This window comes from Sciurus carolinensis, chromosome 9, assembly GCF_902686445.1.
Source record: "Sciurus carolinensis chromosome 9, mSciCar1.2, whole genome shotgun sequence".
Taxonomy (NCBI): Eukaryota; Metazoa; Chordata; class Mammalia; order Rodentia; family Sciuridae; genus Sciurus; species Sciurus carolinensis.
This window is the reverse complement of record NC_062221.1, coordinates 27,726,824-27,783,818: the sequence shown is the minus strand read 5'-3', so window position 1 is coordinate 27,783,818 and position 56,995 is coordinate 27,726,824. Positions and strand designations below refer to the sequence as shown.

Sequence of the window (56,995 nt, the reverse complement as noted above, 5' to 3'; positions counted from 1 at the left end):
TGTTATTGAGTTTTAGGAGTCCTTTATATATTCTGGAAAATAATCCCTATCAGAAACATTACTTGCATATATTTTCTCCCATCCTTTGGATTTATGCCTCTTTACTCTTTAATGTTTTTGTTGTTGGTATGGAACCCATAGGCGCTTTACTTCCGAACTACATCCGAGCCCCTGCCCAGCCCTTTTTATTTTTTATTTTGAGACAAGTTCTCTCTAAGCTGCTTAGGGCCTTGCTAAATTGCTGATGCTGGCCTTGAACTTGTGATCCTCCTCCTTGGCCTCCTGAGTTGCTAGGATTACAGGCATGCTCCACCATGCCCACCCATCCTCTTTTATGTATTTTTAATGGTTAAAATTTCCCCAGAACATTAAGGTAGTTGAAAACTTAAAAGTAGGTATATTAAAACTCACTTTTTTTTCCCCCAGTGCTGGGGATTGAACTCAGGGTCTCACGCTGCTAATAAGAAAGCACTGTACCTCTGAACTATATCCCCAGCCCAAACTTAAATTATTTTAAGCTTAAATAGTTTATTTCTATCTCAAACAAGAATTTATCGTAATTTTATTTTCCTTATTTTAATGAAGACAAAAATCATCAATAATATTTTTGAAATTTGCTATGGGAAGAAATAATCATTAAATTTTTTCAAGCCAGGTGTGGTGGTGCTGTAATCACAGCTATTTAGGAAGCTGAGGTAGGAGGATCACAAATTCAAGGCCAGCCTGCGTAATTTAATGAGATCTTGTCTTTATTTTTTTATTCTTTTTTCTTCTCAAACCCTTACCATTTATTTTTATTTATTTATTTTTTTTATTATTGTACACAAATGGGATACATGTTGTTTCTCTATTTGTACATGGCGTAAAGGCATACCATTTGTGTAATCATAAATTTACATAGGGTAATGTTTGATTCATTCTGTTATTTTTTTCCCTTCCCCCCACTCCTCCCACCCCGAGATCTTGTCTTTAAATAAAACAATAAGGCTGGGTGCGGTGGTGCAAGTTTGTAATCCCAGCAACTCAGGAGGCTGAGGTAGGAAGATCATGAGTTCAAAGCCAGCCTCAGCAATTTAGCAACTCCCTAAGCAACTTAGTGAGACCCTGTCTCAAAATAAAAAAAATAAAATGGGTTGGGAATGTGGCTCAGTGGTTAAGCCCTCCTGGGTTTAATCTCAAATAAATAAATAAAACAATAGAGGGGTGGAGAATGAAGCTCAGTAGTAGGTCATTTGCTTAGCATGAGGCCCTGGGTTCAATTCCTAATACCAAAGAAATTTTTTCATAAAACATATTCATAAGGGGCACACATTTTCCTTGGAAGGGGGGGTGGGCATGGAAAAGGAGAGGAGTAGTCTGGAAGACCCATGAATCAGAGGCTTATTGAGTATATCCTCAACATCCAAAAGAGCCAGGGACCCGCAAAGTAATGGGCTCAGCCACAGGATTCTGGGTCTACAGGTTGACCAAGCATGTGTGATGCTGCACCAAGCCCAGACCAAGGGAAGTGCTGAATGGGTGTTTGCAGGACCTTTAGTCAGTTGGGGCAGATGTCCAGGTGGCAGATAGATACTTGGGCTGAGTAGAAGGCAGATTGTACATGGCATCCTCAATGTCCAGGTGGATGGTGGAACTGTGAACTTGTGGGGGGCTGAAGAGGGGAGAAGGGAGGGTAAGGATACCCAGATCTGAGCAGGGAAGGAACACTAAATAGCTCAGAGCCCAGGACACTCGTGGGAGCTATACTGGTGGTTCACAAGCTCAAGTGAAGGAGAATGGGGCTCTCAGGCCAGTGGTACAGAATCCCTGCTGGGTGGTCTTCAGGTCTGCTGAGCTGGAGCTATTCATCTCTACTCAGGATCTTCTTCCGAAGCAGTTTATTAGAATGGGTGGTGCAGGGAGCAATAACAGGAATTTAGTGGGCAGAGGCAAGGGAGAGGATAGGAAGCCTTGAGCAGCTAGCTGGAGATGTTAAGCTTCAGAAGGAGGAAGGTGAACTAAGGGGGAGAGGTGGACTAATGTGGTCTTCCTCATAGCTGCCTTGTCTCAGGAGAAGTTCCCATCCTTCCTGGGCAAAGAACAGAGAAAGCCAGAACATCACGCAAGGACTGGACCTGCCCTCCACAGATAGTTCTGACTTCAGAGTCTGGGATTAAAGACTAGTATTCCTGGATCCTGAGGGCTGGGGACACTGCCTGGCCTCAAGCTACCCTGTCCATGACCAGCAAGTTGGGGTGGGGGAACTGCGTCTCCCAGCCACTCACCACACTTCCCAGCACCACCCATCATACCAGTGTAATTACATCCTAAGGAGTAGGATCAATGGGTGCCTGATGACTGATTCACAGTCCAGGGCAGAGGATCAGAGAGAGCTGGCCCAGAATCAGCACCATGGCCTCACCTGTCATGTAGGTGGGGGACATTTACTGTGGGCACCACCAGCCACCACCATCTCTACTTGACCTACAACCTTAAGGTGTCCCTGAGGGCCTCTGTGGTCTTTAGTTCTGGCTCTGACAGGACTAACCTGGCCCAGTCACTGACCAGAGATTAGACAAGACTGGTGGACGGTTAATACCACTGACGTCAGGGCCTGGCCAGATGACCACTGGGGTTTGGGCCCTCCCCATGGGCAGCAGCACAGCCATGTGACCTGGGCTCATTAAGCTGCTTCAGTGGCCAGAGAAGCTGGGGGCCAGATCTCAGGGGAGAGAGGACAGGCATGCCAGAGCTGCAGGGGCAGGCCTTAGACAAGAGGCACCAGTCCTGGGGGCCCAGACTGGGGAAGGCTAGATAGCAGGGTTGCCTATAGATCCCCTCCATACTTCCACACCTGTGTGTAAGATTAAACTCCTGCTCACACTCAAAGAGCAACCTTCCAGGTACCAAACTAAGAATGTAGTCAGGTGCGTGGGCCTGAGTCCTTGATCCTGGTGAAAGGAGTGAGAACCACTCTTTTCTATGAGGCCTTTGAATCCCTAAGAACTCCAGAGCAAGTGTCCTGCCCCTGCACACAGCCCTCCACTTACAAGTGCTGGTCTCACATGCATCCTCATTTCCTCCACCCACAGTGTCCTTTCTCTTCCCAACTCTGGCATGAGCCTTCCTTCTACTTGGCAGAGTCAAGCCCAGAGTCTACACCTGTATAAAACTCTCCTTGATTCATGCCCTCCATCCTGGAAGGTGCCTTCCCATCTAGACTACCCCCATAGAGAGCATTTGGAGATATAGAGGCTGGAACTAAATGGGTAGGACCACAGCAGTAAATATGGGATACCTGGCTCTTCTGGTTACTCATGCAGGGTTCTCAGAGGTGATCTTCTATTTGTGTGCTAAAGGACAAGTAGAAGGTTGCCAAGGAGGTGGGACTGGGTAAGGACCTCATGCCCTAGGAAGCATGAGGGCAGAGGCACAGAAGCATGAAGACCAGTATATTCTGGGAAGAGCAGGATCATGTGTGGCCAGCTGGGCCATGGGGTGGAGTGGCGGGTGGACAACTGGGAACAGGTTGGGGGATATTAGATAGGCTAACTGAATATTAGGGAAGGGCTCTTCAGGGTGTCTCGGTAGCCAGTGGATTCAGATGCTGAACTCTGGGAAGGATTGGGTTGGAGGTGAAGATGGAACATCATTGTTGGGCAAGGGTCTTGGGACATCACATAGATGTGTGCCAGTGAATATGGTGGTATGGTGAGAACAGGCTGCCCTGCTGGAGGCTGAGAGTTCATGAGTGGAGGAAGTATGGGTGAGTGAGAGGTTGCTGAAATGGTGGAGGAAGGATCTAGCAATCCTGGGACCCTGAGTTCTGCTTCATATGTCTGGTAGTCTGGACCTGTGTTTGAGATGCAGAGATGGAGGAGTGGAAGCAACAGCTGGACTGATGTAGGAGATAATACCTCCCTTACTCCAAGGCTGCTCCTCTCAACACAGTGGTTGCATGGATAGACATTCCCTCTGGTCTCTGGGAGAAGGTGCCTGGCAGCTCACATAGCCCCATCCCTGCTGCCCAGCTGTCCAGCCACTGCAGGCTGGGCTGGGAGATTTCGGCAGGTGGTGGGAAAGGCCTCAGTGCTGTGTTTGCCCTGGCAGGGGCCAGGCCTAACAACAACAAACAATCAGCTCCTCCCCCAGCCTAGCCACAACTAGTCTAGCCAGGGACCCCACATCATACTCACTTCTGGACTCCCACAGCAGCCCAGTCCGGTCAGGACCCTGATTCCTCCAGTATAAATTGAGGACCCCAAAAACTCACATGCTGGATGACCTTGAACCAAGTCCCAGCCCATAGGAAGTGCCAATGAAGCTGGACTTGGTGGCACATGCCTGTAATTTTCAGTTACTTGGGAGACCGAGGCAGGAAGATTGCAAGTTTGAGGTCTGTCTCAGCAACTTAGCAAAGCCCTCAGCAACTTAGTGAGACACTCTCAAATAAAGGAATGGAAATGTAGCTCAGTGGTAGACCACCCCTGGGTTCAATTCCCAGGAGCAAAAACAAATGGGGGGGGCGGGGAACTGTCAATGGGATCCAGCAGCCCTTTGCAAACGGGTCCTTGAACATCCAGGGTGTCTTGTCTATGCCCTTTGGATAGTGGGAGTCTTGTGGCCCCTCATGATCATGGTGAGCTCCAATCTGTCGATTATATTAGCCCCAGATCAGGAGGCAAAGCCAGTCCCTTTACTAGCAAGACAGGAATTAGGTGACTTGAGGTTTGGAGAGGTTGGTCCCATCCTAATACCTTTCTCTTTAACCCTTCTAGCTCACAGCTTTCCCTTCACCCCTCAGGTCTAAGGAAGACAAAGCCATTTCCTTATGATACAAAGGGAAACTGAGGTATGCTAAGGCTTGGCTATGAGTCAGCAGGAAGAGAATCCAGAAGTCCTGGATTCTGGGAGTCCTGACTCCCAGTCCATGACAGGGGAGGGGTGAGGCTTGTCCTCTGAGGGCATTCTCCCCAGCATCAGGAAGTGGGGCAGACATGATCCAGAGAAGTCCAGCTTGGATAGGAACAGCAGAGGCCGTGGGATTAATCGGATCAGAGCCAGTGGCTGAGAAGCAAGAGGCACAGCTGTTCTGGGAAACACCCCTCCAGTTTATCCTGAAAGGTCAATGACCCCCCAGCTCCCTGCTAGCTGGACCTGGAGCTTTATACTCAATAGTCATCTCTAAGCACCAAGGCCCTAGGTGGGAAGCAGGCAGGGGTGGGACAGGAGCCTTCAGCCAAGAACTAGGCCACCCTAAACCCCTTCCCCCAGAGCAGGGCAAGCCTGGAGGACATGATCCAGAAGGCCCCAAGCAAGGGTCACCTTACTCCCCTCCTGTCCTCACTACCCCTACTCCTGTCTGTTCCAGCCTCAATAATACTTTCTTCTAAATATCTGGGGTGAAGATAGAATTGATGCAGGAAGTCCTTCCCATCCCCATCCTATCACTGGTTAGGAAGGGTGAGGTAGGCAGAAAAGGCATTTTTTTAGCCATGCCTATGGTCCCAGCTACTGGAGAGGATTAAGCAAGAAGATGGTGAGTTTGAGGTCAGCCTGGGCAATTTAGTGAGATCTTGTCTCAAAACAAAAAATAAAAAGGTGCTGGGAATGTGGCTCAGTGGTAGAGAGGGCCCGAGCGAAATCCCCAATACCACATTTGGAAAAAAAAAAAAAAAAAAAAAAAAAAAAAAGGAGAAAAGGTATTTTTCTTGCCTAAGTAATGTCTAAAAGTACTCCATGCAGAGCACCCTTCACCGAAGTTAAGCTTTACCCTGATCCCATTCCTCCTGACTGAAGATTCCCTCTGACTTCAAAGATATGAAAGTTGAGCATTTCAGGGGTTTAGGTCATCCAGAGAACTCGGAGAGAATATGCTTTGGTCCGAGGCTTTCCGTCAATCCCTAGGAATCAAGTAAGCCCTCCAAAACCCTGCTCTCCTACCTAGGGACTCTCTCGAGCCCCAGCGGCCCCTTGCTCTCGGCCTGACCCGCCTCCGTTACTCTTCGGACAGCCCCTCCTCCCTTGGGCCGCCGGGGATTGGCGGGCCGGGGGCGTGGGGGCGGGGCCGAGCGCCCTTCATCCCCAAGCCTCTGGTGGTTCTGTAGCAGCCCCGTGCTCAGTCAGAGAGCACAGCAGACCGCACCAGCCTGAGCCGAGAACCGCGCGTGCCCACCCACGAGGCCAGGTACCACGGGGGGACGTCGGGCTACAGGCTCAGGGCCCCCGGGTGGACCCATTCTTACTGTCCCAGCTGGCGCCTATAGCAGACTCTAGATAGCTCCCTTCGCCCTCTGCGACCCAGGCAAGCGTCCTAGCCTCCGGCAAGTCAGAACCCGGAGCGCGCTCCAGGCACAGGTCTGCGGACCCGCCAGTCCGGACCCAGTTCCAAGCTTGAAACCAGGGTCCCGGAGGGGCATCTGTTCACTCGGGGTCTTTCGACAAGGCTAGGCTGGACAGCCGGAGGTCAGCAGCCCCTAGGACTGGGGTCACAGAACGCCTTGTTGGGCACTCAGGCAGCACCCAATCGGCTTCCAGAGGCATGGCCACCGGGGCGGGTTAGAGAGGGTCCTGGAGGACGACTAAAGAGTGGCCCGGGGCAGTCCCTGGAGCACTGCCCCGATGGGTTCCTAACAGACTGAGCGACTGGCTGGCACGCCCGGAATCTGGGTATATTTATCCTGGCCTCGTTGGGCAGGGGTTTGAGGGCAGATCGGGCCGGACCGCCTGAGGGGCCGCGGGGTACATGCTGGCCCCAGAGCCAGTGCCATTTGCAGCGGAGCCAGCGGGCACCGCCGGCGCAGGGCTCGCGTGGCTCTTTGGCCTAAGGGCGGGACGTCTAGTGCGCTCCTCCCCACCTGGCGAATGTGCCGGGATATAAGAACTTAGCCCTGCTCACAGGCGGAGGAAGGGGCCAAGACTCCGTTTGCATGAGCCCGCCCTGGCTGAATTGTCCCCTTCCATTGGCCACAGAGAATGCGTGCTTTTGTTTACACCCAAGGAGGGAGGCCAAGGATGGGACCTGTGGGATTCTTCCCTCCCCCCACCCAGTGACCTGAGCCCTGAGCCCAGGTATAGACTCCCCAGTGGTCAGGAGGAGGGCTAATTCAATGACCCTGGATCCTGTGGAGCACAGGGAGAACACCCCCTCCCATGTCCATCCTTCCTTCTGCCTGTCAGCTCTGTCCTTCCTTCCATGATTGCCTCCTGCCACTGTACTGCTCCTGGAAGAGGCCCTTGGTCTGAAATGGGGGCTTAGTGCCTTGTGGAAGTGAGGCCAGTCTCTTGCAGCTCTCTGGGGGACATAGAGCTAGAGATCCAAGGACAGTTACATTTTCAAAGGGAAGGTTCCGTACAGCCATGGAAGCCATCCCCCTCTGGGAGCCTCTATTGAGGGAGGGTTCTGGAGGTGGATAAGACCAGGCCTGTCACATCTCTGAGAGAACTGGAATCACTGAAATCAGGAGTGGCAATCTGACTTCTTAGGAGTGGAGGTAGGGACTGTCTCTGGGGAAGGTGGAAGTGTGTTTCAGAATTTCATTGTGCCTAGGCCCATAGAGGCCATGTACTCACTGGCCTTTCAAGCCACTCTGTTGAGTGCTGGTTCTTGTGGCCTGTGTTACAAGCCCACCCCACCCCCAAATCCAGGGATCCAAGAGAGATCATGAGAGTTGGTTGCTTTTGTCCTGTGCCACTGCTCTAGTAAGTAGCCTTAGAGCCTTAGGCAAATGGAGAAACTGAGGCATAATGAGATAGTCTGGTGATTCATGGTCTCTGGGCCAGGTTGGGGGAGAATTTCAAGTTGAATTGAGCGCACCTTGGAAGTCTTGGCTGTGTGTGGGTCAGTCATTCAGTTTTAGGGGAAAATGAAACGTTTGCAAGGGTAGGGGCTGACTGGCTACCAGGGAGACGCAGTTTTGGCATCTGTATGCATGAAAAGCTGGGATGGATTATGCAGTTCATGCTGTGGTAGGATGGTGGCCCTGTGGAAGTATGTTCTTATGCAGATATGGTCAGGGTCAAGCCCCACTTAGAGCCAGTAAGATGGACTGAGGGCTTGCCTGGGGGCTTGAACTCATTCCATTCATTCAACACTTATTAAGCACTTACTGTGTGACTCATGCACACAGTCTTGTGGGTGGAAGAGTACTGAAGAGGTGGACCTTTGACTTTGGATGGGAGGGCAGGGTGGGGCTCTTAAGGACCAGGCAGGGCTTCTGGAGGCCAAAGGAAAGGACCAGCTGCTGGGCAGGAGGGGCTTTCCTGCCAGTGGCCTAGGGTGGCTTGGTTTTGAATTTCCGCTCTGCAGGCCACGTCCTGTACACAGCCTCTCAGCCAGCACGTCTGCACACGTGTGTGGTCATTGGGAATAGGAGTAACTACAACTGACCATCATTTTTGCATGTCTCATCCATTGTTCCAATAGTAAATCCTCAAGTGCTGGACCAGGGGCTGATCCTGGATGGCATTGTGGCTCTAGTGGGTTTAGCTTCACCCTCTGGATGACATTGTCCCTTCGCTGGTTGGGTCATAACCTGCCCTTGTGAAGATATAAAGATGCAGTGGTTGCCTTTTTATGGGGTTCTGTCTGGTCATTCCTGCAGTGCCCACCGAGCATGCTGCCCCCCTCACCTGGGCATTCTGGTCTCTTCTCTTTTTATGGTACTGGGGATTGAATCTAGGGGCACTTTGCTACCGAGTTTTGTCCCAGTCCTTTTTATTTTTTATTTTGAGAACAGTTCTCATTAAGCTTCTGAGGTTACTGAGGCTGGCCTCAAACGTACAGTTCTCCAGTCTCAGTCTCCCAAGTCACTGGGATTACAGATGTGTGCTACCACATCCAGCTCTTCTCCCCTTCGTCTCTTTTTCCTTCTGGGGCCTTCTATCTTTCATTGGCTGTCTCTTGCAGTTTGTCTGTGTCTTTCTCCATTTGGCTATCTCTGTCTGGTTGGTCATCTGTTTTTCCTACCTGTCTGGTTGACTGTTTCTCCCTGTCTGAATGTCTGTCTATCTATCTACATGTAATTTTTGTCTCTCTCTGTTTTTCTCTGTCTGTCCCTCTATCCATTCCCATTTTTCTTCTAGCTCCCTGGGCTGGGCCTCTGTCTATCTGTCTAGATCAGTATGCATGGGTGCGTATATTGAATGTGTGTGTATTTTCTCTTCCTGATCTCTCCCAGTCTATCTTCTCTCCCTCTCCTCTCTTTGCTTCTTCCTGATGTTGGATGTCACCCCTCCTCCAGGTTGGCCTTGCCTTTAGTCCCCCTTCCCCCCCGCCCATCAGGGTCTCCAGTGAGTCCTGAACTGCCTGTGGCCTGTGTTCCAGCTTTCTTTGGGACCAGAAGTCCGGCTGTCCAAATATTTGGCCACCTCCAGGGGATTCCGGGTCAGCAGGGAGGAGGATGAGTTGGCTGGCGCAGGGTCTCCCCTGCCCCTGGGGGACCACAGTCACGTGATGTCCTGTCCTTTGCCTCAGCTGGGCTGCTGGCTGCACGTCCCTCTCAGCAGGCTGGCATAGAGTGGGGAGGGAGGTGTTGCTGGCTCTGGCCCAGTATTTTTTTTTTTTTTTTTTTTTTTTTTTTTGAGATAGGGTCTTGCTCTGTTGCCCAGACTGTGCTTAAACTCCTGGGCTCGAGCAATTCTCCTGCCTTAGCCTCTCAAGATGCTGGGACTAGAGGTGTGTGCCACCACACTTGGCTGCTGGCCCAGTCTTCAGCCAAGAAGTTCTGGTTGCAACCTCCATTGGAGGTAGCCTGAGCAAGGAGAGTCCACAGCTGGGTAGAAGGCAAAGCCTTAGGTGGCTGGTAAGCATTTGTTGGATGTCTAGGAAATGTTCCCTATCAAAGGAAAGTCTACCTTCCGGTCCCAGCTGGGACTCTCAGATCCTCCTAGACACTTCCGGATGCCCAGATAGATCACAGACACCAGAAAGCCCTGATTCTAGAACCAGGGAGCTAGAGAATGAGGGTTTGATATGGTCACTTTATTAATGTTCTGGCCATCAACCTTTCTCTGTGTGCCCCCTTATGCACATCATCCCCTCAGAACCAGCCAGGGCTGGCCACTTGTTGTTATGTGTTGTTGACAATGAGGGAGTGGCAAATGGGGTGCTGCAATCGAAATCTGGGGTCATGGCCTGGGGGAGGGACAAGGGGGTGTTTTAATACTCTCCCCTGTTCTAACAGCCTCCTACTTGCCCTAGCCCTGGACCTCTGACCTCAGCTCCCAGCAGCTCCTGGCTGTGCCTGGAGGACACACAATTCAAATATGTCGATTGCATCTGGTTTACCCACTGACTTACGCTCTGTCTGAGAAAGGATTTTCTTTTTCCTGAAGCCTGAAGAAGCTGGTGGGCAGAGGGATAGCTGGGGAGTGGGTGTGCCCTGTCTCAACCAATAAGGGGAATTAAGGATGGTCTGAGTTGGACTGTGGTCAGTCTTCACTCCTGACTCTCACCCCACCCAGGTATAACCATAGCAGACCTTCAAGCCACACCAGCTGCTTCTCCCCAAGTCCTCCTTGGGTCTGAGGTCAGGATTTGTCTAAGCACAGGAAGACTGAACTACAGCAATATGCTCCATGGGGTCTATGCCTCCGTCAGTGTATGTGGCCACAGGACTAAAGGAAGGACAAAATAGAGGTCTCCCTGTAGCCAGACCACCACTGCAGACAGACTTGTGTCCCTTAGCATTGAAGAGGAAAGCAGGATTCAGAGCCTGAGGACTCCAAGGACCTTGATCCCAGGGCAAAGAGATGTACTTCCTGTAACAGATGACAAAAGCAGTCACCCCACAGTGGCCTGGATTCCTGGACCTGGAAGTCTTTAATTAGCCAAACTCAACACCTGCTGAGGTGTGCCTGACGAATTCTCACTCTGTGATGCCTGTGTGGGCAGGTGTTACCTGCTACACATCCTGTGGCTCCTGGCCCCATGGCCTTCCCTCTCAATAGAGCAAACAGCTCCAGAGCAGGAGCCCAGGCCATTGATTTACTACCTGGGTCCACACTGTACCCTGACAGATGCCATTTTGATGACTTGCCCACAGTCACAATGATCTTCCTGCCCTATTGCCTGACCATTCTCTGGGCACTTATGACCTGTTCTGGGGGCAAAGGCTTTAAGGAGGCTCCTCACTCTATCCTCAGCTTTAGCCAAGCCTCACAGGAACCCTGGATACCAGAGGTCATGGAGGCCCCGACTGGGGCATACTCTTTTTTGGCTACACACACAGTAAGGCTGGCCAGGCCAGACCTTTGCCTCAGGGTCTAGTCCGGGTTTTCAGCACAGTGGGTCAGGCTTCACTGGCAGCTGTCTTTCAGGGGCTTCCCTCTAAGTTTACCCTGACTCCCCAACACAAAGGACTGTGGGAGGCAGCAAGCCTGAGGGGTGGGAGCTGTCAAAGATGGGCTGGCAATTTCAGGTAATGGTGGGGTCCTGAATGCCAGGCCAAAGCTAATCCCTACACTGGCCCCTGAGTCCTCAGGCCTGGCCTTGACCTATGTACAGACTTTGCCATGGTCTCTAAGACTCTACCAGGCTTTTCTGTAACCACAACACCCTTCATTCCACCCTTACTGCCTGCTCCATACCACAGAGCTTTTGCCTATGCTGTGCCCTCTGTCTGAGGCCATACCTCAGAAGCTCCTACTGGAATTTTAGGACTGGCTTCATCACCTTCCTTGATGCCTCCCTTTACCCAGTTCCCTTTTTTCTTGTTGTTTTGCTGTGCTGGGGATAGAGCCCAGGACCTCACACATGCTAGGATAGTGCTGTATACCATTAAGCTACATCCTCAGGCCCTCTTTCACCTTCTCTGAGTCCAGCATAGCCAGGCACCGTGGCGTACTCCTGTAATCCCAGCAGCTTGGGAGACATTGAAGCAGGAGGATTGCAAGTTCAAAGCCAGCCTCAGCAACTTAGTGAGGCAATAAGCAACTCAGTGAGGACCTTGTCTCTAAATAAAATACAAAAAAAGGGCTGGGGATGTATCTCAGTGGTAAGTGCCCTAAGTTCAATCCCTGGTGCCAAAAAAAAAAAAAAAAAAAAAAAAAAAAAAAAAAAAAAAAATCTGAGTTCCTACTCAATGTGATTAATATTTGTAGCAGGAACTAGAGGGTCGTGTGGAGGGATGGAATTTGTTTTACTATTTTTTTGTTTGTTTTTTGTTTTGTTTTGTTTTGTTTTTTTCCCCTTCCAGACTGGGGGTCACTTGAAGAGCAATTCCATGTCCTTTCTGGAAATCTCAGGCCCGCCTGAGACCCAGCAATGACTGGTTATGAGTGAGTAATTGCCACCAGGCCCAAAGGTCTAAGCCTACATCTAGCAGTGGGATAGGGAACCTAGAGTCAGAATCTCAGACACCTCCCATGGCATGGACCATGGATTGGGATCTCCCTGGAGGCAGTGCCTGGCTGCTAAGTGTCCTGATGGGACACCTCAGCCAGTACAGTAATGCACCCCCTACACATACCAGCCCAGGCAAGCCCTCAGGCCTCAGTTATTAAGACAGAGAAGGGTGCTTTGTCCCTGCTGCCAACTCAGCATACTCCAAGGGCCTGTCCTAGCTTGCCCAGGGCTGGGGGCCAGGCAAGGGCAACCCTGGCTTAATGCCAGGGGGAACACTGGAGGGATTCTAGAGACACGTCACTAGCACCTGTGTGTCCAGGTGGAATCCTTGGAGGGGCTCTGATGGCAAGGCTTAGGCAGGGGCATGAGAACAGGCTAGCTTAGGGAACCCCAGTCTAGGGAAAGAGGACTCAAGAAGAGATGTCAGGGCTGGGGTTGTGGCTCAATGGTAGAACACTTGCCTAGTATGTGTGAAGCACTGCATATAAATAAATAAATAAAATAAAGTTCCATCAACAACTAAAAATATATATTAAAAAAAAAGAAGAAGAGATGACAAGCCAGGTGTGGTGACACACACCTGTCATTATAGCTACTCAAGTGGCTGAGGCAGGAGGATTGTAAGTTCATGGCCAGCCTGGGTAACTTAATGAGATCAGTCTTGAATAAAAAAAAATGGTTGGGGATGTAGCTCAGTGGTAAAACACCCCTGTGTTCAATCCTCAGTACAAAAAAAAAAAAAAAAAAGATTTAAACATTATGTCCTAACTGGGTTGACTGGAAAGAGAGGGAGGCTCAGATCTGGCAGCTGAGGAGGCAGAGGCATGTATGATGCCAGGTGTGGGATCCCCAGGGCTGAGATGCCAGGATCTGAACTCTGGCCTGGGGCAATGGGGAGAGGGTCCTCTAGTGGTAATGTGAGGCAGCCATCCCCAGCTCCCCATTGTCCCCAGCCCTTAGTGTTGGTTTGAGTTCCCTGGTGCTCTAGACTCAAGAACAGACCCAAAACCAGCAGGGTCTGCAGCAGGGAAGGGGGATTCAGGGCGGAATTTGGGGTTCCCAAGCAGAGGAGCACCATGGCCCCAGGAGGGTCTCTGGCAGACCTGCCAGGCAGAACCACCTTTCCTGATCTACACTCTGCTCAGTTCTCCTACTACCCAGTCTGGGATGTCCTGATAGATCCTGGGGTTCACCATACCCAGATACCTTCTGGGCATGGGTAGGCAACTCCTGGCCCAGTGGTGGGAGAGGGGCCAGTGAGTTGTCTGGGCAGTATTTAGGGGGAGGGGAGAGAAGCTGGATCCTTTGGGATCCAGCAGGGTCAAACCCTAAGAGCAGAGAAAAAGACACTGATCTGGTGGTCCAGGTTTATCTTCAGGTGACCAACCCTGTGCTCCTGGCCAGGGACTCAAGGATTGAGGACTCTGCTTAGGGCCCTGAATGATGGGCACCTGAGCATTGGGGGCTCCCTAGATGAGAGGAGAGACTATAAGGAGAACATGGTCCTGGGGCCAGGACTGTATGGGAAGGTGAAGACCATGAGACCCAGAGAACTGGGCTGGGAACACCCATTTCCTGGAAGGTCCCCTGAGGGCCTTTCACCACAGTCAGGCGGGAAGGGCCCAGGTGTCCAGTCACCCAGCACTGCCTCAGGCCTCCTGGCTCTGGGAGGGGGGGGCAGCCTCTGCGCCTGCTGTTCCCAGCGCCAGCTCTCAGCCCACAGAAGGCCCTTTGTTTTGGCTGCCAGCAGTGCCCGCCGGGCGGCTGGGAACAGGGCCCACAGCCCTCACCCTCTCCCGAGGCCTCTAGCTGTCGGCAGTGCCATTCTAGATTGGCCAGGATGCCCCTGGCACACAGGGCCAGCGCAAAAAAACTGTCTCCCAGGATTAGTGTGGAGAGAGGAAAGTCCGTCCAGGGTGCAAACCCAGATTAGAGTCTGGGAGCCTAGGACTTAGCATTCACAAATGCTGGTGCCATTGGGCTCTGAATTGGATCATCCATATGGCCCTCACTTCACAGATGGGGAAACTGAGGTCCCAAAGGCTTGACTAAGCTGGAATATGTAGGGGAGTTGTCCTGGCAGAGGCGACCCACCAGGAATATACCCAGGTGTCCTAGCTGTACCCCCAACAAAGGCAGATCCCAGAGAGGCGGGCAGGCAAGTTGCATGTGTGTGTGTGTCCTGAGTGACCTTTTGGGTGGTGTACCTCTGGCCTTACATGGGGAACTGGGCTGTGGGCCATGAAGTGAGGATAACTAGAGGGACTGACTGCTCCACAGACGCCTGATTGTTGGTGTGAGAGCTGTGCTCCCAGTGGTGGTCCCTGAGCCATGGAGGCGCCTCTGCAGACAGAGATGGTGGAGCTGGTGCCCAATGGCAAACACTTGGAAGGGCTGCTCCCAGTCAGCACATCCACTGCAGGCAACCAAAGGTATGTAGAAAAGGGACTAGTGGTGGCTTGGACAGTGCATGGCAGGGGTAGAGCACAAGACTCGAACTGAGCTGCCTGCACTGGCCTGTGTTTGCAGGGCTGAGGACTCCAGACAGAGCTGTGTGGAAGGCAAGAGCTTCCTACAGAAAAGCCCCAGCAAGGAGCCACACTTCACCGATGTGAGCTGGGCAGCCTAAGGGGCTTGGGGCCACTGTGGGGAGCTTGGATGCACTTTGGGGAGCATGTAGTGACATGCTCATTGGTGATGATGGGAGACTGAGTGACAACAAGAGGGAATGCCACAGTGACCCACTCTTGCTGACTCCTCACTTCACTACCCCCATTCTGGTGCCTGCAGTTCGAGGGGAAGACGTCGTTTGGGATGTCTGTGTTCAACCTCAGCAATGCCATCATGGGCAGTGGCATCCTGGGGCTCGCCTACGCCATGGCCAATACAGGCATCATCCTTTTCCTGTGAGTGCCTTCAGCAAAACTTGTATAGATAGTGAGCCCTGAATAAGCTGCCAACCATGACCCTCCCAGAACCTACTAGTTCCCTGTTCAGTGGGTGGGCACCTCTTACATGAACTCAAACCACGGCTACAAAAACATCCACAGTCAGACAAATATATTTCGCTGCCCAGAAAACCCACTGAGGCCATGACATAGAGCTGGCCTTACAGGCCCAAGTCTGTTCTACCGTGTTTACATGTGATGGCCAAAACCCCATGGCCAGGTCTTGTGTGGCACACTTGTCCTGAGGAATCTGCCCTGATGCTTGAATGGAAAACATGTTTGTCCCAAGAACTCCATAGTCATAGGCTGCTCTTGACCCAAGGGACCCTTCTGGGTCATGTCCCATGCTTAGTCAAACAAAATGGTATTCACACGGGCCTGCAGAGCTTGCATCTCCACCAAATGGGGAGATGATATGATAGACCTCCTCAGGCCTCCTAGATCCCCTTACCCACTGCCAGTCAGGGGAGTATCCAGTGGCTTTGTTTTCTCCCATCTTCCCCAGGTTCCTATTGACGGCCGTGGCCCTCCTCTCTAGCTATTCCATCCACCTGCTTCTCAAATCCTCAGGAATTGTGGGTGAGCCTGCCACCAGCCTGCAGAGGGGTGGAGCTGGGGTGGACTGGGATGAGCTATACCCTAACTGTCCTAATCCTATAGGCATCCGTGCCTATGAGCAGCTGGGCTACCGTGCCTTTGGGACTCCTGGAAAGCTGGCAGCGGCCCTGGCCATCACACTGGCAGAACATTGGAGGTAAAGCCAGTGGTTAGGTGGCAAGCAATTAATGATGAACAGGTCTGAGGGCTGGCTGTTTTGGCTGACCCCAGCACCTCCTTCCCCTCTCCCCAGCCATGTCCAGCTATCTGTACATCATCAAGTCTGAGCTTCCTCTTGTCATACAGACATTCCTGAACCTGGAGGAGAAGACCTCGTGAGCCCTGGGGGCAGGGGAGGGAGGAAATCCCAGTACCCCTCCCCATGTCTATTGGCCCTGGGGCCCAGGCTGGGTTTGTGGGAGAGATGAGAGTATGGACATGGAGCTGGTGGAGGGACAGAAAGCTGCCAGCAGAGCCAGCACTTAGTTCCCACTTGTTTATGGAGTACCTAAGGGAACCCTCCCCAGGTGGGGATACCTGGGGCTGGGACCAAGGTGAGACCGAGGAAGCTGGGCCCTGCCTGGGCTTGGTCCCTGCCTGTGAGCATGAGAGCTTCAGGCTTATCTCTAAGCGCCTACTATTCCTGACCATGGGGTCAGCCCCTCCTCCCACCAAGAGATTAAGCCGGGTTGTCCTGGTTGCCCATTACTTTAGCCAGCACTGACTGGGCATCAACTTTGTCTTGTGGGTAGGAATCAGAGAGGAGGTGGCCAGGATCTGCTCTTGGCAGCCAGCCCAAGTAAGCACAGGGGCTGTGAGACTGAGTGAAGCTCTGGGAGGCAGAAGAGTCAGGATACTGCCTCCAAGACCCCACCACCTTCTCAAGGAATTGGCCTTTGGGTTGTGTCCTAGAAGGATGGTCCTAGCCCTTATCCCCTTATCTCCCTGAACCCATGTCCTTTTCTAGTAGGAGGTTGAGTGGGTGGGATGATGCAAGATGCAGATGCCAGGAGGAACCACAAGGGTCATAAGCAAGCCCCTGAGGCCCTCATGGAAAAAACCACCCCCTCCCAGATAGAAGTCCCTTCATCTCACCCATCTCCCTCAGGGGGCCTGATCCCAGATCTATGTGTGCTATGAAACACCAGCAGGGACTGCAATAATAAGCACAAACCATGTGCCAGGCAAGCACATTTGTCCTCACATCACACAGAAGGACAGTGTGAGGGTGGCCCATTTTGCAGTTGGGAGCAAGGGACTCAGAGCTATGATCAAATATTTTCAGAGGTCATTCAGTGGCATTGCTGGTGTCTCTAACTGGGGGAGGCTGGTTTGCCCCACCCAGGCCAAGTTGGACTTTGACCCTGGCTTCCCCATTCCCATCCCTGCAGGGTCTGGTACCTGAATGGGAACTACCTGGTGATCCTGGTATCCGTCATTGTCATTCTGCCCCTGGCACTGATGCGACAGCTTGGTGGGTGTGGCAGGGTCAGGCCTTGGAGGGGATGTTGGAGGGGACACATGGGAGAGCTTTACTCTCATAGCCATTCTCCCCCTTTCACAGGCTATCTAGGCTACTCCAGTGGCTTCTCTCTCAGCTGCATGGTGTTCTTCCTAATTGACGTGAGTCATCTCCATATGGTCAAGGAAGGGGCAGGTCACCCAGGGAAGTCCTCTGTCAAAAAGAGGGGGCAGGTATTTTGAGGAAGCCTGGGTCAGAATAGCTCCTCCAGTCATGATCTAGATGTGGCTTCATGGTGACCTCACAGGCAGCCCATCCTGTCTCTGATACCCTCATCCCTTCCCACCCCAGGTCATCTACAAAAAGTTCCAAGTGCCCTGCCCCTTGCCTCTCAACTTGGCCAAACATCACCGCAACTTCAGCCACACAGAAGTCATTGAGGAGAAGGTGCAGCTTCAAGGCGAATCTGAGGCAGCTGCCTTCTGTACCCCGAGTTACTTCACACTCAACCTCACAGGTTTCAACAGGCAATGGTGGGGACGGAGGGCCTGGTGGCAGGGAGCTGCCTTGACACAACCCTATGTGTCCCCAGACAGCATATACTATACCCATCATGGCCTTCGCCTTTGTCTGCCACCCTGAGGTGCTGCCCATCTACACAGAGCTCAAGGAGTAAGTGTCTGTGACTGGGAAGAGGGAGTGGGACTGCCTTGAGCTGGTTTAGGGAGAATGGATGGGGCCCTGGGGTGGGGAGGGTAACACAATCCAAGTCATCTGGTCAAAAATCTCCATGGCTGCTATAGAGGCATTAGGGGCAAGAAGGAGACTCCCTCCTGCTGCCAAAGAGTGAGGATGTGGTACCAAAATAACCAGCACATGGAGGTCTCCAACTGTGGCCCCAGCTTGTCCTAAGTTTTCTTCTTCACTGCCTCACAGCCCCTCCAAGAGAAAGATGCAACACATCTCCAACCTGTCCATTGCTGTCATGTACGTCATGTACTTCTTGGCTGCCCTCTTCGGCTACCTCACCTTCTACGGTATGACTGGACCAGTGAGGGCAAGGGAAGAGGCCAGGTTGGGTGGACAGGGGCTGGTCAGCAGTCATGGTGCCCTGCATACTATAGGTGCTCATTAGGTACATGGTACATGCCTATGCCCTGCAGCTATGGAGGTGAGTCTGAGTGCCACTCCCCAAAGTGTCAGGGTTCACCCGGCAGCTCAGAATCCAACACCCCTGGCCTGCTGACCACCCTCCCTGCTCACCACAGACGGAGTGGAGTCAGAGTTGCTGCCACACCCTACAGCAAGGTGGACCCATTTGATGTGCTGATCCTGTGTGTACGAGTGGCCGTGCTGACAGCAGTCACACTCACAGTGCCGATTGTTCTGTTCCCGGTGAGCCAGCGGATAGGTGGCTGAACCAAAGGGGAATGCTGCTAATGGGACAGACAGGCTGATGGCTCTTTTCACCTGCCCCAGGTGCGCCGTGCCATCCAGCAGATGCTATTTCAGAACCAGGAATTCAGCTGGCTGCGACATGTGCTCATTGCCACTGGCCTGCTCACTTGTATCAACCTGCTGGTTATCTTTGCCCCAACATCCTGGGCATCTTTGGGGTCATTGGTGAGCATTTGGCCCTGCTGTGGAAGTGGGGGTATTGCCTTAGTTCTGCAAATCCTGGGTGATTTCTGAGTCTACACTCTACATTTAAGTGATAGGTGGCATGTGCAGTTTGACTTCCCACCTGAACTTTTGTCCTTAAGGCTATTGTAGGCTCTTTTGAAGCCTGAGAACCAATGAGTCAGTCCCTCCTTGCTGAGGGGTAGGGGGGACTCCAGGGTTCAGAGGCCTCCACAAAGGATCTCACTAGGCTAGGCATGGTAGCACATGCCTGTAGTCCTACCCTCTTAGGAAACTGAGGGAAGAGGAATCACTTGAGCCTATTTGAGACCAGTCTGGCAACATTGTGAGACCCTGTCTGAAAAAAAAGAAAGAAAATAAAAGGATCTCATTGGTTCTTGTCCCCATGACACACACAAGGAAACTGAATTTCAGACTGATTAAAGGAGCAGGAGGGCCACACAGCTTAGTGAGCAGAGAACCTTGATTCAGTCCTAAGATTATCAAGCTATAGGCTTGGTGCTGTGTCCACTGTCCCATCACAGGTGGGGTTTCTGAGCTGGACTATCAGACAATTGTGATCCATGTTTGGGTGACCCAACTCAGAACATTGACTCCCTGTGACTCCTTGACCCAACTAGGTGGGGTCTGATATAGTCCTGGGTTCTGAGTATTATGAGTATCAAGGACAAGATATTACTTCTATGGATCAAAATCTGGCTCAAAATGAAGTAAGCAGGAAGAGATAAACAGGGGATGGGGATGTAGCTCAGTGGTAAAGTACTCAACTAGCATGCATAAGGTCCTGGGTTCATCCCCAGTACCACCACCACCACCACACCACAAAAAAAAATACATATATAATAAAAAATACATACATATATATATATATATATATATATATATGTATTTATATATGTGTGTGTGTGTGTGTGTGTGTGTGTGTGTGTGTGTATATATATATTTAGAGAGAGAGAGAGAGAGAGAGAGAAGGTTTATTTGGTCACAGTTTAGAAGTTCCAGTTCATGATTTTAGTCTTGCTTTGGGCCTGTAGCAAGCACCACATTATGGCAGTGCCAAACCATACACCTCATGCCCAGGAAATAAAATGGAAAGAAGAGATCAGAATCCCATAATTCCCCCAAGGGCACACCCCCAATGAACCGCCCACTCCTAAAGATTCCACCACCTCCTAACAGTGTCACCCAGGCCCCAGGGTGCCCTAGCACTTGACCCCTCCAGATCCCTTCAGAATCTCCCAACACATGGACATTCAAGATCCAAACTATAGCAAGCTGTACCCAGGAGCCAGTATCCTTTAGGCTTCATTGCTCCATCACAAAAACTTTCTTTCCTCATTGCCAACTTGTTCACTGACTTCCCTCTGACACCAAACAGCACCAGTCTTCCATCCTGGTAGGTGGAGATCAAGGACAGAGGTTGGTGGGCCTCCCCAGAATCAGGTAGAGCTCTCAGGTAGAGTAAGACTCCCCCAACAAGGAATGTTTGATCTCATTGAAGGGTCTACCCCAGAACTTTGGCCAGTAGGTGAACATGAGTCATTAGTGACCATGCTTTGTTCTTTGCAGGTGCCACATTCCGCCCCATGCTCATTTTCATCTTTCCTGCCATCTTCTACTTCGAATCATACCCACTGAGAAGGAGCCTGCAAGATCCACCCCCAAAATTCTGGTGCGAGGGACCTGGAGGCTGGTGGGTTGGTTTAGGGCTAAGGAGGCTACCCTGAACCCTTAGACCTGATCTTCACTTCTGATTCCACAGGCCCTTTGTTTTGCTGTTCTTGGCCTCTTGCTGATGACCATGAGCTTGAGCTTCATCATCATTGACTGGGTCTCAGGGACCGGCCAGCATGGAGGAAATCACTAGGATGACCCCCAAACTGTTTTGTCTAATTGTCCTAGCGCCCCTGCCCAGACTCTCCAGCCCCTGCTCCCATCCAGTGGCTAGTCAGGGGGAGAAAGATAGGGCAGAAAGGCATGGTAAACACTATAGCATTTGGCCCCACCATGGGAATTTTTTGTTAAGGAGCCAGGACTAAGGCCCTGGGGCACCACCTGCAGGGCTCCCAAGCTTCAAGGGCTTCCTGAGCTGTGAACAGGGTGGAGTTATAGCCTCAAATCATACCCAAATCCCTTATCTCCCTGGCAGAGTTGCATATGCTGGGGTCCAGCAACTGCTTCCTGAGGTCACATAGCCTAGGGGCATATAGAGCTGGAACTCAGGCCTGCAGTCATTCTTCCACTGTGCTGCAAAGTTGGGGTCTGCACCTAAGGCACTCATCTCCTCCATCCACTTGCCTTCACTCCTTGTATCCCTTTGTGCCCTTTTGGACACTTGGGCTCAGGCCCTTGAATACTCTTATCCTTTTTTTCCCATCCCCTTCATGAGAGTAGACTCCACTCCATGGAGGGGGGGGGCAGCAGGTTCTGCTGAGGATAGGGCTGGGTGGGCACCCCCAAGAGGTGTGGTGGGACTCCCTCACCCTAAGCCTGGACTGTAGCTCACATTCCATTACTGGGAGAAGAGGGACCAAGTCTAGAGTGTAATGCTCCTGGGAACCAAATACCCCAAGGGCCAGAATGGGATAGGGGTGGGAAGGCTGGTGGCCCCCTTTTATAAATATTATATATAGACCAGCTGTGTTTGATATTCTGGGTTTCTATAGTCCTGGGTTCTAAGAAAGTGGGATAGGGTCAGGACATGGATAGTGATGGAGAGACCCCTGTCTCCTTGCCTGGATGAGGGTGGAGACAAGGCAAGACCCCCCACTCACACCCCATCTTCTACCTCCCCAGAACAACCAGTGGCATGCTCAGATCCAGCTCTGGGCTTGGGCCACGCTCAACACAGACCTGCTTTCTCACAGGGTGAGGTGGGGAGGAATTAATGAGGCCACAGGAAGTGGAACAGAGAGAGGCCTCCAGAAGGAGGCAACGTGAGGTGCATCCCCAGCAGCTTCACAGAGGGTCTGAGTTGGGGGCAGCTGAGCCCTGCAGAAGCCCCAGGAAGGGCCTCTGCCCTCCCCTAGCTCCCAGGCTGCCTGTCAACCGTCTATCAATGCCTTGAGTCTAGGGACAAAAGTCCAGGGATTCTGTGCCCCAGTGGGCTTATCTTTTATTAACAGTAAAATCAACTATGAATAAAGGTGGGTTAGTGAGTCCCTATGTGTGGAGCCCTGCGTGGCGGTGGTGGTGGGGTGGCAGTTCAAGGCAGGGCTGCAAGGAGGCCCCAGGTGTCCTGGCCCAGTGGTACTGGGAAGCTGCCCATTGCCTTAGGCAAGCGTGAACCAGCTGCACACAGCAGGATGGAGCTGTCCAGACCTTGGCATCAAACTCTCATTAGGAGAGACCCTGCATCATACTAGGCCACCAGAGAAAGGATAGCAGGAAAAATCCAGTTTGAACTAAGAAGGCAGCGCCAGTTTGGGAAACTCCTGAAGAAAGAACTTCCTCAAGCTAGTGGCTGCTTGGCCCATGGCAGTGCCAGCTGGGTAGAGAGGGGGCTTCCTGAATCCTATTCCCATCATCCCTAGGCACCTGACTGCAGCCTGGAAACTCACCCAGACCTGTTGCCACAGGAAAGAGCTGGCACTAGCCTAGAGGTGGATGGGGCCCAGAGTGCCCTGTCATGAGAGGCTACCTCTGGGTTTCTCAGTCCTCTTCCCCATCAGATGGGGCCATAGTCTTGCCTGGAACCCTTGGTTCCTGGGGAGTCGGGGGCAACAAAAGACAGGGTCTATCCTGCTAATAGACCTTGGGGTCTTTTCACGTACTTCTTCCATCCAAAGAAGGCTGCAGGACAGAGCAGCATCAGAACCCCAGGCTGGTGGGATTTTCTAACAGTAGCTACCCACCCCCCAACACACCAGTACTGGATTGAAAGGGAGCCTGGCCCACAAAGGCTTCCTCTAGCCTGATCAGGGGGACAGCAACTCCAGCAAAGAGGGGACAGGTAATGTGACTAGATTCCAAAGCCATGTGCTCATATGACTATGTGAAATTGTGTATCCCTTATCCCTGGCTGTTAAATTCCAGCCATTCAGCCTCCATGAGGATGGGTCTTTGGGCCCTTGGGCCTTATTAAGCATTTTCAAATGTTTTGAGAAATTTCCCAGATTTTTTTTTCCCAGATTTTTTTTCTCTCCTTATACTTTGGAAATTTTGTTCCAAGACCAGGGATGTAGCTCAATAGTACAGTACTTGCCTAGCATGCATGAGACCCTAGGTTCCATCTCCAGTACTGTAAATAAAACATTGTTCTGAAAAAAAAATTTTTTGCTTGCTCTTTTTTGGAATATTAAGATGGTAGAGTAGCCAGAAAGTTCAACATAGGTATCATCTATATATATTTTCACTGTTTTTATTGTGACTGCTTGTTACAAAAAAATAATACAGACTAGGAAAAGGTACAAAAACAATATTGGTTCCCCTGCCCAGCCGCCATCCTTGCCCAAACACTACTCATCCATGTTCGCATGCACATAGTCACCTATCAAATGAAAATGATGCACTCATTCATTCTACAACTTTTTTTTTCCTGCGGTGCTGGGGGTTCAACCCAGGATCTCATGGATGTTAGGCAAATGCTCTACTACAGAGATACACCTCCAGTCTTTTAGGAGGTGCTAGGAATGAGTCAAGTGGCCTTGCATGTACAAGGCACACACTCTACAACTGAGCTCTAACCCCAGAATTTCTCTAAGTGTTTATTGAGACTTCCTATGTGTCAGGCACTCTTTTAGCATGTGCCAGGTACAGCAGTGAACAAAGGGAAGACCCCTACCTTCCTTTAACATCCACTCTAGGTAAGAACTGGACTCAACAGAAATACTAACAAACCACTAGCTTAAATCACATGTTAGAAGACGCTCAGTGCTATGGGGAATAAAATATCAAGGTAAGGGCAATAGGAAACATGGGATCAGAAGGTAAATCAGGGTAAGCCTCACTAAAGAGGCCATTAGGAGATCTGAAGAAAGAGGAAGAAGAAACCATGTGGACACTTTGGGGGAAGTTCTAGTCAGTGGGATCAGCAAATCCCTGAGGCAGAATGTGCCTGACATCTGAGAACAGCTGGGAGGCCATTGTGGCTGGGGCTGGGTAAGGCAGGAGAAAGTAACAGGGTTGGCTGGAGACTCATGAGAGGGTCAAAATGTTGTAGAGCCCTGTCATTCCACCACAAGAATTTCAGAGACTTTCATTATCACTTTGTCCAAAGCACTTTTTACTTACTTTTCTTGTGCTTTCTTCCTTGACCTCTGAGGTATTTATAAGTACACCATTTAATTTTGAAATAGCTGACAGGTGGGGGTGGGATTCTATATATCTTAAGGTGATTGATTTCTAATGTAATAAATCACACAGGAAACAGTCTGCATAATTTCAATTTTTTAAAAAAAGTAATGGAAATGCTTTTATATTGATTGTATGGTTACATACATGTCAAATCTGATCAAAGTGCATACTTCAAATATGTGCATTTTATTGTACTTTAATTTTACCTCAATAAGCTATGGAATAAATAAAAATTTAAAAAAAAAAGAAATTTTGAGGGAGCCAGGGTGGTGGTACACACCAGTAATCCCAGCTACTTTGGAGGCTGTGGCAGGAGGATCTCAAGTTTGATAACAGCTTGGGCAATTTAGCAAGACACTGTCTCAAAATAAAAATAAGTGAATATGTAAAAAGAACTTTGGAGTTTGGAGCTCATGGTGGCAGTGGTGGCACAGGCCTGCAATCCCAGTAACTCAGGAGGCTGAGGCACATTTGGGGCCAACCTGGGCAACTTAGTGAGACCCTATCTCAAATAAAAAAATAAAAAGGACTGGGACCCAGGCATGGTGGTGCATGCCTGTAATCTCAGCAACTCGGCAGATTAAAGCAGGAGGATCACAAATTCAAAGCTAACCTCAGCAACTTAGTGAGGTCCTAAGCAACTTAGCGAAACCCTGTCTCAAAATTTAAAAAAAAGTAAAAGGGATAGGATGTGGCTCAGAGGTAAAGTGCCCCTTGGTTCAATCCCCAATACCAAAAAAAAAAAAAAAAAGTAAGTAGAATTTTGGATTTTTATTATTTGGGTAAGATGAGAATCAATATTGGATCCTAAACAGAGGAGGGGAGGAGGGGGAAGGATCTGATTCAGTATGACTCTAAATTTTGTGTGGATTATTCTAGCTGCTGCACTAAACTCTGAGATAAGGGATGGGGTGAGGGGCAAGAGTTACACTCACACGTGGACTACTGTAGTTATTCCAGTCTTGTCAGGTGGCTTAGCTCAGGTAGTGGCAGAATTGGGGTAAGGCACTTCGGAAGGTAAAGGTGGCAGGGTTGCCTGATGGTCTGGATATGGGGAGAGAGGATGAGTCAGGGTGACTCCAAGGCTATCTAAGGGTAGAGCTGTCACTACAGGAGGCTAGAGTTAAAAGCAGGCTTGGGAGGGAGATCAGCATGGCCATGAAGAGTTGAAAGCACCTACATCAAAGTAGAGATGCCAAATCAGCTACTTTTGTGTGCTGCAAGCTCAGTATTTGCTGGCAGTGGAGCTTTGGGTCTGAGAGGCAAAGTGAGTAGTACTTAAAGCCATGGGCTTGGACAAAATGGGAAGAAGTTTAGACAGAAGAAGGCAGCAGGTTGCACTGAGTCCTGCAGCAATGAGGCAGAACAAGGTTAGGATCTGCCAGCAGTTGGGAGGAAAACTGGAGAGTGTGGTGAAGGGGTAATCATCAAAAAAGAAACGCCAGATTCAGAACCCTGTGGTCACTAAGGATCTTGTCCAAGGCACTTTTGTGGAGAGAGAGGAAAGCATGAGTGGGTTGGGAAGAGGAGAAAGTGAGAGGCAGGAATCACAGAGAGCAAATATAGACAACTTGTGTGAAGTGAGAGGGGCAGAGACAAAAGTGGCTTTTAAGAAAGATTGGAAGCCCAGTGCAGGGGCACATGCCTGCAATCCAAGTGACTCCAGAGGCAGGAGGATTCCAACTTTGAGGCCAGCCTCAGCAACTTAGTGAGATTCTGTTTCAAAATAAAAATAAATAAATAAATAAATAAAAAGGACTGGGGATATAGCTACATGGTAAAGCATCCCTGGGTTTAATTTCCAGTATCAAACAAACAAACAAAACTGGAAAGAATGAGGGAAAGAATGGAATATGCTGCTCAGGTGTGGACTAGAGCTAGGTGAAGGACTTCTATGAATAGAATGCCAGAGAAACAGCTGGAGGATCATTGTGGGAGGCTGGACAGTGAAGTCTGCACATTAGAAAGTGTGCAGGATGGCTGCTGATCTCTGACCAAGTGCTGGTGACCAGGACACTATGAGTCCCAGCTGCAGCCCAGGAACAAGGAGAATGTGGAGAGAGACCCAGGGTATTCATCCAGGAAGTTTGTCTTGATCCCCAGAGAAAGGTCATCCAGCAACTGACTTTCTTTCAAACAACTTGGAGCCGTGATAATTGACTGAGAGTGACTTAGTAATAGAGTATCCCTGGAAAAAATGTGAAAGAACAAAACTGCTTTCAAAACCACACAGGACTGCAAATTCTCCATGCCAGGCACAGCTGGGCCAGGACAGCTTTAGCCAGAGATCTAAACGCCCAAATCTGCGAGAGGCGGCCTCTGCTGCCCCCATGCGATCAACCCGAGTCTGGGTTTCGCAATGACCCACCGCAATACCTAGACCAGTGGCTGGGACCCTCTAAACCCTTGACCCTGTCGCTGAGACCAGAGACTCCAGAGCACTTCTGAAAGTCTTCGTGGTTGGTGCACCAGGGGAAGACAGGCAGGAAAGTTTCTGGTGGGAGGGAGATGGACCTCTACCCTACACAACGTGGGCAGGTGAATACTGCAGGAAGTCAGCCCAGGTTCCCTACCAGCTGCCTGATCTTGGAGGGGTCCCCAGAAGAGGAAGGGGCCAGACCCCTAGACAACCCCCGTACTGGGAATTGAAGTCGGGGGCGTTCTACCGATAAGCTACATCCCTCCCCCAAGCTCTTTCTGTTTTTAATTTCAGGACATGACCTCAGTAAATTACAGAGGTTGGCCTCGAACTTTCCATCCTCCTGCCTTAGCCTCTGGAGTCGCTCAATTAACAGGCATGCGCCACCTCGCCTAGCTCGACACATTCTTGATTAAGCGTTCTGGGAGCCCGTCCAAATATTACCCAGCTCCTCTCTTTATCCTGTCCACGGCTTTGGGGTCAAAATCCTCAGGGAATGGGAGAAACCCAATGGTGCACTGGACCTGGGCTGGCGTGGGCGACGGGTTCCAAGCCTCTCCACCTTCAGGGACAAGGGTCCAGCAGAGAACCACTCAAATCATTTAATCTCCGCGAAGTGGTAGCAGAGAGGGAGGGAGTGTCCTGAAACAGAGGGTGTGAAGCAACAGGACGGAGGAAGCAGAAAGTCGGTGTCACCAGACATTCTGAGGATCGGCAGAGTGCTGCGTCCGAGGCCCGCCGGGAGGCGCCGCTGCCCCGCGGAGCTTTGTGCTGCTTCTGGTGGCCACGGAAACCTCGCGCTCCGGCCTAGAGAGGCCCCGGAAGAGGCGGGGCAGAGCGTCCCGAGGTGGCTTCCGGATTCAGCCCGGGGAATGGGGCTAGGATCCCGGGGGCGGGGTGTGGGTCAGAGAACTCGTGGGAGGTAGAAAACCGGGGAATTCGAGGGGCCTGCAGTGGGCAGAGACCAAGGGCAAGCAGCAATCGTGGAGAATGCTTAATGCGAAGCTCTAGGCCGGAGCGCCCCAGCCATTTATGTTGTGAAAATGCTGGGGTCCCTTGGCAGTTTAGCACTTCCCAAGACCGGGTACAGGGCCCCGAAGTCTTCTTAGAGATAGAGAGGTGGAAGGGATACCCCTGAGGAGGTGGAGAGTTGGGGGAACCAGGTATGGGGATGCAGGAAACTTTTTTAGAAGGATCTTTATATTGGGTGTTTGAGCATTGTCCATTTGGAGAAGCCAAGCCTGCAGAGAAGGCTAAGAGGGGATCAGCCTGCCCAAACCTTCTGGAAGAAATAGACTTCCCGGTTATATTTGCACCCCACTCCCAAAATTTCTTCTCCCAGGAGACACAGGACATCCCTGTCCCCAAGGACTTCACTCCATCACCCTCATGTGGTGACCACCCCCTGCCTTCTTTCTGGTCCTCTGGGCCTTGTCCCTCATAGCCGGAGGGAACTTTAAAATATCAGATCTCACCCAGTGCAATGACACTTGCCTGCAATCCCAGCTATTGAGAAGGCTGAGGCAGGAGGATCACAAGTTCCAGATCTGCCTGGGCAACTTAGTGAGACCCTGTCTGCAAAAAAGGACTGAGGACGTACCCTAGCATGCATGAAATTCCTGGGTTCAATTCCCAGTACTGGAAAAAAAATATTACTCAGCTTTTAAAACTTTTCCAATGGTTTTCACCACACTTAGAACGCTTTTCTTCCTTGTCCCCATGTCCCTGATGATCTGGCCCCTGCTGATCTCCACACCTTGGTGCTAACCTTCAGCCTGGCCTATTGCAATGACATAATGCTAGCCTTTATGCTGATTGATGGCTTCGCAGAAGCTTGTTCTCCAACATACTGGGCAGCAGCTCCTCATTAGGCTCATTCCTAACTCTCTATTTGGCTTTGGTTACAGCATTTCCTCCCTGTAGGGTAGAGCAATGCCCCCTTGCTTCCTGGGCTCAGTGACCAACTTTCCCAGGACAGATTCCCCTCTCTTCTCTTCTCTCTCTCCTCCTAGTCATCATCTGCAGGAAGCCCCTGAGCCCAGGTGGCAAGGTGCACCTCACTGGGCAGTCTGCTATTGCATCACCTTCATTAGAGCTGTTTTTGCTCCTTCATTAAATTAAATTCCAGGAAGCAGTGCTAATGACAGCCCTAACGAGTCACGGGAGAGGCTACCAACCCAGCCTTTGGACAGCATGGTAAGGAGGACTAGGCAACAATGTGAGCAGAGCAGAGGCTCCTGGGGATAGAGTCAATTATCATTTCCCAGACCCTCCAAGGACTGTGGGCTTCCCAGGGGAAGTGGCCTTTGGAAGCTGTGTATGTGGTAGGCACAGTGGCAGATTAGATCATGAACTCTTCAATGACAAGGAGCTAGAGGGGGCTTAGTTCAGACCTTGGCCTCAAAGCCCTGAGGGCTTCCTAGACCTACCAGGACCCTAGGCTGTCAGATACCCTGAGTGCCAGGACCAATAGAAGTCCCTACCACAACATCTCCTGGGGACTTGAGAACCCCGTGTGTGCCCTGCTCCTCCATGATACCTCATAGCAGGCCCCTTTCACTTCACTGTCCTCTTGCTTTCACTGTACTGGGTATGCCTTTCTTTTCTTCTTTCTTTTAATTTGTACTAGGGATTGAACCCAGAGGTGGTCTACCACTGAACTACATCCCTAACCCTTTTTACCTTTTTATTTTGAGACAGGATCTTGCTAAATTGCTAAAGCTAGCCTTGAACCTGCAATCTTTCTACCTCAGGCTCCAAAGTCTTTGGGATTACAGCCTCCTTTCTGGCCCAGGAAGAGCCAGCTCTTTCCTACCCCAGGGCCTTTGTATTTGATGTTACCTCTGCCTGTCACTGTTTTCACAGGACAAGACTGGTCCCTTTCCATGATTCAAAGCCACCACCCCCACCCCCACTTTCCCCTGCACACACCTTCCAGTGACTCTGTGTCACCCTGTAGGCTTCCTCTAAAACTGAAGTTCCTTTCCCTGTTTACTTTTTTGGTATGGGCTCCTGAGGGCAGGGTCCACTTGCCTCTCTGGCCCTAGAATCTCAGCATACTGGCACCAGTAAGTTCCCAGTGCTTGAGCAAATGACCCTTCCCCCTTGATCCTCCTGTGCTCCAACCTCCACACCCCTGTGTCAGGTGGAGGGAGCAGGGTCTTTCCTAATCCAGAAACCTCTGGACAAGGAGTGCTGGATCCTGAGTTCTCTAGGCCAAAGCCAATTACCTGCAAAGGGGTGAATGACCAGGAAAGGGAGTTTTGGGACCCAGGCCCCCCTGGCTTGGGACTGCTCCTTTTCAGGGAAGAGGGGACTGGCAGGGAGTGGGGAGGGAAGTCGGGATAGCTGACTCCAATCTCAGAACTGCTGCTGCTGCTGGGCTAAGAAGCAAGAAGGGGAAAGTTCAGGGGATGCACCCAGAGGTGGAGCCTAGTTTAGGACTGCTAGGAGGATGTGAGCTCTGGCCATTAAAATCCTCTTGTAGAAACTGCCAAGGCCCCGTCTCCGTGGTGGTGATCTGGTGGTCACAATTCTTTGACTAGGTCCTCCCTGCCACCTAGGAACCATGGAGTTAGGGTTAGGCTCTTGGTCAGGATCTGGGGTTGGGGGAGTGAGTCCTGCCTGGTTTTGGATTCAGGAAGGGAAGGGATGCAAACACACCCACTCTGAAACTGCCTTTGGGGAAGTTTTGGCAACTTCCCTTTCCTGGAGCCTGTAGGCTCGGGTGTCACAGCCCACTGCAGGGGTCTCTGTTCCTCACCCTGCTAGGGACTGCTGCTTTATAGGAACTTAGGACAGGCTAGACCTGGTCTGTAGCCTGTGGAGAGCTCCAAGGCTATTCTTTCTGTCAAGGTGAGCCAGCAGCTCCACTTCTTCACTCCAGCTGGAGTACCCTTTCAACTCTGCTCTGTGTCATTCCACTGTCCTTTTGGTAAAGTCCAGGTGGTACTGGGCCCAGTAGGCAGAGGGACAAGTCATGCCTCCTCTGGTACTCATGAGGCCCTGGCTAGGCAACCACTCTCTGCTCCCAAAATGACCTCTCCCAAAAGAACTTCTGGATTCCAGAGTGTGAAGGGACCAGGATACCTTTGCTGTTCCTCACTGGATGACTATGGATGGGATTTGGTTGATTTAGCTGTAAAGTAAAAGGTTTCTCCAGCTCTGACCCTTTATTTTCTCTCTGGTAATTCCTTAAGACCTACCTTCCTACTCTACATGTGCCCTTCCCTTTTTCTGGAATGTTCTTCCTCACTGTTCTTCCTCAAGCACTTCTCACCTTTACCAAGAAAGCTCCCTGACCTTCTAGGAACCGTTAGTTTTTCTCCCTTCTTTGAGCACACAACTGTGGTGAATATTTTTATAGTGATTTATACCCCTCTCTATTCCAGGATGAGATTCCCCCTCCCCCAGTAGGGTGAGATAGAGTTTGTGTAACTTATTCATTTAATTTGATAAATACTAATCTTGCCAACTACAGTGGATCTGAACCAGGGACTTGAGTGGGGGATACTCACTACCAGGATAATAAGGGGATCTGGCTGGGGAAGGGTAGGACCTGGGACAAAGGGAGTCAAAAAGGCCCAGCTCACAGTCAAGAAGTGAATGAACACTGGCAGGGGTGAGGTGGGGTAGTGATTAATGGGGTTGGAGATCAAGGGGGAAAAGCAAGGAGATAGAGTAAGGCAAGATCCATAGTTGGAGTGTTATTATGTTGCAAGTGGAAGGAGATGAGGTGGATTCTAAGGGGGACAGCCTTTTTAAGGGCTTTACTGAAATTACTACTGTAACAATTCATCCATATTGAGGGTTTTCTAATACCATACATGTTCTGAACATTTTACTTATGTTTCCTCCCTTAGTCCTGACCTCAGCATATGCATTGAGTGGATACAACTGCTAAACCCATTTTACTGGCAAGAAAACTGAGGTGCAGGAAGTTTCTGGCATTTGTCCTTGCGGCCAGCAAGGTTTTTTACTTCTTGTTCATATTGGTTTGTTTTGTTTCCTGGTGATTGCCCCCCAAGGGAGCTTTATCACTGAACTACATCTCAGCCCTTTTTATTTTCTATTTCAAGACAGGGTCAAATTTGCCACCCTCTTGCCTCAGTCTCCTGGTTGCTGGGATTACAGGCGTGAGCCACTGTGCCCACCTAGTGCAGTCAGAAATTTTGCAGACTGTTTCCCAGAGTCCTTGCTGCTAACTGCCACTCTACTGCTTCAGTCTCCTGTAGTATTCAAACCATTGTGTATGGGCTTTATTCTCAGGGCACTGAGGAGCCAGATGAGGTTTGAAAGCAAGGCATTAATGTGAAAGATGGATTTAGGGGGGAAACAGGAGAACTAGGGAGGAGCCAGGGAGGCCTAGAATGGGAGGCAGTGCAGGGATACATTTGAAGGGGAATTGAGGAGGGGAAGAGGCTGACAGCATGTTGGGGTGGGGATTAGGGGTCATGGCTTTGGATGGTGGGAGGCTCCAGAAGCAGGGGCCAGTGGAGGTGGGATTTACCCAGCTCTAGGCAGGGGTTTGAAAAGCCAAGGTGTCTGGCAGAGACCTCAGAGCGGTAGTGGATATAGAGATGGCAATCAGGGGAGAAGTCAGACTTGAGACGACTGAGTAGGTTCTAAGCCCCTGGAGTGAGAGGTGTGTGACTGGAGTAGCAAGCAGAGGCCTGCCATAGCCCTGGAGACCCCCAAGGAGATATAGAAGGAGCAGCTAGAGGTTTGGAAGCAAGGGTTGGTGAACTCCCTAGGAAAAGCACAGAACTAGAAAAGAGTGACTGACTCAAGAACCATGAGATTGACTTGGGGCTAGGAAAGGCCATGCCTCCTAGTGGCCCCATCCTGTCCCACAGCCATAGATTGGGGTCTGTGTCCTGCCCACCTCCCTTGAGCCTGGCCTCCAAGGGGCTGACAGGTTCTTTTAGTTGCCTGGCAACTGAAAGAGCTGTTGGCTGTTGCTAGGAGCAGGCTGGGGAGGCCAGAGGAGCAACGCTCTCCAACACAGGGCGGGGTAGTGGGGGAAGGGGCCTGCCTTGGAGTCGAGTTTGTAGTCTGTGCTTAGACTGTGTTCTCTATGCACCCATATTTATAATGTGTTTTGTGGATTTGGGATATGTTAGAGGTTATCCCACAGGTGGATGTATACAGCATATTTTTGTGTCCCTAGTGGGCACTATTGTGTTTTCATTCTGCTTGTTGCATGCCCGTGGCAGGGACTGCTTGAGCTTTGTCTTTAGGCAGGAGGAACCCTGGGGGAAACAATTGGAGGATTACAAGCCAATGACTCCTCAACATGGAGACTTTCAGATAGGGGTATGCAGACACTCCAGAGAACACAGACAGCTTGAGGCCTGGGAACTGGGATAAGGTGTGTGTCAAGGTAGTAAGGAGGAAGCTGTGCTACCAACAGGGGGTCTGTGGGTGAATCAAGCATTGCTGGCCAGGTCTCTGCCTGGCTTTGGGGACCTTCCCTGTCTTTGGGCTCGAACCTCTAAGGGTCATGGCACTGGGATCACACAAGATTCCTTCCCAGGTAATCCTTGGCAGACCCTTCAAATGTCCAATCGGGGTAGGGTTTGTGGGCTCCTCCTGGAGAGCAGAACAGAAAGATTTGAAATGGTCAAGCTAGAAACACTGCTGCCTCCACTCCACCTTTGCCCAGTCATAGAGTTGGCAGCCACTGCCCAGTGAAGACAGGTTACTGAAAGATGGGATGTGGGATTGAGTTAATACTTCCAGAGGTGGATAGGCCATGGAAGGGACAAGTCATAAGATCAAGGTGATTTTTGTTTCTCGAAATAAAGTGAGAAGTTCTCTTCCCCCTCCCTCTCCTGCTTTGGTCCTGTTTACCCCGTCCAAAGTTGTAGTTGAGGATGGCTGCTAGCAGGAGGATGCCTCCAACAGATCAGGGAAGGATGGATAAGCCTTGGATGACTAGAGAATCTACACATCTGAGGGAGACAGGAGAGGCAAGTGGGTATATGGTGCAATTGATTTTGTTTTTCATGGTACTGGGGTTCGAACCCAGAGGTGTTCTACCACTGAGCTAAATCCCCAGCCCTTTTTTATTATTTATTTATTTTTTTAATATTTTGTTTTAGTTGTAGGTGGACACAATACCTTTATTTCATTTCCATGTTGCGCTGAGGATCGAACCCAGGGCCTCAGGCATGCTAGGCAAACACTTTACCACTGAACCACAACCCCAGCCCCTTATTTTTTATTTTGAGAGAGTCTAAGTTGCCGAGGCTGACCTCGAAACTGCAATCCTTCTGCCTCAGCCTCCAGAGTAGCTGGTATTACAGGTACGCGCCACGTTCAATATTGGTTTTTTGACTTGCCACACATCAAGAGAGAAGAGGGCAGAGCGCTTGCCTAGCATGTGTACAGCCCTAAGTTCGATCCCAAGCACCGCAAAAAGTAAAGAAAACCCGGGTTCGGAACCAACCACCCGGTTCAGTAGATCCCAAAACAAGTTTACTGGGTTCATTAACTTTAACAAGTGTTGAAGACACGCCTCCTTCACCCTATTCGCCCAGCTCCCAGAAGCTCAGAAGGCTGGTTTCTTTTCAGCCCGCCGGCTGAAAAGAAACGTCTCCACCCTCGGGCTACGAGATCCGCCCTCCCAGCCCCCTCCCGGCTGTCCCCAAAGCGGGGCTTCAGGCCCTCAGCACCCAATCGGAGGCCGGCCCCACTTGCTGCCCGCCCAGAGCCGGAGCCCATCGTTGACTACCGCTATTGCCTTCCGTCCGCTCCGTGTGGCCCCGCCTCCAGCCCGCGCCCGAGCCTGGGCTGAGCTTAACTTCTTCCTTTGCTCCGCCCTCGAACCAATAGCCAGCCCTTAATTTCCCTTGGCCCCGCCTCCAGGCCAGCCCCGGCCCAGTCCCGGGCTTGTCTCGCTCCGGCCCCACCCCTGACCCGCCCCGCCGTCGGTGCGCGGCCGCCGGGAAGGCGCCTCCCGCAGTTGCTCGGAACTGCGGACCGGAGCGAGCTGCCCGAGAGGGCCAGCGGCGGGAGCGGAGTGGGTCGGGCGGGGCCAAGCCGGGCCGTGGGCCTTGTGGGGGCCGGGCCAGGCCGGCGGACGGCGGGATGGGCTGTACCGTGAGCGCCGAGGACAAGGCGGCGGCCGAGCGCTCTAAGATGATCGATAAGAACCTGCGGGAGGATGGCGAGAAGGCGGCACGGGAGGTGAAGTTGCTGCTGTTAGGTGAGGCCGCGCCTGGATCTGCCCCCACCGCCACTGCCGATATCCCCAGACAAGGGCTTAAAACTCCTGGGCCGGCTCTGGACCCCATAGCCGGGTTTGAATCCCCCGGGACAAGCCTGGCCACGACCCCCGAATAAGAGTGAGGAAACTCTGGGTTAGTCTAGACCTCTAATGCTAGGCCACACTAGATCAGACCCTCAACGTGCCATACCTCAAACTCCCAAGTTCAGGCAAAGGTGCTTTAACATCAGCTATCCAGTCCCTGCTTTACCATTCACCCGTGACAACTAGCCTCACAGAGCCTCAGACCCTCCGTGCCTTGTCATTCCATTCTTTTCTAGACTTTATCCAAACCCTCAAAATTCTACTCGGTTCCAAACCCAGGCTTCACCTGTTTCCCCCACCTGTTTCCCCCTATTTCTATTGGACTTGAGCATCCTTTGGGGCCCCTGCCAGGCCCTTACTCCCTTCTTCACCTTCTGTGCCCTATACTTACCCTGGAATCTGTATCTTCCACCTGTGCACTCTGACCCCAAGGGATCTCTCAAGTGGGAAACTGCTCTTGAACCCTCTTCAGCTGGAACTCCTTCAGAACCCCTGCTTCTGGTCACCAGATCCCTCTGCAGGCATCACTTCCCAAACCCTCTGCTGCTCCTCTGTAAGTTCTCTCCCACCCTCTGGCCTTCCCAGATTCCACCATCTCTCCTGCACCGGGTGGGCCGTTCTGGGAGAAGCAGCAGGAGAGGGCCTACGCTGGTTAGGTAGAGCTCCAAGGGCCTGGACTGAGATTCCACTGGTCGCATTGGGGAGGGGGCCAGTTCTCAAGCTTCCCTGGAAGGTTCTGCACCCAGAGAATGTATTTCCCCTTTTGAAGCCTGTCTGGGTCAGTAGGGGTGAGTCTGGGAAGTAGGAGGGAGTATGGAGGAGTTAGGGTTGTAGCTGCTTCCAAGGCCAGGGAAGATGGTGGCTGCTAAAGGGATGGGGGGAAGTGGAAGTGGTGAGACAGCCGACATATTGTTGCCCCTGCGGGCGGGCGGAGGAGATCTGCTGACGGGTGCTGGTGTGTTCCCCATACCTTTCTAGACTGAAAGACTGAGATATGGCCTTCAAAAGTGGGTGGGCCTGTGGGATCTCAGAGCCATGTGATGGGGAGTGGTGGAGGAGCTGAATGAGGGGTTGGGGGGTGAGCTGGAGGTGGGCCAGTGTGCCTGGGAGCATCCCAGCTGGCCTTTTGCAAAGACGTGAGCCTGCTGGTTCTCCTAGTCCAGTCTCTCACTGGGAGCACGAACCCTGATTTTTTTTTGGGGGGGCGGGGGGCTTTCAGGGTTGCGGGTAGGGAGACCCCCGGCTGCAGCACAGGAGCATTGTAGGCAGGATAGTATGTGTGTGGGGGTGTGGCCTCTGGTTCCAGAGCTGCCTTAGGGCCTCCAGGCTGTGAAGAGTGGGCTCTATTATGTAGGGCCGGTGACTGAGGAACATTGTGTATGTACATTATGGGCCCATCTGTTGACTGCCCCGACAGGCCGGTCTCGGGGGCACAGCCCCGGAGGTTTCAAAATGGCATCCGCTCCACTGCTGCCGCGGGGAGGAAGAGAAGGGGCGGGAAGGGGCGGCGGCCCAGCCTCCTGGGCTGCTTTGCGTTGGGCGCTTGCCTCTTCCTGTCTCTGCTGTGAGTGCGGCAGGCAGTGAGTGGGTGTCGACGCGGCGGAATGCCCTGTGCCTGCTGGGCCTGGGGAGGGCACTTCCGGAACCGCTGCCTCCCGGTGCTCAGCCGGGAGACTTTAGCCAGCCCTTCCCAGGTTGATCTCAGTTATTGAGGTAGCTGAGATGTGATACTGGACCCTAGGGTTCTAGAGACACAAGGCTCCTAGCCTGTTTTGTGCCTGAACCAGAAGGGTCCCTTATCCTGACAGATTTGCCCCCTTGGAACCCTGATCAGTTTTGGGGCTAGACCAGGTGGAATCTGGTGGAACCTGGCAATCCTTCCCACACTGGACTAGTAGCAGCCAGAGGTATAAGGTCTGGCTCAGCACTTTGCAGCCTGAGAAGTCCAGCCCAGTGTCCTGCCTCTCTGGCCTTTGCTTTCTCTGTGACATGGGCTTCCTGGGTTGGGGCGAACAGGAACATCTGTTTCTTGTTGGGGACATGGTGTGGGACTTAAACCCTGCAGAGTGTGTGCTGCAAGAGACTGAGAGACCAAGCTCTGCCTGAAATTGAGGCCCAATCTGCTGGACTCTTATCTGCCATGGCTACCTGGGGAGGGGTCCTGGCCTGAACCTTGCCTTCCCCATCCCAGGAATAAGGTGGCAATGGAAGCCCCGATGTGCCAGGTTCAGAGTTTGGGGCATCTGTCCCGTGTAGCGGGAAGTTCTGTCCAGGCAACGGGACTCAGGCTGGGCAAGTGCCAACCTTCCCTCCCAGCCAGAACCACGCCTGCTGCCCTGCCTGCACGCTGGCTCCCTCCCCTCCCTGCAGCTCTGCCAGCCAGCGGGCACAGTCACTGTCACCAGTGCAGAGACAGATGTGTACACACTGGCAAGAGTTTTTCCTGGCAGTTTGGTGGGGGAGCAGAGTAGCCGAACCCAGTCCCACTCCAGCCATACCCCCCACCCTTGCCCTTTTCTACCTGACTAACCAGCTGGGCCCAGGTGGAATTTAGTGGGCAGCTTCACAGTGAAAGGAGAGAGTGCCCACTGTGGATTCCATGAAGGCTTTAGAGTATAGGTACAGTAGTTTTGTCTTGCCCTGGGACTTTTCATCTGTTGTTTCCTATTTGATTTTTTTTCCCCCCAGTGGTACTAGGGTTCAAACCTAGTGCCCTGCTCATGCTAATCACTCTACCACTAAGCTACATCCCTGGTCCTTGATTGTTCTTTAATACTCTACTTGGGATCTTCTCGCAGGATCTTTTCTTGACCTCCACTGAGGCTAGTGAAGCTTCTCTTCTGACCCTGGGTACTGCTGCTTCTTCCATCAGAACATGCTATTGTCCTTGAGGTTGCTGGGACAGGGCTATGTGTTGGGTGCTTCTCACCTATTTGTTGAGTGAAGTACATATCCACAGCACTTGGTTTTGGGAATGGGTAGGTGGAGGTCACTGAGCGATACAAGGTCACTGTAGGTAAGTGGCAAAGATTCCTTATAGAGTCAGTGACCAGAATTGGGAGTACACTAAGAGAACAGTTCTTCAGCCTATTTCTTCCTGACCCCATCACAGGCTGTGTGGGCACCTCAGAGACAGACCCTACCCCATTCCATGCACAGGGCTTGCTGCTCAGTCTGTACCCTGTCAGAGAGCACAGCATATCTGTTTGTGGGGAGAGTGTCTTTGTATTCTTACTTCAAACAAAAGCTGTTGGAGACTGCCTCAAGGCTACCTTTTCTGATGGTCCAATAGCTGCAGTATACAGCCTGAGGGCCACCAGGCTGAGACTTATATGCAGTGCTTCAGGGACTCTAGGCCTGCCAGCACAGAGACTTGCACAAAACAAGGGCTCAAGTAAGTTTACCAAAGGAAAAGGAAGGGAATTTTGTGGCCTTTGTCCTGTCTGTGCCTCTAGCAGAGGGCTGGCACTTTATAAGGTGCATATTAAGTGTGTGTGGAAACAATGAGGCTGTTGAACACATCTATGAATATACTATAGCCCCTGGGAAGAGGGATAATATAATCCCGGGGTAGGGGGCAGGGGGCTGCCACTTGAGCCTGGTCTAATTGGAGGTAGATGGGAGGGCTAGCCTGGGATCCCAGCTGGCTGGGCAGTGGGGAGACTCCCACTTGTGAAGGGGACTTCCTGGAGAAGGGGTCTTCTGGCTGGCCTTGAAAAATGAGCACCATTTGCCTGGGCCAGGCACTGGGGGAGATAGACCAACTCAGCAAGGACACCCAGACAGAGACTTGGCCTAGATTCCTAAGACCTTGGTGAATATTTCCTGGCCCAGGAGAGGAGGCCCACCCTTGGGGGGGCACACAGACCTGTGTTCAAATTCCAGCTCCACCTTGTGCTCTAAGAAACCTTCAGATAAAGCCCTGGTAGGAGTCTTGCCCTCCATATACAACCTGGGGACCAGATGCAGCCAGGGGTATTGTGTACAGCAGTGCAGTAAACTCTGGAGGTATGAAAAGGGTTGCGGTACCTTGGACTGCTGATTCCTACAGTGCTGAGCATGTGGTGGGAAGGGGGCTCCCATTCTACAGGTTGCCTGGCTAGGATAGGGATCTTGGGGAACCCACTCCCATGTCCTCAAGCAGCTCTACCACAAGTAGGGAGACCAAGGTGTGCTTTGAAGAGTTGTTGCCAGGTAAAGTGACAGACTATCCCAGGGATGTCTCACCCAACGTCTGGGAACCTAGGGTTGGGGGGTGTGGCAGGGCCCTGAGTGCCAGGTAGTAGCTGGGCAGGCCTTCAGTCCAGACAATCTCCGGGCCAGCCCTCCTCTCTCCCCTGCTGGAGCTCATTAGCACTTGAATGGGGGGCGGGGTTGTTTGGGCCTGAGAGTCTCTTCCCACCCCTCCCCCAGGCTGGGCGAGGCTTTGTCTGCTTGAGTGGACAGGCTGGAACTCCGTTCACTCGCCAGGGAGAAGATGGGGGTCCAAGCCATTTCTGACTCTGTCTGCCTGTGTCCTGAACAGTCAGTGTCATTAAGCTCAGCACCTGCCATGAAAATTGTACCTGGAGGGTAGGGTAGGAGTGAGACTAGAGACTGAGTCCTTTAAGGGATATCTCTGACCTGGGAGACTAGGTGAAGCAGGGCAGCTCAGCAGGGAGTATCTCTGGAGGGTGGGGGTGGGGAACCACAGAGAGGCCAGCAGGTGGTCAGGACACACAGGGAATGAACTGCCACTGGCTGGAGGTGGTAGTCAAACCAGCCTAGGGACATAGCCTTCCTTGCCAGAGGCCCTTAGGCAGCATTAAGCCACCCACCATGTTTGAGTCAGAGCCTAGGCTGCCAGTTGGAGCCTGGGCATGGTTAGCAACCCCTGGTCTCCTTTGTTTTGAGTAAATATTTGCCCACCAAGCGACAGCATTTAGTAGTATTGGGGGTGGAGCATGATCCCATCCCTGTGAAGTCCTCAGGTTTCCAGCACTGTGGTTGTAGGGGTGCTTGCACTTGAGGTTGCTTGGTTCACAGGCAGGCACATTGATCCTGTACTTCATGCCTTTGATCTTGGTCCCTGGCTGTTTCTAAAAGCCAGAATTTGCTAGGCCAGTGGTGTGCACCTGTAATCTCAGTGACAACGGGAGTTGCAGGCTGGAGAATCACAAGTTCAAGGCCAGTCTCAGCGAATTAGCAAGGCCCTAAGCAACTCAGGAGACCCTGTCTCAAAATAAAAAATCAAAAGTGCTGGGGATGCAGCTCAGTGGTAAAGAGCCCCTAAGTTCAATCCCAAGTACTGAGGGACCCAGGGTTGGGGTGGCATGGGAACCCACCAGATCACCTGGCAGGAACAAGATGGAGGAAACTTTGAATGCCCAAGCTCCTAGCCACCCAGGGGCCCCCTCACTCTAGCAGATGACGAGCCAGTCAGACCTAGAGCCTGAAGTGCTACCTCATTGACCCCTTTGTGCTGTGGAGGAGACAGGACTGGGCAACTCTATCACCTTCCCAGCACCTTGAGCCAGGAGTCCCAGCTTTGCTCAGTGAGTAGGGAAGGGGTCAACAGGTTTGTGGCCAGGCCACAACTGATGGGCCTTGCCTAAGAATACTCTTCAAAGAGCCCTGAGAAAGGCAAAGGATTGGGCCTGTTGATAATGGCTCTGGTACCTGATGCTCTTAGGCAGCAGCTACAGGTACAAGGTGAGGCCCCTCCTGCCCAGCCCTTGTAGCTGGGACCTCTTGTTTTTACTAAACCCCAACCCCATCTGTTGCTGCTTTTTGGAACTGTGACCACTCATGGTTTGGGAAGAATATCTCCCTGGAATAAACAAATGTTGCTGGCCAGGCCCTTGGTGTTGGCCTTCTGAGTGTGCAGAAGGCTCAGAAAGCAGCAACAGGCCATTTTGAGTGAGCCTGGGTTATCACCTAAGACTTATTGGAGAGAAGGTGTCCTTGTCTTATAGGATGCTGGGAGTCCCAATGCTGTCACAGCCTCAGGATGTACAGAGGGATACTGATAGCAGTACCTACTGTGCTCAGGCAAGGAGAGGCAAGGAAGTGTGCATGGCAGGACCTCTCAGGGAAGTGGTGTCCACATCGGAGGAAAAGGAGGAAGCAGCTGGGGGAGGAGGAGCCCAAAAGAGGAAGAAGCCAGAAGGCTGTTTGGTGCTAATACAGAGGTATGAACCCAGACAGCTGCGGGTTCTGCCAACTGGAAGGTCTAGGAGGTAAACACCTGCCCAGGCCCATCAGGGTACTCCTGTGGGCCACCCTATGGGCAGTCATTAGGTATGGACCAGTCTATAGCTCTGCCCTTGTCTTGCCCCTGTAACTGCTGGACCCAGAATCCCGGAGATGGTGGTGCCTCTGAGAAGGATTCCAAGCCCCTCCTTTAGCCACAGGAAGTGGTGGCTGGGAGAGGGACGCCAGTGGGAGGACCAGCAGGAAAGCAGAAGACTGCTCTTAGATTCCCGAGCGGCCATTACCCTCCAAAGCCGGAAGGCCAGCCACAGGCCGAGATGAATGCCTGGAAATGGAGCAGCAGCCCCAGGATTAGCTCACTCTGGGTTTCCCCTGCTTGGAGATTGACAGAGGGGCCTTTGGCCTAACTTAAGGAATCCCCCTGCCAACTACCCATTGCTGGGCCTGGAGTGCCTTCACTGGGCCTGCTTCTCCTCTAGTGATAACAGGAGTTGCCTCTGAGCTTTGATGATTGTATGGAACTGGACTCTCTGCAGTCTAGACTGATGTCACACCCATTTCACTGATGAGGAAGCTGAGGCTCAGGGACATTACATGACTTACCCACAATAAGTGGAGAGGCCAGGATAAGACCCGGGTAGTAACTGAGCACCTGTTTTAATCATCACAGCCTCGTGGGAATCTGGGCTCAGCTAATAGGAATTGATCAGTCAGGGTGACAGGCAGATGCTGGAGAAGATGCCCTGGTGCCCATGTACTGCGTGTATGCTTAGGGGCCCTCCCTTGGGGGCCTTCATTTCCTTCTTTGCTCTGGAAGGTGGGACCCAAGATTCTGCATGAATCTTTTTGCTGCTTGAAACAAGAAATCTGTGGGGTGTCCATGGAATTACCTCATCCTATATGCAACTGCTCTTTCTTTTGCTTCCCACCTTTCTTCCCATCCCATGCCCTCACTCAGTAATGTTCATGTCATAGTCTGCAGCTTAGCACTTCACTTTCCCCCTAATATTAGGATTGTTCCTTCTATAGCTCCCTTTCTTAGGGAGACAGACAGGCCTGGGGAAACCTTATAGACCTGCTGAAGTCTGGGGTGGGGCTGTGGGATGGGGAGTTGACCAGATGAGTGGAAGGGAAGAATGTTCCTGCAGGGCTTCTGCTGTGAGCACCAACTCAGTGGTGCTTGCCCCTGTGGTGCTTGTGGTACTGTGTGGTGGTTGATTGTGGCTTTGGTGGGCTGTTGACAACCATGACACTTGGTAAGGTCAGTTCCTCATACTTCTTGGTCTTTGGATTTGAGTTTTGTGGCTGCTGGGGCCTTGCCCTCCACCTTAGAGGTTCCCAGGGGTTCTGCTCTATGTTGTCAAGTTAAGTTCTAGGGGGATATAGTCCCATGAGAGGCATGGGAGAGCCAGGGCAGAAGAATCCATGCCTCTCTGGGCCAGGGGCTATGCAGAAAGCAGAGACCATACAGCCTCAAGGCCACCCAAGACTGGGTTCCAGGGGTCTAATCCCCTACCTTCCTCATTGTATGACCTCAGGTTATCCTGTTCCCTGTCTGTGCCCAATGCTGTGGCCTGTGATATGATTCTTAGCACGATACTGTAATCTGTGGATATGTGGACAACTGTTGGCTTGTTGGGCATGAAGGCAGTTTGGGGTGAGTGTGAAGACCTAAGAGAAGCTGCTTAGGGCAGGCCTTGAGTTTGGCACTCTTCTGAGGGGTACATTTTGCATATGGGGACACTGAGCGCCAGTCTCTAGACACCTCACCCAGGGTACACCAAAAGAAATCAGAAAACAGGTGGTGGTTATTCAGGCATCTTAAGAATAACAAAGGGGTAGTGGTACACCCCCGTAATTCCAGCCACTGAGAGGCTGAGGCAGGAGGATGGATTGCAAGTTCAAAGCCAGCCTCATCAACTTAGTTAAGCCTAAGCAACTTTACAAGACCCTATCTCAAGGGCTGGGGATGTGGTTTACTCCTGGGTTCAATCCTCAGTATCACCCCTCTAAAAAAGAAGAAGAAGAAGAAGAACAACAACAACAACAAAGGGGTCTGCTCAGTGGTGTGGTGGCTCAGGCAGGAGGATCCAAAGTTCAAGGCCAGCCTCAGCAAATTAGCAAGATCCTAAGCAACTTTGTGAGACCCTGTCTCAAAATAAAAAGGACTGGAGATGTAGCTCAGTGGTAAAGTGTCCCTGGGTTCAATCCCCAGTACCAAAAAATAAATAAATAAATAAAAAGTAACAAAAAAATTCTTTAAATGAAGAAGCTTCTGGGAAGAGGGATATACCAAATGACCAAGCTCCATGTGTGACCTGGGCTTGTCTGATATCTTCTGGCTCCTGCAAAGGGTGAGATTTGCAGCTGGAGGGACCAGTGATAAACCATTCTCAGGATTCATCATTAGCCCAGGCTGCCCTTCCTGACCAGGGATCTGAGTTTCCCTCTGTACCGTGGCAGGGCCTTATTGAGGGAGATGAGTCTGCCCTGGAAAACCCTCCGTGTTTGGACAGAACTATAGGCATCAGTTACCTTTGCACGAGATCTTTGACTTGGCAGTAGCAAGACAGGCCTTGGTTGTGGGTTCCTCCCTGATGGATTTGGGAACTCCTGGAAGTTGCTGGAGCAGCCCAAGTGGCAGAGACCAGAGAGGGTTTGGTTTTGGGGGACATCTGGTGGGAGGCCAGGCCACAGGAATGGGTGGGAGTGTAGAAGGGGCCATCTAAGACCCCATGTCCCTGCCCCCACCCCAGTGCAGGACCCTGCTGAGCCTCCTTGGAGAGAGTGAGGGACCAAAGAGCAGCACCTGGAGGAAGGAAGAGACACGAAGGGGCGGGGCTTGGAGGGCCTTTGTCTGGTTGGGCCCTCTCCCCCTCCCTCCCTCCGGTTCCCATTGTTTCTGCGTGTGCAGTCTCTGGAGCTAGCTGGGGAGCTTCCCAGGGAGGAGGTGGTGGGTGAGGGTCCAGGCACTCCCCCCCGCCCACCCCTGTCACCCTTAGCTAGGGAGACTTTTTCCTAAACAAAACACTCCCCAGCTCTGCCCAATCTCCACCTCCTCCACTGTCTCTCTGGCTGCCAGGCTCCCCCTGCTGGTTGCCAGACCTGGGATACTGAGGCTGAGTGGTGGGATGTGGACAGTGGGATCTGAGAACCCTGGACTAAGCTGGAGATGTGGTACACTCCTGGGATAAGAGTAGAAGGTTGTGTCTGGGTTGCCTTTGGGATGGACTTTCCAGGGCCCATCCTGATTTTTCCCCCTACCCTGTGCTCCACCAGGATAGGCTAGAGGAGTTTGTGACTGCATGGGTGCGCCTGGTGCTGTGGGTTTGAACTGGGCTGCTGCCCAAGTCTACCCTGTGGTTCCAGCCACTGCTGCTGATGAGAATCTCTGCCCTTGGGCTGCCACGTCAGCTGGCTGCTCTCCCTCACCCCATGTGTTGCAGGGGAGCCCACCGGCCTGGAAAGTTTTCCCAAGCCTGCCAAGCCTTCCAAGTGTGTAGTCAGTGAGCAATATCAGTGGTAAGGTTCCTGGGCAGGAAGGAGGGCCCTGTAGGAGAGCTAGTCCTGTGGAGAGAGAGTGATGAACTCAGCAAAAAACCAGTAGGAGACTGAGTGGTTGCTCCTCTCCCAGATTACACTAAGTCCCAGCAGGGAACTGCCATTGCTCTGAATCAGCCTATTGGTTACCATTCATTGCTCTTTATTCACTCTATCTGAAAGCTGTCAGAAGCTCTCCTTCAAATGAGATGACCACAGCAGTCCACTCTGCAAGTTGCTATTACAGTGACCAGCACAGCATGGTCAATATAGGTTGCAGCAAATGAGATATTTTGGGAAATCTTTGTTCTCCCAAAGGTAAAAGTGAGGACTTTTATGTGAATGCTTACCATGTATCAGACACTATGAGAAGAACTTTGCATTAAATCCTCACCCTTCTCCCAGGAGGAGATAATGGGATGCTCCTTTTCACAGATGAGGTACCACAGAAAGGGCAGGAAGCTGAAAGGGCAGAAAGAGCTGAAGTTGATAGAGATCTCAGGAAGGATCACAGTGGGCTGCAGGGCATGGCAGATCTGGACCTCCCTCTGGGAAAAGACCTGAAAGTGAGAAGATGGACTGTCTGGCCTCTCAGTGCTTGGCAGTCTACACAGAAGAAAAACTGAGGTCAAAGAGGACAGCAGCTTGTTACCACTTCCCAGCAGATCAGAGCCTAATGTGGAGAGTAGAGGGTCCAAGCTGAATAGTGACTTAGATACTGGGACTTGGGATAAGCATCAAGTGGCTGGACCTATGGGGCTATCTCCTGCTACAAGGCCCTGCTGGCCATGTTCAGACAGATGGAGTGTTCCTGTATCCCTTTTCCCATCTGTTCCCCTCTCCACAGGAGCTTAGCACCCCACAGTAGAAGCAGTTGTTCTAATGCAGAGCAGCCCCTGGAGCCCTGCACATTAATGTAATCGCTGCTTGCCTGCTGTGGACCCACCAGCAGCACCATGAGGCAGGGACTTCAGAGGTGGCTTCCTTGGTGGAAAGAAGTGTGACCCCGTGGGAATGTCAAGGCCACACCAGGGAACCTCTGCGGGCCCCTCTGGTCTCACCCAGCTGGGGGTGGAGTACTTAGTGGGGTCCTCTCTGGGCAGAAGGAACTGACTTCTGTCACCTATTGGCAGAGCTCACCTGCCCTGCACCTTTGCAGCAATCTGGAGTCAGCTGGGGAAGTCCCATTCTAAGGGAAAGGTGTAAGGCTTGGTGGGGGAAGCTGAGTGCCTACAATCAGCAGGATGCATGAAAACTCTGGGCCAGATGCCAACATATCTGGTGAGGAGATTCATCAGGCCCTGATAGAGACAGAACCCAGCCTGGAAAGTGAAGAACAAGACTGTAACCCCACAGCTCCCCAGGCACAGCTCCTAGAGGCTACCTGAGAGCCAGGGTCTTTGCCCCATCCCTTCCACTGGAAATCAGACTGTGCCCCACTACTCTGTTCCTGGCCCCTCTTCTGTGTAACTGCTCAGGGCAATGCCTTGACACTGTCCTGGTATCCCCCCCTGCTTTCTGCCTGGCTTCCACCACCACATCCTTGTCCTCCCTATCACTATTTTCCGCCTGAGTCACAACCACTGGAAGAACAAAAGGACCACCCTGAATCCAGGGATGGAGGCTCTATGACCTTATTTTGTCCACCTGTTAAAGGGAGTTTTGTTTGCGTTGACTCCTGCTGGGGACAGAGAATGTCCTCCTAAGTCTTAGAATTTGAGAGCTTTATGAATAGAAACTGAGGCTTGATGGGGATAAGAAAGTGGGTGGGGCTGAGAACAAGTGTCCTGGCTCCAGGCCTGGCTTGCTCAGGTGCTACTCTCAGTACCTCGATGTCTGCCAGCTCTGCTAGGAAAATGAGATTCAAAGCAAGTTTGGACTTTCATCTCCATCACTGGGCAGGGTCACAGGTGGCCCACACTACCTATGAAGAGAGTGATCAGAGGACCAGATGCTTTTTTATTCTCAGTAGTCAGATGGGGAAACTGATGGTGGTCAGGGGTCCCAAAGAAACAAAAGAGGGACAACTTTACCTATATCTGAGGTCGCCTGTGCCCGGGACAGCTCCCCCATTCTGAATCTTGGTTCCACTGGCTGGAGTCAGCATGATTGAGCTAACTCATGAATTCATATCCTTGGTCTCTGCTGTCCAAGTGGAGCCCCCATTCCTAAGACTTGTGGCTTCTGATTCTTCCTCTGCTCTAGAATGTACCTCCTTCCTTTTGTTCTATCGGAGCAAGTGGGAAGGAGAGCCAGGTGGCCCCTGCTACCCTCCCTGCCCGAGTTGATATTAAGGCTCTGGGGACATGGGCCTCATTGATGGGGTATTACCATCAGATTTTCTAGACCTTCACATCTTTGCCTGCCCTGTGGAGTTGAGGGATCCTGGCTGCTCTGCTATGCACAGCCCAGTAGAAGGGGAGGGTGCTGCCATCTGACTGCAGTCCACACCCAGGCAAGTATGTGGGGCTAGGTGCCCCTAATGCCCAGGGCTGAAACCATAGAGGGGATCACTTCCTCACCTGCCCAAAGCCTACAGTTTGTGCCACCCCAGTACCCTCCCCATCCTAGGAAGCAGGCCTGGGACAAATTGAAGCAGGTACCTGGTAGCATTTATAAGGAAAACTCAGACCCTCTCAGGGTAGCACTGAAATAGGGACATGCCCAAACCCACTCTTGCAAGGGTCACAGCTAGACCTCAGTTTCCCTTAGTAAAATGTGGATCTGAGGCCAGGCATGGTAGGGTAGTACACGCCTTTAGTCCCAGCTACTTGGGAGGCTGGGACAGGAGGATCACTTGGTCCTACATGTTCAAGGCCAGTCTGGGCAACATTGTGATATGTCATCTGAAAAAAGAAAAAAAGTCTAAGGTAGGAGAGCTAAGTTGGGCAGGGACCTTGGAAGGGTCTGTCGCCCAGTCCTGGTGTCTGCTAATGCTGCTGTTGCTTGTTGGGCAGTACAGACTGGGGCCACAGTTGGCCTGGGTAGGAAACCCAGTGAGGAGTATGACTGGCCCCAGATGACTATGTGGCCTACCTGCGGTATGGGTCATTTAAGACAACTCTAAAAGGGACTGCATGTGGAGAAAGGTGGGCTACCCACACAGGGGACTATAACTGTGCTACCTCAACCTCTTTGTGTCTATTTCTCATTTGTTCGATAGGGGTGAGGCTAGAACCTATCTCTCAAGGTTGCTGTGAAGAGTGAAGTACCTAGTGAAAGTAATATCTGGCACACAGTGGACCCTCTTCACAGTTATGCCATTATTATTGCTGATGTTGCTCATGTTAATTGTGGGTTAGCCCTTTCATCCTTTGAGGTTGTCTTCATTTGCCACCTATCCTGAGCTGCTCAGAGGAATGGACCTGCCACAATGCTCAGGAGAATTGAGATGCCACAAATGGAGCATGGGGCAGGTCTGCACAGCAGAGGGAACAGCATGAGCAGAGGTCTAGAGATGGCAAGAGGCAGTGCCTGGCAGGTGCAGGTGTGACGGGCAGTGATGGGGAGGGAATGAGAAGACAGTCTGCGTAAAGTCTTGGCAGGAGGGTGGGACTTGGCTGAGGGCCATTCTCCCTGTTGCTCAGAACAGGGAGCAGTGGGGAGGTGAGATAGAGCCCTGTTTCCAGTCTGTCTGTCCCTGTCCAGGTAGATGGGGTGGCCCTCTGGTCCTCTTGGTCTTTACACTTCTCCACACAGATTCCCTGGGAAGTGCAGGCTCCTAAACTGTGCACCCCCCTCAAGGTCTTGCTCTGTGTGTCTGAGGGATTCTTATCTCTCTCTCTCTCTCTCTTTTTTAAGGTGCTGGGGATTGAACCGGGAGCCTTGCACATGCTAGGCAAGCACTCTACTGCTGAGCTACAACCCCAGCTCCCAGAATCTATCTTTTTAAACACCCTCCCAGGGCATGGTCCTACAGGTCTGAGCCACATTTTGAGAAGGGCAGGGTGGACTAGGCATCATGGTTTCTGGCATTCCTTGCCTTTCTGAATCCTAGCTATATGATCCTGGACCAAGATTTTACTTTCTTGAGCCCTAAAGTCCTCATCTATAAAAATGAGAGTAGAAACAGTGCCTATAGGGGCGGCTGAGACGAACAGGAGAGAATGGCAGCAAATCTCTTTGAGAATAAACTGAGAAGAAATATGGGGTAGAGACTCTGATAGGCTAAAGAAGAAGCTTGAGTCAGTACGGGGTGGGGGTGGGGTTTATTTTATTTTATTTTATTTTATTTTATTTTTTTTTGCGGTACTGGGGATTGAACCCAGGCCTTATGCTTGCAAGGCAAACACTCTACCAACTGAGCCATAGCCCCAGCCCAATTTTTTTGTTTTTTTTTTGTTCTTTGTTTTTTTGTTTTTTCTTGGTGCTAGGGATTGAACCCAGGGCCTTGTGCTTACAAGGCAAGCACTCTACCAACTGAGCTGTCTCCCCAGCCTGTGTGTGTGTTCGTGTGACTCTAAGAGAAAGGAGCGTTACACTGTGCCCCAGCCTATGTCCCCTGGAAGCTAAGGCTCAAGATGTGGGGAGAAGAAGGGCTACTGTCCTACTGGAGTATACAGGGCACCTTCCTGCCAACTCTGTTTGAGGTGCCATGTTGGTGAGCCCTGGCTGCATGGGGCAGCAAGCCAACATATGTGAGAATGACAGGGAATGGAGGGCTAACTTGAAGTCTCTGGCCAAGTCTCCCTAGCTCAACCAGGGCAGAGGGGAACCATAGGAGCCATTGAAGTCTAGGAAGGAAAAGGACTATAGAGGGTCTCCATGGAACGGGTACTGTAAGTTCTTGACCATTGCCAGCTGCCTCCCTCTCACCATGCCACTGATGTGGAGAGAGAGTTCTGCCTCCAGGGCTACAGGCAGTTGGGCTTCTTATTGCCCAGCTGTGGAGCCCCACTGGGCCTGCCCTTGACTTCCTGTGCCCTCTCTTCCAGGTGCCGGGGAGTCAGGGAAGAGCACCATCGTCAAGCAGATGAAGTAAGTGCTACACACAGTTGGTCCCCAAAATTTGATTTCCCCTTTTCTTCCTTTATTGCCCCCAGTATAGGCTCAACCAGGCCCAGACTTGCTCATAACCAGTCATCTATCTACTAGCCCTGGTGGGTTGGCGGCAGTTTCTCCCTCTTTGAAGCAGGCCCCAGCAGCCCCAGGCAGCCATATGAACTCCCTGTGCCCTATGAACCCTAATTCCTGACCCCTGGCTATCAGGATCATCCATGAGGATGGCTACTCAGAGGAGGAATGCCGGCAGTACCGGGCAGTTGTCTACAGCAACACCATCCAGTCCATCATGGCCATCGTCAAGGCCATGGGCAACCTGCAGATTGACTTTGCTGACCCCCACCGTGCGGTATGTGCATCCCCCCCCCATTTCCCACAAGACTTTAAGCCATAACACTTTAAGGGAGTCTTGTCCTGGGTAATCTGAGAATATCCTAGCCTGGGCCCCATTGCAGAGGACTCCCTACCTCTGACAGGCAGGGTGGGGGTATGGTCCTTCATCTGACTGACTGCCCACCACTGCTGTGTCCAGGATGATGCCAGGCAGCTGTTTGCACTGTCTTGCGCTGCCGAGGAACAGGGCATGCTCCCAGAGGACCTGTCCGGTGTCATCCGGAGGCTCTGGGCTGACCAAGGTGTGCAGGCCTGCTTTGGCCGCTCGCGGGAGTACCAGCTCAACGACTCAGCAGCCTAGTGAGTGTTCCAGGGAACTGGGTAGGGCAAGGGGCTGGGGAGGTCTAGATTGGGTTGGATTGGAAGACCTGAGCACCCCCAGTGAGGTATTGCTGGTTTCTGGTTGAAGCTAATGACTGTGAACCAAAGCTGTGGTGGTTTGAACCAAAGCTGTGGCGGGGTGGAATGGAATAGGGTGGCATGGTATTGAAAAGTCAGGTGGTATGACAGGCAGGGTAGCTTGTACAGCACTCTTACAGGCCACTTAAACCTTATCTGTCTTTACACACAATTGTTCTAAAGAACATTTGCTGCCCCTGCTGTGTTAGGCCCCATGCAGGACTTCAGGGGCATAGTGATAAGTGGAGCAGATAGATCCCCAGGCAGTGACAGCTGAGGGTGTCAGCACATTGGGATGTCCAGTGGAAGGACTGTCTCAGCTAAGTGCTGAACAAGAGCTAGCCAGGGGAAGAATGAGCAAGGGTTCCAAGCAGGAGTGTAGTATGTACAAACTCCAGGGCTGTACTGAGGACACTGAGATCAGATCATCCTGAGAGGGACCCACAAAGTGGGTAGAGGCTGTCTGCAAGGTGACAGGCATGTACACAGACTGGAACCTGTACCTCTGCTCTGACTCTTGCTGACCAGTCACAGGGAATCCCAAGAATCCCAGAAGTCTGACAGGTCTGGATCCTTTGGACCCAGCCCACAGTTCTAAACTCCTTCCTTGCAGTCCCTGCCATGTGTCAGGACTGCTGCCAAGGACCCCACAGGGATGGAACAATCAGGCTCTAGGGGATATCCACAGACCTTGGAACCAGATAGGCTGCAATCCCCGTCTTCCTTCCTCGTGGAGCAGAGGCTCCAGCTAGGACTCCTGTGTGGAACACTCTCCTGGCTTCTACTGCCTGTCCAGGCCAGAGCCCACCTAAGAAGAGGTGGACCTCTCAAGGGTGTGCGGGGAGGGTCTTGCCTGACCAAGATTTTCTAGTCCTGCCTCCTATCACATGAACAGCCTTTCTTCACCCTCCTTGCATGACTTGACCTCCCTTGTGAGTGTGTCCTTTCCATAGAAGCTGTAGGATTATAGTCAAATACTGTAGGGGTCTATAGACCTCAGTGCTGCCCCACCCTGAGATCATAGGCTCAGCTACCAGCAGAGCTTGTAGGTCACCGGGGCAGGAAGGGGTAACCCCTGCCCACCATTGCCACTTCAGTGCCCCCCAAACTCAAGGTATTTGGGATAAAGTTACCTATAGGCCACTTCCTACTTCTCTACCATCCTGACTCTTCATTCCCCAGACATTGAGCACCCACTGGGTGCCCAGCACTGTTTTGTTAGGGTTTGGCTGTGAACTGCAGGTTCTACTCTCCCAGGTGGGTTATACTTTGACAAGATAACCCAGGGGTGGGGTGTGGATTGGAACACCACAGGGAATAGGAGTACATTAACTCTCTTTACTGCAATACTCTAAGACTGCAAGTGGGCAGGGGGTCCTGAAGGTGAGCCCACCTTTTGAGAAGGGAATCCACCACAAGGCACCCAGACTGGGGGCTCTATCAGTAGTGGACGGGGCGTGGCACACAGGTCAGACCACATGCGTCATGGTCCCCCATGGCCCTTCCTGTTTTTCTGTTCTGTCCCTGTGTCTCTGAGATCATTTCCCTCTGGCCTGGTTTGGCCCGGCTGATGGCCCCAGCAGCTCTGCCCTAGGAGGAAGACATGTGTAGAGGGCAATGGTATAGAGGCTTAAATCCAGCCTCCAGGGCAGCAAGGATATTGAATCAGGCCTGCAGGAGCAGCATTGATACTAATTAAGGGAGCTGGTAATGAGGAGCCCCTGGGACCTCTCCCTGAGGAGCCCAAATTTTATTGGGTGCTAGGCAAAGTGCCCACTGGGCCTGGCAGGCCCCAACATGTCCAGCCCCATATCAAGGGACCACACCAGGCTGCTCTGTGGTGAGTACCCTAATTGAACAATTAGCATCCTGAATCCCTTCCTGAAGGACTAATTTGCCCCCTTCTACTCCCTTTGCCTGTAGCTCCAATACCCTGGATCCTCTCTGAGGCAGCCTAGCTTAGATCCTGGTTGCTGGGGCTTGGTTGACTGGCCAAAGAGCCACACCTCCTCCCTGTCCCTTCCCATGGATGGGAGACAAGGGAAAATGGGTCCATGTTTCTTCATCTGAGCAGAAGTTAAAAAAGCAAGGGCTTTGCCTGAGAAGTGGGTGTGGGAGGGAAGAGGACTCTTTCTGCTGACCCCGGGTCCATGTAAGGAGGCCTCCACTGATCCTCCCCCCTCATCTGTAGCTACCTGAATGACCTGGAGCGCATTGCGCAGAGTGACTACATTCCAACACAGCAGGATGTGTTGCGGACCCGTGTGAAGACCACGGGTATTGTGGAAACACACTTCACCTTCAAGGACCTACATTTCAAGTGAGCGGGCATGTGGGCAGGGTAGAGGGGCAATACCTGCCAGCCTTTGGGGTAGCAAAGTGGGGGCAGGGCCAGCATCCCTTGGTCCCACTCAGGTTTCTCAAGGCTGTGTTTTGGGAAAGCTTGTCCTCACAACCTAGTAAATCAGTGGTCACTTCTGCCAGCTGTTCACAGCCTCTGCCATCTAGACATACCCTAGCCCAGAACTAGCAGTGAGGTGGGCAAGTAGACGGTTCCATGAAAATAGTGGCCCTACTCTGGACAGGCCTCTGTCCCTAGTCAGTGAAACAGGGTGGGGAACCTCCCCTTCCTTGTAGTTAAGGTGATCCTATGTCCACAGGATGTTTGATGTGGGTGGTCAGCGGTCTGAGCGGAAGAAGTGGATCCACTGTTTCGAGGGCGTCACAGCCATCATCTTCTGCGTAGCCTTGAGCGCCTATGATTTGGTGCTAGCTGAGGATGAGGAGATGGTGAGAGGTGGAGAAAACTCTGGGCATAATAGAATGCAAGGGGGGTTGGGGGGAAGGTTGCCATTGCTGACCTCACTCTCCTGCCCCCAGAACCGCATGCATGAGAGCATGAAGCTGTTTGACAGCATCTGCAACAACAAGTGGTTCACGGACACATCTATCATCCTCTTCCTCAACAAGAAGGATCTGTTTGAGGAGAAGATCACACACAGCTCTCTGACCATCTGCTTCCCTGAGTACACAGGTGAGGGGACTGTAGACTGCCTCTGGGGAGAGATCGTGCTTTTCCCAAGAGGAGCGGTCCCATAGGCGCCCTCCTCTGGACAGAAGAGTGACTGTGAGACACTCCTGCAGAGAGAGACTGGCTTATGAACAACACACACAGGACCTCCTTTCTGTTGTTGTTGTTGTCGTTGTTACTGGGGATTGAACCCGAAGGCACTTTACCACTGAACTACATCCCCAGCCCTTTTTATTTTATTTTATTTATTTATTTTTGAGGCAGGGTTTCACTAAGTTGCTGAAGTTCTCACTAAATTGTTCAGGTTAATCTCAAACTTGTGGTCCTCCTGCCTCATCCTTCTGAGTCACTGGGATTACAGGTTTGTGCCCCCATGCCCAGTCATGTGTCTTCTTAAGTGGTATATACCTGTAATCCCAGGGACTCAGGAGTCTGGGACAGGAGGATTACAAGTTCAAGGCCAGTTTGCTCAACTTAGCAAAACTGTCTCCAAATTAAAAAAAAAAAAAGGGTTGGGGATGTAGCTCAGTGGTAGAGCATCCTTGGGTTCAATCCCAGTACCAAAAAACACATAGACACAGAGACATGAGCATATGTGCACATGGGCTCATCCCTCACACTGTAGGTATCCTCTTTACACACAGTGTGCATGTATACTGATACATTGGTACGTGTTACATGCTTATCCATCCACATGCACAGAAGCTTGCTGTATATATTGGAAGGCACCTACTTGCCACACACAGCACAAATCTTCACTACTGCATCTTCCTTAGGGGCCAACAAGTATGATGAAGCAGCCAGCTACATCCAGAGTAAGTTTGAGGACCTGAATAAGCGCAAAGACACCAAGGAGATCTACACACACTTCACGTGCGCCACCGACACCAAGAACGTGCAGTTCGTGTTTGACGCTGTCACCGATGTCATCATCAAAAACAACCTGAAGGACTGCGGCCTCTTCTGAGGGGCAGCAGGCCTGGCAGGATGGTGAGCCAGAGTGGGACAAAGCAGGGAGCTGGGGAAGAACAAAGTGGGATCCTTGAGCCCAAAGAAGGGACAGGCTTGGGACCTAGGGAGAGATGGGGGTGGGGGTAAGCCTGAAACGAGAGGGAAAGGGCAGTCAGACTAAAGGGCAAGAGAGTGAGAACTCCCAGTAGTAAATCAGATCAACTGGTTAGTATGCAGGGCACTGAGGAGGTAGACCAGGTAGGCGTAACCCACTGGCCAGACAGAGGCCTCGTCTTTTGGTTCTGTCCCAGTATTTCCTGGAGAAAGCTCACCTCCTCATCCACCAGGCCACTGACCTAAAACCCGATGGAAGCTGGATGCTGGAGGGAGCCTAGCTTCCTGCTGCTCACTGTGACCAGCTCTGTGCTTGTCTTTAGCCAACTTTCCCTCAGACAGGGTCCTAAGCTCAGGCTGGCCCAACTGGCTGTGGTGGAAGTGTGATGACTCTGCTAGTGCTCCCCTACTCCCCATAACCCAGCAACAGAAACTATCTCCTGAGTGACTCCTGGGTCACTTGTAACAAGTGGGTGGGGAAAAGGAGAGGTTCAGCAGTGTGTGGTGGCCAGTGTGGAGGTACATGCCTATAATCCGAGCTACCTAGGAGACTTAGGCAGGAGGATCGCAAGTTCAAGGCCAGCCTGGGCAACTAAGACCCTGTCTCAAAATAAAATTTGAAAAGTGCTGGGGATATAACTCATTGGTAGAGCACCCCTGGGTTCAATCCACAGTACTAAAAAAATAATACAGGAGAGGGTCATTGTCTAGAAAGGCAGGAGGAAGAGGCACACTCTGGCTACCTCCCAACCCATGCCATGACTGTCCCCACCTCCAGGACCACCGCCGACTCTGCTCCCCCACGTCCCTGAGGAAGATGGGGGCAAGAAGACCACACTCCCAGCCTGCCCCACCCTAGCCCTGGCTGCTTCTCAAACCCTCTTTCCTCTGTTCTCAGTTCCTGTCCCCTCTCTCAGCTCCAGCCTTGGGGGAGGGAGTACCACAGGCCTCTCTGAAGCCTGACTCTGTCTGAGGAGCCAGGAGTGGCTATGGTACCTCTTCTGGGGCATCTGTTCTAATTTTCTGACCATTATCTTGTTCTGTGAGGGGAGCACATGCTGAATCTCCCAAGGCCTATGTCTGGAGGGGCACCCACTTCTCCAGCCCAGACCCCTGGCTTCACCCAACACCAGCCCTGACCCAGCCCAAGTCCAAATGTTTACAGGGAGCCTCCTGCCCACCCTACCCCCACTGCTTGGAGGCCCCATAGGAAAAAGCACAAGAAGCGTGAAACGCCACCATTCCTGGAGAACAGATTCTCATAGCTTTTTAAAAAAAAAAAAAAGAAAGTAAAGAAAAAAAAAATGCAAACCTAGAATTTTAGAGAAAACCTATTTAAAACTCAGATCCTGACCAGCACCCACCCAACCCCCTTCCAGTGATTCTGTGCCTTGAGTGTGTCTGCGTGTTTACACCCATCCATCTGCTTGCCACCCCAGTGCGGGCGGCACCCCGCCCTGCCCTCCACGGAATTGGGTTCCAAGGGCTGTTCCAGACAACTGCCAACATCACAGAGGGCCCTGCCCAGTGGCCCTGGGCCCAGGCTCCATTAACCTAAATGTAGCTCCTTAGCGCTAACCTAGGAACCGCCGCTGCCTGCTGAGGGGCCAGGCCCCTCATGCCCTTGCCCCAGGCCCGGGTCCTTCAGCGTTGAACACTTCCTTGCTTTTTTCACGTTTTATGGAATTGTTCACATGGTTTGAAATAATAAAATGTAGAAAGAAAAAAAAAAAAAAAAAAAAAGCCAAGAATTGCTGACTATTCTTTCTCCCAGGAGTAGAGACCACTATTGAGATGTGCTAGGTGATTGATCTGGACCTCAGTCCTCATTTGGGGCAGGATCCAGTGCTCTGAGCTTCAGTTTCCACTTGGACTGGTTAGCTTGCAAGCTGAGGCCTGGGCATCCCCGCTCTCTGCAGCTCTGGGGCAGCCTGCAAGCATGGCAGAGCAGTAGAGCAGACTCAGAAGCTCTTCTAAAGGATTCTTGCACTTGGGAGCAGGAGGAATGAATGCTCAGCCAACCTCTAATGCAGAAGGAAATGGTGACTTCTGACATCCCAAGCACAAAGGTGTGAGAGCTGGAGTCTCACAGCCACGTGGGCAGCTTCCTCTTAGCATACCTAAACAAATCACTGCCCCAAAGGCCCTGCCTTTCCCAACTCCTTGAGTTGGGACAGGCAGGTAACCACACTTCGGGTGCAGTGGTAGACATGGGCATGGCTTCATGGGGGTCTTGGAGGCTGCAGGTCATCGACTGCACGGGGGCTAGGGCTCCGAATGTGGGAGGCTCCAAGAAGCTTAAGTGCTGGATGTCAGCGCGATGGGCCTTATGTGCCAGCCCAGGCTCCTGGACTTCCTTAGACAGCAGGGGCA

The 56,995-nt window shown here is 51.8% G+C and overlaps 2 protein-coding genes and 1 non-coding gene across 3 annotated transcripts; 2 read left to right on the top strand and 1 right to left on the bottom strand.

Annotated features, from left to right (window-relative positions):
- Positions 1-6,058: 6,058 nt before the first annotated feature.
- On the top strand, positions 6,059-21,610 carry Slc38a3 (solute carrier family 38 member 3). Its single transcript, XM_047565159.1, is given in 20 exon segments — positions 6,059-6,166; positions 14,606-14,757; positions 14,855-14,936; positions 15,116-15,231; positions 15,779-15,852; positions 15,934-16,013; positions 16,015-16,027; positions 16,124-16,205; positions 17,262-17,344; positions 17,435-17,493; positions 17,684-17,849; positions 17,929-18,004; positions 18,269-18,369; positions 18,601-18,627; positions 18,630-18,727; positions 18,812-18,920; positions 18,923-18,955; positions 20,543-20,593; positions 20,596-20,645; positions 20,736-21,610. Coding segments are annotated over 19 exon segments (1,506 nt in total). The 5' UTR covers positions 6,059-6,166; positions 14,606-14,656; the 3' UTR covers positions 20,841-21,610.
- A 13,045-nt stretch (positions 21,611-34,655) lies between these two features.
- Gnai2 (G protein subunit alpha i2) lies at positions 34,656-55,963 on the top strand. Its single transcript, XM_047563799.1, has 9 exons — positions 34,656-34,896; positions 49,668-49,710; positions 49,942-50,083; positions 50,267-50,427; positions 52,718-52,846; positions 53,187-53,316; positions 53,407-53,560; positions 54,334-54,547; positions 55,401-55,963. The coding sequence occupies exons 1-8, from the start codon at positions 34,779-34,781 to the stop codon at positions 54,522-54,524; spliced, it is 1,068 nt and encodes a 355-aa protein (XP_047419755.1). The 5' UTR covers positions 34,656-34,778; the 3' UTR covers positions 54,525-54,547; positions 55,401-55,963.
- Trnaa-ugc (transfer RNA alanine (anticodon UGC)) lies at positions 48,977-49,049 on the bottom strand. The gene has a single exon. It is a non-coding gene; the product is annotated as a tRNA-Ala (tRNA).
- Positions 55,964-56,995: the final 1,032 nt, after the last annotated feature.

What these genes read in the sequence shown, in the direction of transcription:
- Gnai2 (XM_047563799.1), top strand. Translation starts at nt 34,779, where the DNA reads ATGGGCTGTACCGTGAGCGCCGAGGACAAGGCGGCGGCCGAGCGCTCT. An exon ending in GGTGAAGTTGCTGCTGTTAG is followed by an intron (nt 34,897 to 49,667) that starts GTGAGGCCGCGC and finishes CCTCTCTTCCAG; the next exon opens with GTGCCGGGGAGTCAGGGAAG. An exon ending in TAGCTGAGGATGAGGAGATG is followed by an intron (nt 53,317 to 53,406) that starts GTGAGAGGTGGA and finishes TCCTGCCCCCAG; the next exon opens with AACCGCATGCATGAGAGCAT.